This window comes from Frieseomelitta varia, unplaced genomic scaffold, assembly GCF_011392965.1.
Source record: "Frieseomelitta varia isolate USP_RPSP 00005682 unplaced genomic scaffold, Fvar_1.2 scaffold_574, whole genome shotgun sequence".
Taxonomy (NCBI): domain Eukaryota; kingdom Metazoa; phylum Arthropoda; class Insecta; order Hymenoptera; family Apidae; genus Frieseomelitta; species Frieseomelitta varia.
In genome coordinates, this window is record NW_025110339.1 from 9,593 (window position 1) to 81,681 (window position 72,089).

Sequence of the window (72,089 nt, forward strand, 5' to 3'; positions counted from 1 at the left end):
AAGGTTCTTTCGCGACTCTTTTCTCAAATTGGTTTCGAGCACGATAAAGTGTGATTCTTTTAGGAAGTTTTCAGCCAGATTGCGAGATCCGACGCCACTCCATAAATCGTCAGATAGGATGTAAGTATCACGAGCACGTTTCATACGCGTGAATTGTTAACTTATTCCACTTTTTTCACGCCAACAACAACAACAACAACAACAATAGGTATCGTCCGAAATCTAAATCCTATTGTCCGAAATCTCTAATTAGGAAACCATCAGAAACGGACAGGGGAATTCTCGCGAATTGGTGAAACCAATAGCGGCCTCGGGGCAAAATCGAAGCGGGTCCCGATCGATCGTAGCCCGGAAATCCTTTCGATTAACAGCGCGTCGAACCGGACGCGAGGAATTAATTTACCGTCAGCCTCAAACCCTCCCTCGCCGAAACCCACGAAAACATGAATTATGTCCGAAGAAGCGCGCAGCTGTCACCGAACGGCCGTGGTAATTGCGTTATTTGCATTTAAAGCGGAAAAAGCGCGCGCCAGGGACGAGGCACGTTTCGAGCGTCCTTTGACCGCCTCCCGTCTTCGAGACACAGGCGTTTCCCCCTGGCATCCCTTTGTGGTTGCGTCTGCCTCTTATTAAGGCCGACAGGCTGGCCAACGCGATTACCAACTGCACGGTTGCCGCGTCGAAGTCTCTCTCTCTCTCTCTCTCTCTCTCTCTCTCTCTCTCTCCCTCGATTTTACAAAACAAAAAGGAAAGAAACGAAGAAATTGATCATCAAGAGGTTGTTTCAAAAAAATTGCCAAAGCAATTACAGAAGGCTTCAGTTCCACGAGTTCTATTCACTCGAATGCTCCTCCTCGTTTCTTCCTAACCAACCCTTCCTCTTCCCATTCACTCTCTCGCTCGGCTCTATTTACACGTTTTCCCGCCATTTATTTTCACTCGACTTTCGGCCATTCCCGACACCGCTCCCCCGTTCGCCGTTCTTCAAATTAATATTTACACCTGTACACCCGGGCCCATCAATCACCGGCCGCCACACTTACAACGATCTCACGGATGGATCTTCACACCCCTGAAAGTGCATTATTTCACACCGGTGTCCCCCGGCCGCTTCATTCCACATTCCCTCTTACCCCATTACCTCTTCTCGCTCGTCCATCCTGCAATTTTCGCACTCGCACACGCTCCTCGTCAGTGAGACAGAGAGGATACCAAGCCGTAACAATTGTCTCAGGCTCCTCGTTCCAAATACCACGAGGAACAAATGAAACACAGCTGCCCCACTCCCTCCCGCCCCTTTCACGTATACATTCGCAGATATTAAAGATCACTCGAAAAATTTGCGAGGAATGTTTCGATCGGAATTCCTCTTTTCCAACTTTTTCGATTAGATTCGCATTGTTCAACTGGACGCAACTAACAGTCGCACAATGAAAAAGAAAAGAAGAAAAATTTGCAACTATATTATTAGAAGATATCTCGGAACCGTACATCAGACAATGCATTTTTAACGATAAATAAAAAGAATAACACAAGATATTGAAATTAACTCGACTATTTTCAGAATTTAGTCGATGTATTGTCACGATCAATTTTTCTTGTTTAAAAAGCAAAATTTGACACCTTCTCTCCAGTTACAAGTGACGTTTGACTTGATAAATTTTTGAAAGATCCTACCTACCGAAGCTTTCCCAAATCTCAGAAAGTTTGAACAAAAATAGTCTTGTATGTTTATTATTTAATAAATATGTTTTTGTTATTAAAATAATTTTGGCGGCTCATCTTCTAGAAGCTCGCGTAAGAACAAATTGGCACGTAGGCCAAAAAGTTTGAGATGGACAGTGTCTAGCACTGACATAATTAATCATGTTGGGACTGGTCAGTGAGATCCATGCCCAAAATAGAGACAGATCAAAAATCACACTTTTCAACGATTTCCAATTGAATTTAAAAATGTTCATGCACCTTTTTACCGATATCGTCTGACAGTTTTGCACCGGCAGAGTGAAAATTACCAGTCGATATTATACGATTGTCGCAAGGGCGATAAAGGACGAAGATTAGATCGTCGCTCGAAATTCGTCGTGCAATCGTCGCCAGCTGGAGAACTACCACGGAAATAGTTGTAGGAACGAACTAGATACTACAGGGAGGAAAATTCCCGAAGAGCCATCGCGAACGAATGGAATGCAAACAGAGGACCGCAGCAATAACACCAGGGAGAACCTCTCGACGCAGCAAGAAATTCACTTTGCGGAATCGGATCGACGACTGATCTAAATATTAAGCGTCGCGGAACGGGACGAGGTGGTTCGACAAACGCAACGAGCGTGCGAACACGGTGCTGATCCTGGAAAAATGTTTTGCCTTCGCCCCGCCCTGGAAACGAAACCGCCGAACTGACTGCTGCGTTTTGTTTCTGTAACCGGCGAAATAACACTCCGACCGCTTATCTTCGAAACAGCCACCGCGCTCTCTCCAACCGCGCGAAAAGAAACTTACGTGCGCGTTCCTCCTCCTTCTTCTCCTCCTCCCTCTCATCCTCGTCGCGGGTCCTAGTTTCGTTCCTTTTTTCTCCGCGAGACGTAGCAACGCGAGTTTCGCGAAAGAATCGGAACGGTTTGCCCCAGTCTTCTCTTTCATTCTCCCGTTTTCTTCTGTTTCCTTCTTTTTACTCGTCCCTTTACGACCGTCGCGGCATGATTAACGACGGCATAATGTTACGGCGAACAAAAGTGAATTCGTGGCAAAAGGCTGCCGGGAGAGAAACACGCCGGATGCGCGAAAGACGGACAACTCCTGCCCTTTGTTTCTCGCCAGACTTTGCCAGACTTATGTACTTCGTCTCTCTACTCGCGCTGGTCGCAGCCCCTGCACGTGATTCCGCGATCTTCTTTTTATCCTTTACCTTGTCACTCTGGATATTTGGAAATGCGACACTCTGCTGCACGCTTAATCACTTGCGCTGGCAACTGATTGCGGACCATAACGAGTGACCGAACCGTATACTAATAATGTCGCCGCTTACTTTTCGAACTGGTCGGTATATCACTGGATAGAAATTATTAGTAACAAATTTAGAATAGATTAGCAATAAATTTATTATTCGTTTCGCCTGGATTATACTTAAATATACTTGAAACTGAGAAAATATTGCACATTTTGAGACAAAGACTACTTCTTTTGTGACACATCTTTTCAGCTCAAGAGGTTAGCCACGTTGCGCTGGCAACTGATTGCGGACCATAACGAGTGACCGAACCGTATACTAATAATGTCGTCGCTTACTTTTCGAACTGGTCGGTATATCACTGGATAGAAATTATTAGTAACAAATTTAGAATAGATTAGTAATAAATTTATTACTCGTTTCGCATGGGTTATACTTAAATATACTTGAACTGAGAAAATATTGCATATTTTGGGACAAAGACTACTCGACGTTCGTGGCACGAAGAGGTTAACTACGTTGCGCTGGCAACTGATTGCGGACCATAACGAGTGACCGAACCGTATACGATAGTTTGTCGCTTTCTTTTTGAATTTGTTGGTAATTCTATCACTGGATAGAAATTATTCAGAAGTAATTAAACTTATCATTCGTTTTGCCTCGGTTACATCTAAATATGCTTAAAACTCAGAAAATATTACAATTTTGGAGCAAAAAATTCTCGACGTGCGTGGCACGTCATTCCAGCGCAAGAGGTGAACTCTGTTGGAAAATTTCTACGAAATAACTTTTCGGACTAGTATGTCGACGATATTTATGATTTCCAGAGACATACACACGCGTATACGGTACACGTACATCTGTGACAAGAATCTTCTTTCCGTCTGTCCTTGCACTTTCGACCCTTGAATCTCCCTGATTCTTCCAGCCAAGGCTACGGCTCGTCCACAGGCTGACGTAATTGATTTTGCGACCGGTGTCCTTCGACCGGCAGAAACGACCAGGCTTAATGGGCAGACGTTTCGTCCTTCTCTTTTACGGGGCCACGTATCCGACGACGAGCCGCCGCCATTACGGCTGCCGGCGAGCTTTCCTCCTCGACGTGGAATGCGACAGTAAAGAAAATACGCCTCGCGCGAGCTTTTACGAACCTTCCGCGATATCTCAGCCATTCCGTGGGTCTTTTGCGGAAAATTCGCCATGCTTTCAACCAGGTGAACGCGTTTGTGTCCTTCGATCGAAGAGTCGAAGGGTGGTTTCGGAAAGAGAAATCACTCGATCTCTTTAAACTATTTTTAACGTCGACTCGCCGATCAAGAACTAGGCTAACTTTCTCTCGTGGATATTTCATCCGTGTCGTCTCTCTGTCGTGAAACGAACTGTATAAAACATTCGATCGTACATTCGTTCGACGTTAATTGAAAATTGAATTGGCGCAGTTCGTTCGACTCCTTCGATAGAATCGAATAGACACTCCCGAGTGTGTCATTTACAGTCTTCAGGTAGCACTCTTGTTTTTTTTTTCGCCGGGATCTCGAACGTTTCTAGAAGATCCTTTGCGTCTGTTTTATGTTACGTCCTTTCGATGTAAATTTTACGCGCTACGCTCAACTGTTCTTTGCAGAATGGAAAATCGTGTCCATCGCGCGTAATTAATATCTCTCTGCCGATCGTGGAACATTAGCCAGAGGACAATCGCTACCACGTAGCAACGAGTGAACTGGGCTGTCGGTCAGAGCACTCGAGTCGAAGTGGCAGAGAACTATATTTCACGCTGGCCGTCGACGCGACCCCGTTGCTTCTATAAGAGGATGCAGCAACTCGACGAGACACGCGTCTCGTATCGGGTTATGGACCTGTAAACGCGCTGGACGTGTTTACACTGGCCATAACCGCGCTCTCGTCCTGTAAATAAGTGAACCGCTCCTCGCCTCCGTGGTCCTTTGGCCGCGACAGCGTTTTACGAGGACAAAGCACCGACATAACGTACATAGTCCGGGTTCGGCTCGGTCAATCACGAGCTTCCTTCGAACGCCGATCTTAACCCTTCTTGCCCGGCGACACGCTAAATCACTCGGTTAACTTGTTCTTGCGCATGCAAGAAACCGCGTCCGAGGGTGGAACGATCGCCGGGGAACCAGACGTTTACGTCTTCCGTGAATTACGGAAAACTCGCTGGTCCTCGGAGTGATTTGGCCGTAGGAGTTTCCCTTACTCCCGTATGGGAGTAACTTGCGACACACGGGAGGAGGGGGATTAAGTTCGAGCAGTTGCTTCGGCTTGGTTTAATGGCTGGCATTGGCCTTGATTTGTGCTTCGATTCTACGGACGGAGGAATCGTACAACTGCTGGATTCCCGTAGAACTCGGCAGACTCGTCGCTTAATCTTCCCAGACGTTCAATTTTGTACGTTTCGCCGTTATGTTCGAACGACGGCCATTTGTCGAAACTAAACACAGGCGTCTTTTATATTAAAAACATTCGTTCGATTGCTTGGAACGGAATCAGTCTTGATCAAATCTGATTTTCAACGTGATTATTTCAGCACGAGTTCAAAGTATAATGTATAAAAAAAAAAAAACATCCCCAACAGATGGTAAATAAATTCAACATTTCCCATTGGTTGTAAACTCGCGCGGCAGACTCCACGTGTCTGGGAAAAATGATGTCGAAAATCATTTCGCCCGGCGCAGTTACATATTTTCCCTGCAAACATACCGATATTTTCGCAACAGTGTCGTTCGACAAACATTTTTAATGCCCCATAAAGTTCCCAAACGATTCTGACACGTTCCAGTTACGTTCGAATAAAAATCCGGAGAAAAAAAAAAAAAAAATGACTCCGGTGAAAATATCACCATGCGATGTTTCATTGCTCGCGACCAAACCAAACGCCATTTCCAAACTTTCACGCTCGAATCTCTCCCGTTCGACGACGAAATTGTCTGAAATTTAAAACTCGACGATACTCGAGCGCTTCTGAAACGTTCTCCATTTTATCCGATCAAAATCAAGATCGATTAAAATGGAGAACGTTCGTTTGTCCAAAGTGGCAATTACGCTAGTCTAGCGCCGTAAGCGCCGTCTATCAGCAGAAATTCGAGTAATCGACTCGAGATCGATCGCCGATCTCCAAAACACGCGAACAACTTGGGCGCGCGGATCGAGCTAGTTTCGGATCCCGCGTTATCAAGTCGGGATCTTGGCATTTCGGGTGTGTGCAGCTGTCGCAACGCACGAGTCGAATCCCCTACTAATAACTCGAATGGAAATTGGCCTGCAGCGTTCGAGATATCCGGCCGGGTTTCCGCCACCGTGTCCCCTTTCTCAATTATGCGTCTTCGAGATGTTACCGTTCGCTGTAAGATAGCGGGATCTCTCACGAGCTGGGGCGTGTGAGCTCCACCGACTCCGCGTCGGATTACAAGCATGCAAATTGCCGTGCGAGTTGTTGACACCGAGCAAACTTTCACAGTGTGCGCGGTGTTCGAGAAATCACTAAGGGGAAAAATTCCCTTCGCGCGGATTTTGTGACAAATTTTCGCGAAACAAATTGCCAGTCGAATATCTCTCGCTCTTGAATTTGCAAGTTCTGTTCAATAGTAATCGTAACGATTTTTCAAGTTTCCTAGTTAACGAGCGTGGCATCTCGATAAAACAGGTGGAAGACGTCGTAATCCACGGCGTGATCACGCTGTCAGCCCCGGCACGCGTTCACCGACGGCCCATAATGCACTAATTCCGGCGGCGAATGCTCTCGGAATTAAATAGCGATCAATCTTCCCCGAGGACTCCTCCGTCGAACAAAACAGAATCGAGGTGAAAGAGAAAACAATTTCGCTTTTATCCGAACCACCCTCCACCCGCGCCGGCACGCGCGCCGGTTCTCTCTCGACTTTAACGACACGCCAACGAGCTTGTTCGACGTCGACTTCCGACCAGCAGAGACTCCACCGACACGGCGTATCTGCTTATTCATCGTCCGCGTAATGGGGTGGTTCAGTCTCCCCTCCCCGCCCCCTTTTCGAACAAAGCGACGAAACGAATTGGCAGCCGACCGACGGCATTCGAGGGTGACTTTCGCTATTTTACCGACGGCGAGGAAGGCGACGTGCACCCTCTAGAACTGGAAGGAACGGATCGATGAGCAGCAGGAGCAGGATAGAAAGAGAAAGAGAGAGAGAGAGAGAGACAGAGAGAGCGTGGAGGGAAGATGAAAACGGTGGTTAGGATGATGGTACGACGATCGCTGTACTATCTCCGGTGAACAAAGCCAGCGCTAACCCCTGCATGCCGGAAGCTTGAACAGGGGGGGAAACAGGGTCCTGAGTCGTAGGACTTCCGGTTCATCCCTTCGGCGGCTCAGTCAACCCTACGCGGATCGATCCGTATCTACTCCTCGAAAGTGCGCGCGTTTCGATCTCCGAGTATGAAAGAAGCGAAACGTTTCTTCGCCGAGTGTTTGTCCAAGGAGAAGCCAGACGACGTAATTTGAATTTTAATCAAGCCTCGGAATTCTCGCCTTCGAGCTGATTGTTCGCGAGGAGAAAGAAATGTTTCACACGTTGGTGGGAAATTCTCCTCGTTAACATTTCGCACGATACGTGAAAATTCATCGATCCGACTGTTCGAAATTCGCGACGTGGTTTTTATTAAGACAATGGCTTCTTCTTGCGCGGCGCTTCCCGGAAATCAATCGGTGACGAAAGCCGTGACAAAAGGTTGAGCTCGCGAGTAAACGACGACTCGTCCACGGAGATTCGATGAATCAGCGCGGCAACAAAGGGAAGAGGGAGGGCAAAAAAGCCGGAGGAGGGAAAAAGAGGGCAGTGGACTCGGCCAGGGGGGTAGTCAATTTCCATCGACCCCCTGTCGGCACGAAAAATGAACAGAGGTCGTCGGCTGGATTATTTCGCTTTTTGCCGGGTCGTCGTGGCGTGGCGTCGCCGAGAAAAATGGCACGATCCAGGAATGCGGTTTTTCATCCCTTCCACTCCTCGCCGATCGAACGATTCGTTTCGCCCCTCGCCCCTCGTGCAAAACCACGGACTATCGCGTGCCGGATGGATAATCGTCGCGTTCGAAACGTCGGATCACTCGTTCAGATTTCGCTCGAGCGACATGTTCACCATTATGATAGCTTCGAGGGATGCAAGGTCGACCCTGCGTGCTCCTTTCTTTCATTGAGAGGCGAACAGATCTGATGGAAACGAGCTGAAGCAAAGAAACGAGAAGGATCTTTACGGAGGTGGCAATAAGACTCGGGATCGTTGAGGGATGACAAGGGGGAAAATTTGAGAATTTAGGAACTCTCTGATTTCTAAGCGATCGGTGAAGAATTTCATAACTCACGAGGCCAAAAATTTAAAAAAACTAAAAATTCGATCGATGACGACGGGATCTGCGCAAGGGGGGGCAGATTAGACGTCGTCCCCGGGAATGAGGACTAATAAACGTCGCCGGCAAAACGAGTCGTTGGACGAAAAATCTCTCTTGTTTATCAAGAGCACGGCGAGAGTCTCGGAGGCCGGAGGGAAACGATCAAAGTTGTTCGCCGATGCACGTAGTTCGACGGCAGTAAAACGATGATATACGAAACGCGGAATCGAGGCGACATTGAAAGGGGCCACTGAAAAGAAGAAACTGGCAGGCAGAAAAAGGAAGAGCGAGCGAGCGAGAGCGAGAGAGAGAGAGAGAGAGAGAGAGAGAGAGAGAGAGAGATAAAGTAAAAAAAAAAACAGAGCAGAACGGAAGTTTTCCCAAAGTCCGCGACGAAGATCGTATAATAAAACAATCGTATTCCGGGCCAGCGGAGCGAGAAGCAATAAGGGCGCACGACATTCTCGTCCGAGAATATTCTTCAAAACAATATTTCGCGATCGTCCGAAAAGGGGGGCAGAGTCGCGCGCGCGGCCATGGTCGTCTGCTCTCCTCGCTAAAAGTGTGTATCGACGAACGACGTCGACGTTTCTACTACGCGAGGCCCCCCCTCCCCCCGACCGTTTATGGATTTTCGATGCCGTCGAACGTCGCCGCTGAAAAGTCGAATGCCCCCTCCCTCCCGCTGCCACTTCCTCCGCGTTCTCTGCCGCGTACACACTGGCTCCGTAAAAAGTTCCCTTTCATGGACCGTAGGCACCCTTTTTATCCGATGCTTTTTCGCCGCTGGATACACGCGCGTAAACCTCCTTCGAGGAGTTTCCTGTTTCTTCGAGAGCGGATTCCCGTGGCCCGCGCCACGTTCAACTACCACGTTCAATGGGAATGTTTGATCGTCGAAGATTATAGCTCGATGCTTCTTGATTATGGGTATGGCTTCCGGGCAACCGGGAAAGGGCCGTTTTTAGTGCTCCTTTGTTGGATCGCGTCGTATTAAGTAATGGAAGTTTGCTTTATAGCTTTTGTAGACAGTCTTTCTACTTTAAAGTTTGCGAAACAGTCGTGTCTTTTTTTTTTTTTTTTTTTTTTTTTTTTTTTCTTTATGACAATTATACACTCGCTCGTGTTATTCGGAAGCTGAAACGTGACGACACAATGGGAACGATTCAACCCTAAAACCCGAGCCACCGTTCAACAGCCCTTTCGTCTATTCAGATAACTGTTATCCGGCTTGAAAAGCCGACTGACAGTAACCTGGGATCAAGTTTATAAATTAACGTCCTAAATCCTCTATTCTTTTCCCGGTTTCGTCTCCCTCCCTTCCGCGCCACCTTCGGCAGAACGAAATCTTCTCAGCCTAATCTCTAAAGAAAAAAAATTTTCCACAATACGATCGAGAGAAAGAAAGGAAACGAATTCCTACCGATCAACAGACTGATCTCTCACAGACGATTCTTTCGGGATTTGATTCGTCCCAGAAGCAGCTCGACCATTCTGAGATGACGTATTCTGCTTTCGAACGATAGACGCGGTTCGTGACACTGCGATCAACGACTGTGATCATATAATAGGCGACGATGAGCACGCAACGGGGAGCGTTCTCGTTCACGTGAACCGAGGAAGTCTGTACTTAATCGGCACGATGACGACAATCACTAGTCCGAGCAAGTCTCCCTCGCATTCTTCACTGAAACGTTCACCTCCGGGCAGCGGGCTGAGAGACAGACAAAAGTCGAAAACGTCGATTGTCGAGAGAAACGATTCGTCGAGACGCTTTGTTCGAACAATCGAGACGGACAGCAGTCTCTTTTGTAAAGACTCGCAACTCACCGGATTTTAAGTATTTACGAGGAAAAAAGAGAGACGCATAAATTGCGAAAATGCATCATTCAAACTCGTTGCGAAACGTTAATTACGAAAAATTAAAACGTTCTATTTTTCAGACTACACTCGGAAAAATATAAAATATAATTTTTTCATTCGCAACAAACAACGGTCTTCATTCGGCGCATGCAACAACAACAACAATCTGTCAAGAAGCACGTAGAAGAAAGTAAGTCGGTCGGAGATATTGCGGACAAGACGCTACTACGGTCGCTACGGTCAAGCTTATAACCGTAATATGACCGCAGCCCGGACAAACCGCGGCAAAATGCGTTTCAATCAAAGTTTCGAACCGGCTAATCCCGAACGATTCTGGCTGGGATTGGGAAGGGATCAAGGATCGACCATAAGCTCTCCTCAGTCGTCGACACGACGCGCTCTTTGACGAGCGTTCCCCTTGAAAATCGGCCAGCTTCGTGGCTCACGATCGCTCAATCCGTGGATATTGTTAACTGGAATCTCGTTAGACCGTTTAACCGGTGAACTGCCAGAACTGTGCTCGTGTTCTTTCTTCTTTTTGATGTGCTTCTCTCTCTCTCTCTCTCTCCGGAGACTGGAATTGGGCCAGCGGAAGGTGAGATTACAGGCCAGACGTCTTGGGACGTCTCCAATGCAAATTTTCGGTGGATCGTGGGTTCTCGGGTCTCGGTTTTTTAAATTGCAGGTCTTCAAAAGCCACGGTAGCTAATCCAGGGTTACCTCGCAGTTTAGAAGCTTTCGCCAACGACGAGAACGTTTCCCCATTTCTTCCGGTCTCGGTAAAGAACGGAAAATAAAATAAAATAAAAGGAAGAATCGTCAACCGGTACCTACTTAATACACTTAATATTCGTCTTTTTATTCGGCAGTCTTGCGAGCTACCTTTGATCCAGCGCACGGGAACGTTCGTCTGGTTGGCAAAAATATAACGCACTCTCTAGAGAGAGCGTAATGTACTTCGTTCGACGAGGTTGCGGCGAGAAAGTCAAAGCGGGAGAAAGAATCGGTAGTAGGAGGGGTTCGATCCCGGGGATTTACGACGTTCCGTTCCCGGGGAACGTTGAAAGGAACCTCGCTTGGAACGGCCAATGGCATTGCATCTAATGACGTCTGAGAGGGCAGAGTCCGATCCTGAGAAATCCGGCTCTGCTGACAAGTGTAATTCCTCTTCCCGGGTTCTCGAGCACCGATTCGGCCGATTTCGGATTCCATTCGATTCGATTCCGCCAGAACAGACGGAACTCGCGCCTTTCTCGCGCCCCCCGTGGAATCGAATTCGGTAACTTGTTGCACAGCCTCCAACGACTCTGACTTTTCTTTGGCCGTGTGTCGGGGCAGGGGAAGGAGGACTGTTGGCCCTTTGAAGTCGATGGAATTTAGGAATCGAAAGAGCACGGATGTAACGCGCTAGTTGCGGTCTCTTTTCTCCGAGGTTCGATGGAATCGTTTGGCATTTGGATGATCGATCGATGAGGAGGTTGCGAGATTTCTGAGAAATTAAACTTGCGAACACTCGGCTCGGAGTTTGTCCTTGGCGAAATAATAATAATATTGTACGACATTGGTCATTGTTGAGAGAGTCGCGTCGGTTGAACACTATGGAATAGGTCGAATCAAGAAGAAGGAAGTGGCACAGGTCGAAACACGGTGCCAGCAACAACAAATGGCAATAAATTCCGCAACTTGTTGCACGGCGAGACTCGGGTGCAAAGGAAGATAGAATCTTCAGTTCTTCGAACATCCATGAAATTCACATTAATTGAATATTCATGAAACGCAGCGCGGTTCCCATGCGACGCGCAACCTCTTATTTCCTATATTCGCTTCGTCTCTCGTTTATTTAAAAGGACGACCGATCGCTCGGCAAACTCGACCGTACCTAAATCTAAAATAAAGATTTGACCAAAAAGTAAACTGCAAATTTCTGCCTGAGAAGATCCATCGCCACGCGAGATCCATCGACTCGACGAAGAACGTCTTCCATCGATTATTCCCCGAAACGGCGGCCTCTCGTTCGGCCGATTTCTTCGCCGATCGAAGCCATCTCCGGCGGCCGTTCACGATCGCGGCGCGGCAACATTAATAATTTATGTCGTCCGACGATGGGACGTCGGGGGCCCCCGACACGATCAGAAATCGTGAGCGCAGATACGATCGGCTCTCCTCGCGGAAACGCAAAACGAACTCTACGCCGTCTAGTCACGCGCTACCCTCTCCTCTCGTCCTCCTTTGTCCCGATCTTTGTCGTCTCTTTCCCTCTTACACGTCTCTGTCCCGAACAGGCCAAGGGCTAATAAGGAATTAAGGACACGTGCAGGCGTCGCAGGAGGAGAAAAGTCGAAAGACGTGCAAGCTCGCGAAACATTCTTCGCAGACGCGACCAAGGGGAAAGTTTTCATCGAGGAGAGGAAACTGGGTCGGGAAAACGCGTCGATTTTCCTTCGGATCATCCGGATTCGCTGTGGGGAGGGGGTGAAAGGGGAGGGAAAAAGAAGAAGAGCCACGACGGTTCATTGGATTACGCGCCACGTTGAAAGATCTTGTCGGATGTCGCACGGTTCGGAAGTTTTTCGAAGGATTTCGCACGAGCGGGGTTGAATCTCCGATTCGATTCGAGAGACGGCGCGAGCACGAGGTTTGACGTGTCCAAGACACGCTGGGAGTGAAGATGATATGAGACTTTGGGTATGTAGTTGCTTAGATAGAAAGAAAGAAAAACGCGAAACGGATGAAAAAGGATGCTCGACGAGAGACACTGAAAAATCCTGACACCGTTACAAATCTCCCATTTTTTTTTTTGCCAAAATGAACAGGAAAAAAAAAGGGGGGGAAAAGCACGCACAAACAGAGCAAAAAATTCATGGCAAAAGCTTGCATTGGCGCGGGGAAAAGAAACAAAAAAAAAAAGAAAAAAAAAAAAGGGGAAAAAAAAAAGAAAAAAAAATCCCGGCGAACGCGACTGATTGCGCGAGGCATTTCGCATTTGGAATACCGTCGACTCGTTCGCGGTCGCTTCGATTCCCCTGCCACCCGTTCGTGTATTTATACAGCGCGGCGACCCCAGCGCGGCGAAGAGCAGCAGGGTGCAGCGACTCGCGAACACCGGGGTAATCGCGTTCGATTTCGCTGCACGCGCGAAAGAGCAACGCGTTTTCGGCTGGCCGGCCACGCCGATCGGCCGCGATGCACACTTTACTTTTTGAAATCCACGCAGACGACGACAACGTTTCCGACGAGCGTTTGTAATTAACGTCATCGCCCCCGGGGTCGCACCCTTTCGATCCGCGGAGGGGCCACCACCAGTTTTCCCCTCTGCCCTCGATCGTCGCTGCACACTTTTACAAACGCGAACCATTTGAACCGTCAGCCATTCTCCCTGTCAACGTTCGCTCTCTCTCTCTCTCTCTCTCTCTCTCTCTCTCTCTCTCTCTCTCTCTCTCTCTCTCTCTCTCTGTCTCTCTTTCCGTCGAGCCTCGTATAATTAGTGTCCTCTGTTTTCCTCGGCCGGCAGCCGCGTTAATAACGGCGTGCCACCGGTTCGATCGCGTTTGCGGCTTCGCTTATCCGTTTGAAAACGAGATTCAATTACGATCCTCTGCCGCTACTGACAACGCCGAGGTGTCGCGTATTCCGGCTCTCGTTGTAACTCGATTCTCTTCCATGTGCGTGTGTTTGTGTGCGTGTGCGTATCGTTCCTTTTGCCACAGTTATTTCTACGTACAGCGATTGGAAAAATCGGACTTTTGAACACGGCGATCAGTGTCTCGGGCGAGTTTCACGAGAACATTCTTTTCATTTTCGATACTTTTACTTGTTGTATTTTGCAAAGTGAAAATCAATCGTCTGGCGGAAAAGTCGGGAAAGGAAACTATCGTCCGGGCGAACCCCCCCGGAAACTTTCCCCAAACTAATAATCAACTGTTCCATTCGGCCGAACGAATTTCGCCTCCTCTCGCCGTCAATCCTCCAAAACAAACGCCGCTCGACAATGCTCGCCAACTTGCCCTTCCCTACCCCCCCTGCGAAATTCTAATCTCAGGCAGAGACCAACTTCTAACCCGGGCGTAACGTTTCAGTAAATTCCAGCCGGTGGCCCTGGCTCCTGGCAACCGATTTTCTTCCTTTCAGAGTAAATAATATTTCAATTACAAGCGAGCCAACCCTCCCGGGGTCCCGCCCGTCGACTTCATCGGCGATGGCCAGGCAAATCTCGCTGTCTCGAGTTATCGCCGCTAGACGCAGGTGTAGACCGAACAGGGAAGCCGCAGGAAACTCGGAAATGGAAGGCGACCGACGTGTAGCTTGGGGTCGAAATAATATTCGTAAATCTTTTCTATAACAGATTCCACGGGTGGGAGTTGGACGAGGTGGCGGCGGAGGGCGGAGGACGCCAGTGGCGGGGACAAAATAACCGATTATTCGAGAGGCCACGTAAGCCGGCACCCGTGACGGGAATTTATTCGCTCGATTTCGGAGCAACCCAATGCCGTTGACGGTTCTGACTGATAACGGCCACTTTGCACGGGTTTCCCCTATTTTCATAGACAGCTCTTCTCCTCCTCCTTCTCCTCGTCCTCTACCTCCGCGGGCTCTGTTCGGGGTCGCTTGATATTCCACCGGTGTGTAAAAGCCGCTGGAACCGCCCGGGGTTCTTCTCTTTCGCGAACCAAAGTCGATTCTCGCGGACCACCCTTCTACCCGCGTCCACAAATATCGGCGGACGTGAATTTAATTCCTGTTACGCGCAATCCTCCCATCCTTCTCTCTCTCTCTCTCTCTCTCTCGATCTGGCGAATCGATCGTTCCGACGTTGTTTGTTTGCTTACGCGGACCTTGAATCCGTCGAACGTCCACGGCGACGATTATGCGAACCGTCTTTTTCTCCCTGTTCTCTGAGAATTCGATTTTGGCTCACAGCACACAGAGGGAAACAGAGGAGCGTAGAATTTCGAGGTTGGAAGGTAAATAAATGGCGGTGAAATTTCGTGGTAGATTTGTTTGTCCAGGGCGACGCCGGTTGTTGAATAAAAATGATATTACGCCAGAGTCATACTCGGCTGGAATACAAATACGTATACGTAGAATCGGGCAACTCTACGTTGCGAGTTTCAGTTTTTATTACGGGGCGAATCAGAGCGTGTTCACGTGTCTATAATGGATATAACGGAAGAGACACGAACACGGCTCAGGTGTCTTTGCCTGATCGTCTTTATGTTACATTCATCAGAAGGGATAAGAGCGCAGGCCTTTCTTTTTTTTTTCCCCCGCACGGCGGTGTATAAATCGCTCTCGTTCCTCGAGCAGCTTGTTCAACCCTCCTTCGACTCGGAATGTATCTCGGCCCTCGAAAGTTCATTCGAAGTATTCGAAGTATAATCGGAAAATTAATACTGTCGGAGCTAGTTTTTCATCTTGATCCTTCGCGACAGATTAAAAAAAAAATAAGAGTAAGGATCTTCCGAGCAAGGTCTCTTAATCTCAATATTCAAGCCTCGAAACAATCTCGCGGTTGAACGTGCCATAAATCACCGGCGATGTCAGTGCTAACGATTTCCCTGGTTCGGAAGACACCAGAGGGAAAACTTGCACCGGTGACGGTTAATCTCTCAATTCTCGACTGCCACAAACATTCGCGGGTGGCTTGCAGGTTCGTAGCCAGACACACAATGTGTCTGCCCCGGAGCCGTTTATTGCGAATCGCGCGAAAGGGACGCGCGCCGCGTTGGCATTCATTAGCGTTTTTGGCAGGCACACGAGCTTGGCCCCGGACCAGCCGCCGTTTACTATTTCGCTCTCTCTCTCTCTCTCTCTCTCTCTCTCTCTCTCCTCTCCCGCCGGAAGAAAGTTCCGCCCTGTAGAGCAGCTAGTTTAATTGCAACCAAGCGAAAGTTAGCGGCTAACACGGGAAAAATTGCTGACAAACTGCGCAAAACTTGCTCCTGTCCGAAACGATGCAACTTTGTTTACGGTTTCGCGAAGAAAAAGATTTAATAAATCCGAGACGCCATTTCTTCGCTGCCTGGCGTGTAAATTTCAATCCGCTCCGCCACCCGCGGAGACTCTCACCCGGTTAATGGCCCATCCGACAAGTTTCCAGCTTTTTATCAAGGCAAATCGCGAGCGAAACGCGGGGAGAAACATGCGACGAGAGAGCTCCTGAAGCTCGGAATTCAAGAGAGAAGAAGGTCCTTTTACATTTCTTTACAGTTATCGCGGTGAAGATGATATTAGCAGAGATTGTGGGAAATTTCAATGCGCAAGATACAGAGAACGATACTCTAGAAGGTTTCGAGCCTATATTTTTACGAACAAATACAAAAACTTTTCGCGACGTAGATTACGTTTACGTAGCGCGACGACGAAATAATTACGTTCCAAAAATAATGTTGTTAAAACGGGAACGGAAATGCGTCTCTTTGGGATTATTACTCGTGCATGTGCGTGCGGATAATATTTTTTCACGTGCGCGCAGAACGCGAGAGAGTTAAAAAAAATTAAACGGAAGAACGAAACGAATTCTACTGGAACAAAAAAAAAAAATAATACTCTGGTTGGTACTTGAAACACGGTGTAATCCCGTAAAAACGCGTGATGAAATTATTTAAAAAGCAGACTGCGTAAAATATCCTGCCCGCGGAAATGCAAAAATGTACGAGCGAAGTGAATAAACAAAGACGTTGAAGGGAACAAAATTACGAGAACAAAAGGCACTGCGTTTAGACTGTTAGTTACAGGAATCTGTGTCTACTTGCTTATCGCATATGATCGAAGAAACAAACCTGTTCAAAACTCGGGAAAAAAAAAAAAAAAAAACAGGAGGAAAAGCGAAACCACTGGAAGAAAACAGGCGTGTTGTAAAAAAGCTGGCGAGGTGGAGGAGAGACACGGGGAGAGTGTGCGCGGCGCGGCCCGCCGCAGGCCAGGTGCTAATTGTCCCAACTGCCCCAGTGGAAAACGAACGAAACGAGGAAATCGCCCGGACGAGAAGCTGGCGTGTCGCATGATTTGCGGAGACTTTTATTGCCCCTGGTGAGAAACGCAGATACTACTCGACGATACACCCCTCTGCTGTCTCTCTCTCTCTCTCTCTTTATCGACTAACGTACAGAGAAACGGAGAAAACCCGAGCGGACATGGCGGGCAAAAAAGAAGGCGAGAGAGAATTGATCGATTCACACCCCCGTCGTTCGTCACGTGTTTCTACGTTCACGCAGCCAAGCATCCGTATCCCAGGGGTTAACCAAACCACGGTTCGCTGACTTCTCTCCTCTTTCCTCCTTTCTCTCCTTTTTTCTTCTTTTTTTTAATTTCGACTCGCTGTGCGTTTTCGTCGATGCTCGCGTGGACGAAAACGCACGGCGAAATCAACCATCCGCGAAGACGTTCATTTTCTTTCCGACAGCGGAACACTCGCAGTAACGTTTCGAAAGATCTTTGAACGAATTCTTTGGAAATTTGGAGAGCACCGTTGAACTTGGAAACGTCGCAATTGGCATAAAATGAATCGTGTTCACGAGTTTCAGAGTATCCTGAAATACCTCGGATACGATACGACGTCCTGCAGAATTTCCAGAGAATTCCTCGCAAGTTTGGCAGTAGAATGCGATAAGATCAGTTACGTACGACATTAGGAATAATTAAGATTATTCCACTGCGTACGGATACGGATTACGAGTTTGTTAAACATCAGTCATAGAAACCAGGATCGTGAAATATACCTAAGAACGTCGTATCAACATGGCCGGATTGCAGTTGGAGCGTGACGTTTGCAGAGGATTTTTAAGTGGTCACACGAAAGTTTGGAGAATATTGTTTAGGTCGGTTCAGGGAATATGGTTTGGATGATTTGCGAGTGTTGTGCGGCTTTTAGATGGTGCGAAGTTGCCACCAGTGGGGAAGTGATGAATGCAAGTTTGGTTCTAATTATTGCAAATGGTGGGATAGTTTGGTGCGGTTAATCGTATTGCTTAGAATACGTCAGGCAGTAGTTTGGTACGAGAAAGTCCCTTTTTGGATGTCTGTTTTGTCGGTGTTTTCTAGAGTTGAGTTGAACTTTTCTAAATTTACCACGTACACGTACGCGTGTACGATTTTACGTGAAAGAAAAAGTATAATAAATCGATTCTGTGCCCATTACGTTCCATCAAACTTGATAAAACCAAAGCCTCGTGCCACGATTAAAGAAATTGACATTCCTCTCTTTTCTTTCCCCCTTTTTTGTTTTTTTTTTTTTTTTCTGCGTCTTGAAACGTTTTACAGATTACATCAAACATCCTTTGCGGAAAAAGAGCAAGACAGAGAAAGCTTTTTCTGCGAAAGCACAGAGTGTATGGGAGGTTTCGTGCGAGCTGCTCGTTTCACGAGGCGCGACGAACACCTTACGAGCCGACGACACGAGAAACGCGCAATTTCTCGGACGGAAAGACGACGTGATCGCGTCCCTATCGATCCCATGGATCTCCGTGTTCCGCACCTTATCGTGCCTGATTCTGGAATTTATACACGCGGCGGGTAATTGTGATTTGCTGGCAGGCCAGGTGAGAATTTACCAAACCGGATTTCACCCCGTGAAACGTTTCCAGCTTTGGAATTTCGTTTCGCCGCTTGGACCTTCGTCTAATTGTTCAATTCAAACAGCGAATCAAGAACAGCCTGGAAAAGTCGTTCGATCTTCCAATTCGACGCCGTACCGGCGAAATTTTCGTAATGGAAAATTGTGTGTTTTACTCTGCTTTTGAAACATTCTATAAAAAAGGAAAAATCTCTCAACTCTAAAGCTGAAAATTCCGCAAATACTCGATCGTAATAACGCGATCTACTGTTGTGAATGAAATAGCTCCACCGCCGACCAGCGTCTCATCTCAATGTCCGTTTCTTGGCCGTGGCGCGCAATAATGAGACAAAATGGCTGTGAGAAATGCGGTCGCGTGGCTGTTGGACTGGGCCCAAAGACGATGAATTACTGGGAATCCGGGACGGTAAATTTCCCGGCGGATGCCTGCGGGAAAGCCACCTCCACGCAATTGATCGCGCGACAGGAAAACGTACGATACCGCCGGCGGATTTGCGAGTCGAACGACGACTCGAGGTTTTAAACGCCGTCTCGACGAGTTTGACAAGAAACAACCTCCAATATGGAGTTGGAGTTGGTAGCGGAATCATTTTACGTTGATCACGTTTAACGAGCCATAGTGATCGCGAATCGGTTTGAAACGAGTCCGCGAAACAAAAGCTTGTTAACAAAAGCTTTTATCGCTTCCGACTTCCTTTGCCTCGGAGTCGCGAGAACGTTTCATGGAAGGTGGATCTGCTTCGGATTTGTTTCCGGCGGAAGTCGAGGAATCGGACGCAGAGTGACTTAAACGTCTAGCGGACCTGTAGGAGAATATTGCAGTGCGCGATACGTTGTTTGTTCCACCGCAACGATCACTTCTATTTTTACGGAAGCGAGACGATCGACGAGATGAATGCAACAATCGCGCTCGTTAAAATTTCTGCCGTTTCCTGCCGAGTAAAATACCCCGCGAAAGATACACAAAAGAGTTCGAGTTAGAGCGATCGTCAAGTTCCCGCGCAAGAGGGAAACAGAGCTTTTGCCAGCCGAAATTTCTCTGCTGGATCTACGGGAGAAGAACTGTGGAAACTTTCTAACGCTTCCGGTATGAAGAATACGAAAATTTCATTACCGCCGCTGAGACAGAGAGAAAGCTACGCGGAATGCTTTTCACAGAAATTGACCTGATCCTGTCTTCATACCTTGATCGGTATATAATCTATTTCTCGCACTGTCATCCGCTGTCGAAAAAGTTTTTCAAGTTGAAAGTGAAAAAGTCTGGCGGACAAAATTTCACGACAGGGTTCGAGATTCCCGGAGAATAGTTTCCTGGAGAACGTAAATGCACGATCGACGAAGGTACCGTGTAGAGAGACGATGGATAAACGATGGAAAACACGAGCACGATCACGCTGCTGCTGGAGTCGTTCGACAATAACGCAATAAATCTCCTTGGGGCGTCTTCTTTCGCGAGAGGGATTCGAGATTCGTACGCTTGTCAGCTCGATGAGAGACGAAATCCACGGCAAACGTAGAGCCACTATATCCCGTCAATAACGCAATTCTCGTTAAACGAGCCTTCAAAAGCTCGACGGCCTCGATATTATACGTCTGCTCCCTATTTCCTTCCAATCTTCCTAACAATCTGATTGATCCGACGATCTTATTACGACGGGCCGATTTCTCGCGAACGAATCTTCGGCGAGCGTTGATCGTCAACGGACAGAAGACCACGTGAATCGATGGCATCGATCGATGGCCATGAGATGCCACTCTGCCGCAAAAGAATCTATTTATCTCTGACGAGAGGAATCCAGGGAATTCGATTAGCGATAAAAAGCTCGTTTCCAGCCACCGGAAGGGGACGTTTGCTGCAACTCGAGATCGGAGCGACGGGGGTAGAGGGGACGACCGAAATGCGACAGCACGCGGCCACCTTGTCCAAACGAATGTTTGGTAACCGAACGTCACGCTGGATGATGGATGACACGCTAATCGTTCGTATTTACGCGCCGCGACTTTTTCACTTCCCCTCCGTCCCCCGAACTCGGCGTCCATCTTGGTTGGAATAGAGCGGCCAGCCAAGAATAGACCGTTGCTGTACGATGAAAATATATGGTCGAGGAATATATTGTGGGACTGGATCCCCCTCGTTCAACTCGGTCGATGGCGATTGAACGATGATCGAATGGCATAGTTGGAATTAAACAGAATCTTGATTTTAACGCTGCAACTTAGATGAAAAGCAGATTTGAATTTTCAGTTTATATGTGTAAATTATGTTTTTTTTTTTTTTTTTTTTTTCTTTTAATATCTCTGATGGAAATTTTATGCTTTAATCGTCGACAGTTCTAGTGTCGTGGATAGTTTGATTCAAGTACTTGATTGGCACTGCCTGAATTTAAAAGGAGAATAGTATTCGTGGACATACCGAAATTTGTGTGAGACGTTGACGCGATATGTGGTCACACTTACCTGAAACAGAAAAAATAGAATTAGTTAACAACGTTTGTACTTGAGAAGGGCAAAGTTTACATCAAGTAAAGGAACGGTTAAACGTCGAAACGTCGCCACGTTGGGAAATATGTAACAAAATATTGAACATAGATAAGTAAGCGTGCAACATAGACGCGCAAGTCGAGACATAAATCAAAAACTGAAAATTATGCAAATGGCAGAGTAAATACGACACGTTCTGATCCGTATCAGGAACGAAAACGAACGCGTGTAATACACGAGAGACGCATAAATCGAATCGTCAGATCGACGAGCCTTTCCCCAAACATCGGTTTGTGAACCGAACCCACCTGGAAGTCGCAGGTGGTGTACAAGAAATCTCAACGTGAGTGGATTGGTGCAGTGTGCGAGTAACATGCGTACGGCTAACGAAGAACAAGAAAATCCCGGGGCACCGGAGAGGAGATTGACAGGAGGTTCGTGTATCGCGTTACATCGTCGTTCCGAGCGTTTTTCAGGCATGAACAGGCATCACTCTCGTCGGAAGAAAAATGATTCAGGGCCTTTGGCCTGGCATTAATCGAGCACAGCGTCTTAAACAGCGCTCGCGACGAGAGAGACATTAATCATTCGGAAATCTCGGCCGTGACAACGCGTCAGCTTTCTCGTTTCTTAAATTTCTGACTCGAGTTCAGAGGAAGAGACGCGGCCCGGAGGAAAAAGAGCAACACTCGAACAAGTATCGTCGAGAAGTGACTCGGGATTGGTTCGCTTTCTTTCTGGGAAAGCTTGCGAGAGGAAGTCCTTCTGGAGGAAAGGGGCTCGTAAGTTTCTACCTCGGTCGTGTATATTTATGCAAATTTCAACGTAACTAAAGAAATTCGATATCCGGATACTATTGGATACTATTGGAAATTATCACCGCCTTCAATTCCTCGCCTTTGCGAGCAAATTTCATTCATGGGCTAATATTTTCGTCATCGGGATAGCCTCCCCGTTACTTAACTAAGTGTGAAATCATGTAAATATGGATAATATTTATGAATGCTTCCATACGGTCGGAAAATATTTGAATTTAAATCAGAAATGAATAATTAATGAACGATTAATTTATACATTGTGTGTGTCTGTGTGTGTTACAGTCAGTATATTTTGAATAATTTGTATTTACAGTTTTGTACAATCTTTCACGTCGTGAAGCAACGATAAGAATTTATAATTTCAAAAAATGATGTTTGCGCTGCGGTTTTGAAGTTTTCTCCAATTTCTCAGCCCCCCAAAAAGAGACTCGAGAGGAAAGTCACTCCGCCTTCAAGAAAAACAACAAAGGAAGAAACTCCATAAAAAAAAAAAAAAAAAAAAAAAAAAAATCTTTTTAATTAAAATTTTTTCCCCAAAAAAAACCCCAAAAAAAAAAAAAAAAAAAAAAAAAAGAAAAAGTGTATCGAGAGGAGGAGCACGAAATTCCATGGAATTGGTCAAGTTTCGTGTGCAATCAGGCGCAACTGGTCGACAAAGCGTTGACGAATCGCCGTCGGCCGACGAGTTCCCGGCCGAAAGAACCGGGGCGCCCCCTCACGCGATCAACGATGCGTGTCGCTTCGCGGTCCGCGCGCACTCGATGCTTTTGATCGATCGTCTCCTATTTATTTATATTCCATCGAACAGCCGCACCTGGTGCCATTAGCTGTTTCTCATTCGCCTCGTGCGAGGGAAAAATATGAAATTCCCGTCGTAGGCCGTCACGCCCCGGGGTGCCTCGGCACTCTGTCAATTTTTCGCGCTATAACTCGGAGGAAAAATCTTCGTCGAGGCTGGTCGATCGCCCGTCGTATCCAACGAAACGAGAGCTTGCTCGAATTCGATCGGAGACGCGTCGATAAAAGTCCATCTTCATTCTCTCCGCCCCTCGTTTCCCACTTGTCGCTGGAAAAATCGCAGGTTTTTGCACGCTCGGTCTTTGTCGTGGCAATGATTTTCTTTTTTCTCGAATTTTCGAGAGACTCGAGTTGGCGAGTTTTCGAGTTCGACGGAAAGGAGAATTGTTAATTTTCCCAATTTTCAGACATTCATCGACCGTCCCGCCGGAATTCATACTTTTCCCGCGAGCCTCAATTTCGCAGCGGCAGTTTATGCCAAACTTCGCCCGCCAAGCGCTTTCCCCTCCCCACCCTTAACTTTCTCTTTGTGAAACGCGCGTTACGCCCCCGCTTACGCCGTCACTCTGTCGTATAATAAAGAGGATATTGTTATTATTATCGTTATTCCCAGCGCGAGGGAGTTTCATTTTTTTCCACCGGGAAACCACCTCGTTAAACAGTCTGCTCGACTCGCCGGCGAAATAAAAATGGTCCGCGATTGTTCGTTCGGTAAACAATTTCCACGCCGCGGGTTTCGCTTCCCAAGCGCGCCGACGATCTTCGAAATTTCGAATCAACCGCAGTAACGATCTCGCATCGAGAATCGAAATGTATCTCTTTCGAGCAGAAATGACAATTCCCAGTTTGTCTCCTCCTGTCGTCCATTATAGATAACGCTATTTTCAGATTTTTGCACCGATGTTTGTTTTCAAGATAGATAACTATCCGCGCTAAACTGTCGACATCGAATTAGACAGAGATAAGCGTCAAATGGGCTCGTTTAAAGTCAATGCCGCGCTGCTATCGGGTGGTTGTCGGCCGAAACGAGGAAAACCGATCGATCGCGATGGAACTTTTTCCAACTGCGATTACCAAGCCGCGAGGTACACAATGGTGTATCTAATTTATCCCGCCAAGTGTGAGCAACTCGCCGCGCGAGAGTCAATTTCAAGAGAGAGAGAGAGGAGACTATCGCCAGGCTTCCACTCGAATTCCACCTTCTAAATCCGCGCCGCCGCTTCTCTCTCCTCTCCTCCAGCTTCCCGAGCTTTCCGCCAGTTTTAACGAAGTGTAACCCTCCGCCTCCGCAGCCGGGTAGGAACTCGATGACCTGCAGACTTCTCGTTTCTCCGTGAGTTTGCTTCTTCGAAGCCGGGGCACGGCGAGTAAAAGACGTGGCGAAAGAGGGAGGGAAAAGAACGAGACGAAGACGCGAAGAGAGAAGAAAATAGCGACGGGAACGAGGGAGGGAGGGAGGGAGGGAGGGAGGAAAAGAAGGAAGGAAACGGACTGAGTCGGCGTAACAATTAATTTACTTCGCTTACGCTCGAGTAATTGAAAAATTGTCGATAGGTTGGAAGGAAGTTGATACCCGCGCGGCAAAGAGAAGGGGGGGGGGGATGGAAAAGGAGGAGGCGACAAGCGGCGCAGATACAAGAAGCGAGAAAACCGAGTTAATTAAAAGCGGCGGTGGAACGGCCGCGTGCCGAAGGCGGAAATTAAAAATGTAAATCTGCGTGATCGGAAGCCGCGGAAATTGACCAACGGCCGTTCTTACTTTCCATTTGTAATTCGTCCGTTTTTTGTCGTAATCGGTTACGTCACCGGAATATCTACCACAACAGAGTCCCTGAACCTCGTCGCCTCGATCTATGTATACGTACATACGTATATGTTCCATCTGTGAATGTTCCGAGCTGAAGATCTTTATTTAAAAAACTATGTTTATTAATGTCATAAAAGATACAGCGAGTACTCGCGTATGCAGTGAGAACGACGATTATAGAATATAATACAATCGAGAATAAAACGAATATGGATACACGACACGCGGTGACTATTCTGTCGGCTCGATCGGAAAGGAATCTGAAAAACATGTGAAATCCGTGGAGTCACGCCATCGCTCTAACGCAAGCACCTAACAACATAGGCACACATCGTACACGTTACGTATCGTTGTCCTTCGACAAATATCCGTCGAACATTACAGCGATATCGATGAAACGGAAGCTCGCTAAAAAGATCGATCGGTTCAACCGGAAACACCTGAACGCGGACCAACAAAGCAACTCTGATTGCCGAGAGCAATCGGCAACCACTGTTGCCAAACTGCCCGGAGCAAAGAAACAACCGCGAACCGCGCTAAACCCGTTCGAACCTATTGAACTACATACCAGTGAAAACTATTTAATATTCAATTCGTTCATGCAGCGGTGAACTTGCTAACAAAACAGAACCGGCTCTCATCCCGCGCCGGTGGAGATCGAAACAGCGACCGGCCGGTCAGGTGTACGACCGCTCAGACACGCACGAGGCAGATCAAAGTAAATACCGCGATGCAAAATAAATACCGCAACAACGAAATACACCGAGTTCTTATCGGATCGGTCTTTACCCCCGTTACAACAAAGGCGGGTCGAGCAATTGGCGGTGGGAACGATCGCCTCGCGTTTCGCCAACGAAATATCTGCGATCTATTATTTATAAAAATGCCTAAACGTCCGTCTGGCGCGTAGTATCGCGGCGGGGATGTCTGTCGGTGAATGGTTGCGCCGCTGCAACGTGTCGCGAGGCATAACTCCTCGCGATAAGGGTGCAATTATGACGCAATGAAAAATTACGCGGTCACGTGACCGAAATATTTCACCTTGCCCAAGGGAGATCTCCGTTCGGCGATCTCCGTCTCGCGTGGAGGAGAGTTCGATTTACGAGCGACGTTCGATTTAATCGCGACAGCGACAAACATTCGTCGTTTTGTCGCGTGCGTTCGCGTTTCTGCCGCGAGTCTTCTTTCTCTGTCTTTAATTTTTTGCTTTGATACTCTAGCGTTTGACAAGAATACACACCATCCAGTAGTATATTTTCCATTGTGCAACAACGAAACTCGCCGGCGATGTGAAAATATGAGAGAGGACGCACTTTCAATCTTCCTGGAAATGTCAACGAGAATCAAGCGAGAATTCGCAGTCTGTAATGAATATAAAATAGACGATTAAAATTCCGTTCGCGGCAAACATTTCGAGACAAGGGAACTGCACGATTCGCGATTCTTATTACGAAAAGGGACAGAGATCGCATCGTGGAAATTGCAGTCCCACTGCCGTCTCGTTGTTGTTCGTTTTCAATTTGTCACGTATCCGGCTAGAAATGGCGGGAACGCTGCCGCAACCGAGCTGGCGAAGATCGTGAAGAAAGATTCTCCCCGTTTTGACTTCTCTCTCTCTCTCTCTCTCTCTCTCTCTCTCTCTCTCTCTCTTCCTTTTCCTTTTTCTCGATCGGGAACGGGAACACACCCGGTTGAAAGGATCTCACTGCCGGTCTGATTAGTCGGAGCTGACCTTTGAAAGGAATTCCGCGCAATCTAGAACCAACACGGATAGCGACTCGGTTGCGATACGAGGAATTTAATTTCGACTCGAATCCAAGCTGCGTTCGAGCTGCGTTCGCACGATGCCTCGACGCCTCGTTTCACGATCACGAGAAACGAAAAGGAAAACGTAATTCCTGCGTAATTCCTGTAATTACGTTCGCGAAACTAAATGTCGACGATCGCTTTGGAAACTTTTGCCAAGCTTTACGAACGCCTCGCGTTCAACTGACAGAGAAAGACATCTTTGAAATGATTCGCAGACACCCGCGAGAGATATCGAGAGAAACCAGTGGGACGAGCGTCGACCTGACAACAACCTCAAACGACAAACTGCGATAAATCTATCGTTTCTATTAGCATTCGAGGCAAACCAGGAATTTTAACAATTCCATTTGTCCCGGCACCCTTCACTGCCACCAATTTACCGCACAGGGTGCAGCGAGACTATAATTTACGTGGCCGCGATCTTGCAATCTCGAGGCTCGGGATATATTTCCAAGCAACGATTTCTCGCGAAGGGGAACGGTGCAAGAGAGAAAACGAGAGAAAAGACAGTTCTCTGTGTTCGCGAGAACGTTTGTCAGAACTTTGTTCGAGAGCGACTCAAAAATCCCTTTGGCCGCGCTTTATTACCTCCATTATTCATAGGACACGAGCAACAAGCAGATACGATCTAACACCTACTCGATCACGGTTCACCGCCGCCTCCCGCGATCGACAGCCACGATATCACTTAAGCCGCGTCCGACCGGTCGATTTTCATCTTCGATCGCGCGCCCCGTTCCCCAACAAATCGCCCGAGACCCCTACATCCGCCGCCAATTTACGGTACCTGTTACGCTCGACGGGCCTATCGTCGATTGCGCAACTACCACCGACGTCTTCCATCTTTCCTCCACCTATATACATGTGTAGATATAGGTGATTTCTACCTCCAAGCGAGCACACTTTGGCGAAACGATTTTTGATTTGCAGTTATTCGGTTGTTGTTATTATTTTCTGAGTGTCGTTAGTTGCATCTTTACTCAACTTCATTCTAAAACATATTCTCATTATATATATATATATATTTCGACAGCTAATATTTCAAGTTTTATTCTTTGAAAAATAATGTCTTCGATTCTGTTCGGAACGTGGCGCACCTTTAATATCGAAATTGTTGCACCTTTAAGAACGAAATTTTGCAAACGAGTTTTAGGCACCGGCGTTCTGTTAATCTTTCTATTTTTCCATTTTTGACACGACACCTCCTCCCACCCGCAAAAAAATAACTGCACGGAATCAAAAATAATTTTTTTTTTTTAATAAATCTTAAAACGTTAGTTGTCAGAACATATAATGATCAGCGTGGTATAGAATAAAGTTGGCTGGTTAAAAATACAACTAACTCTGACACTCGTCGGGAAAAACGAAATTACTTTCCAAACAACAGATTCATTTCGTTTTGATCTTCGAGATATCTAGGTCTGTCGACGATTTTCTCGTATTCGAAAGATCGTTGTGGAAAGATCCAGTTTGGTTGTTTTCTTTTAATTTACTAATTGAAGGGGAGATCATATTTTTCCAATAAAAGCTACGAGAATTTGGGTTTTATTAGTGGCTTTGACAGCCACTGATTTACAACGGAACAACGACATAATAATCACGATCAATATCCCAAAGCGAGAGAAATATCCCATTATGTTCTACCCTCCGGCGATATTCACCGCGCCGAAGACACGTCCATTAGAATGAATAAATAATTCAAGAACTGGATTGCACCTCGCAGATCGCGGTCAAAGATTGCAGTGACATAATGACTCCGTGACGGTTCCTGATGCAACAGCGAATTCCTTCGTACGTGATCGCAACTGTGGCATCTAGATTCGATATTGTCGAGTACCCGTGCCGGACTCGACAATAAGTTCGAAAACAATCGCAATTTTTCAAAAACAAAGACATTTCGTCGAGGAGAACCTACTTTCGACCAGAAGGAAGGAAGGAAGATGTTGGCCGCTGAAGATGTTGGAACAAAGCGACGTCGGAAAGTAAAAGCGAAGGAGCGCAATAACGCAATAAGAGGAAAAACAAAATCCACTCTCGACTCGGTCGAGACGGTGGCAATCACTGGGGAGGGAGGTTAATAACTGTTCACGGTCGGCGGGAGCGGTGAGTGCCGCGAACGAGGAAATCTCGATTGTCTCGGACTTTTAAAAAAGCGATCGAGCGGACAACGTGACGTGCGTTCCAACGCCGGGAAAGAAGTCATTCAGGTGTCGATAGAGCGAACGATTTACCGATCTACGTTCGAGCGTACCAACAAGCGATCCCCAATTCGACTCGTTTGAGAAACGCCCGCGTATGCCGCAGCTCACCACGTCAAACAACTCGTCTGGTCTAATATCGTTCCTCATTCTCTCGGCTTTTCACTTTTCAGCGGCGCTATACGCGTGATTTCCGGAGACGTTTTCAACGACAATCGTAAATTGATTCAGAGTGTATAAAATCTCACAATCATCTTTGTCAAACAAAAATTAGAATTTTCAGAAACATCCAAGCAGCCTGCCCTTCGCTCTTCGTAATCTTCCCCCTCGCCTAAATTTCCTCGTCGTTTCCCAACGACGCAATACACACTCTCCCTCAAATTAAAATCCATCCAACGACAATCACGCAGACCCTCCCATTTCAAACATCCTCAAACCACCAGCTCCTTTCCCTTTAAGCCGAAAGGTGACTCTCGTCCTCTCAGACGTTCCACTCCTCGATTCTCGTGCGTGTGTCCCTTTCTCTTATTCTCTCTCTCTCTCTCTCTCTCTCTCTCTCTCTCTCTGCCTCTGTCTCTGTTTCTCTTCTCATCATCCCCCTCTTCTCGCCGGTGTACTCGACGGAAAACGCATGAGCGCACCCGGCCGCGAGAATCGTCTTGCCGCGCCGAGACCCTTCTCGAAAGGGACACGAAGGGGTTGGAATGCGTCGGTGCGTGAGCCGAAAGGGACCTTTGGCGACAGACGCCACCCCGCCGTTTGCTGGCAAACACCGACACCGTAAAGGAATTCTCTGCGGCCGACGGCTCGTAACAGTTTCGCGCGATTTACCCGTGATTGCGCGCAATCCGGCAACGCAAGCAACCGGAGGCTGAAGAATCGAAACACAATGACGACCTAGCCACCGTTCTCACTGACCGTTTTTGTTCCAACGTGTCGAGTGCCAGGCGACGATTCCGTTTGGACGCGTTCGAACTTCCATGGGGGCTCGGAAAGACAAAGTCTCGAGTTTGCGGCCGTCCAAGAGTGTTGGATCGTGCGTGTATAAAGACAAGTACGAGGGGAATTGTTTAGAGAGCGTAGAATGTGATTTGTCTTTACGTTGTCTCGCAAGAACGATGAGAAAGCGTTACCCAAACCTAAACCTAACTCAAACCTAACCCAAACCTAACCCAAGCTTGTATATAACATGTATAATAAATATATAACCTGTAAATAAATTGACATTTAGCGTGCTTAGTGTTAAATTATATTATAGATGACAATTGTATTAGCTCTCGAATAGAATAAAATTCTGTAGAGTATCAAAAAGACTTTCAATTCAAATCCTCCCCAGCTGCAGCCTTCAACTTTGGCAAAAATTTCAAGTACAATTGCCAAATGAAAAGCTGAAACTTTCATCGACGGTTCGATGGCCGCCGTTATCGATACACACGCAGGTAAACGTACATACGTACGCAACACCGTCCACGATAGTACTTAAGTCGAGCTCTCTCTCAGTCCGACGCGGCGTGGCGTGCAATCGAGACGAGCCGGCTGGAGGCAGGTCGAGCGAGCGCGCGTTAATTCCGCTCGCATAAATTCCAGGATTAAGAGCATACGTTATACTTAGGGAAATGCGAGTTTCGTGCTTTTCGCTTCTCCTCGCCTCACTTTCCCTCTCTCTTGCGACCCTTCTTCTCCTTTTTCTTTTCTCTCTTCCACCTTCGGCCAGACTCACTGACGTTCTTTCACCCCTCTCGTTCGTTTCTCCCTCCGTCTTACGCCTCTCCTCTCGCCGTTTTATTCTCGCCACGTGAAACATTGTAACGCATGACGTATTTCGGCGTATTCGTCGAACGATCGACAGCAACGATTTAGTAAAACCTCGACGCAAAGTTTCTCCGTGTGTTTCTTTATTGACGTGTTTATCGAGGTATTTGCAGCTAATTGCTTAGTGTTTGAACGCCGTGACAGATACAATGACGCGTAAATAGACACTGCATGTGGAATAAAACACGATCAGTATTTGAGTAAGATCACTGTGGAATTGAAGTGTTGGTTGAGGTAGGATCCTCGGTGTTGGGTCTTTGGTTAGCGAGACTGTCAGATTCCTGGGGTCTTACGATGCTTCGAGAGTGTTTAAAGAGTGAACGCGCGTGCTCCAAACTACATTGCGTCTTTGAATCCTTGAATCTTTGTATTCGCAAATTTCGGAACCCAAGAACTTGCTAATAATTTTGTACCTTCTTTCATTTCTCACTTGAGACATTCGAAACGTTCGCTTCGGATCCCGAGCCTTCAAATCCTCCCGCTATTTCGAATTCTTCAGAGACTCGAATCGCGGATTTTGCAACAGCTTCGAACCCTCCCCCTCTAAAGACAGCAGTCGATTCAGCCACTCGTTACGTTCATTGATATCGAATCTGTTCTTCGATATTCCTCATTAAGCGAGCGTTGGCGATTCCAATTTCAGCGGCCAACGTCCACCCCGACGTGCCAATCGACGCGAAGGTACGGTCAGTTTGGATAGGAGGAGCGGGGGGGAAACAAAGATCGATGGCCGATTCGTTAAGGGTAGCCGAGAGATTCGTTGGAACAATGGACTGGCTGAGAAGTCACGGTGGCCAGCGGTTAATGGCGCACGAGGCAGCACGCGACGCGTTAAGTGTCGTCTCGCGCGTGCTTTTCAATAACGCTGACAGCGGACACTTGAAACAGTTTCCTTGTAAACATGCTAATGGTACCTGGACAACAGCCTCGAGAGCGAACTGTTTCGCGACGATTCTTTCCACCTGTGGACGAGGATTAATGACCGATGCTGCTCTGCCGGTTCTGGCACAGAGAGAAAAAGAGAAAATGAGAAAGAGAGAGAACTCGTTAACCGATGATCGTAAATTCAGCGAAGAATGGTTCGATGCCTGATTCGGCTGAACTACAAATTCCTTCGGCCAATAGAACGTCGCGACGCATTAAGACACAGTCAGAGCCTTTCGTTTCGTTTCGATTGACCAACGAATCGAACGCTGGCTAGTTAGGATGTGAAGACTGCGATCGAACGAGAGTAGAAAAATTCGTTGATCCCGTCACGTCCATAGACAAAGAGAGAGAGAGAGAGAGAGAGAGAGAAAGAGAGAGAGAGAGAGAGAGAGAGAGACTCTTGATTAAACGTTCGCCTGGAAATTGGCCTGGTTCGTCGGATCGTTTGCGAATTTGGACTTTTTTTTTTTTCTTCGTTCGAGCTTTCGGACGGGTGGTTTTCGAGATAAATATCGCCGACGAGAATTGAGAGTCTTTGGGGATTAATGGAAATGGCTGAAAGGGGGGTATCTCGGCGAGATGCCGGCGATAGATTGATAGAATTCGGCGAATCCTGCTGTTGGTCGCTGCAGGCTGCAGTTTGATTAATTCTACAATTAATCGCCACAGATGCGAGATTCGAAGGACGGACTGTTGCGAGTAATAACGCGAGATCGAAGCTCGAAAACCAGAATCGGTTGCCAAGAATCAGGAACAGGGAAGGAAGAAGGAGAAATCGAACGTGTTACAAATCGAAACAATTAGTTTCCAAGGGAATATCGATACGAAGCCAATGTCCGAGGGACGGAGAGGGGGAGAGTACGGCGGCATAGATTTAGAAGTGAATTCGATGGAATCGTCCGGAAACCGTGGGACACAAAATCGAGTGGAAACGTCGCCGGGAATCAGCGACGATAAATCAGCTAGCCAGGCAATAAACGTCGTCGGACTCAATAGTTAATGGCGAATCGTTGATTATGTCGCCGTTTCGGCGATAATCCACGCTCCACGATATATATATATATCGTCGCGGGATTTTTCAGCAAGAGAATCGTTTTCCGCTGTCGTTCGACCGAGCGCCGATCCGCGAGAGCAGAAAGAAACGCGTTAAATCATCGACAGCGTACTCGATTACACCGACGACGATAAATAACCCTACGTTGAAACGAATCCTTCCTCTTCGACCACTATACGCGACTGTACTCCGATTTAATTAATACACACACACACATACACACACACGTTCTTCTCGCTCATTTTTATCTTGCTGGCGATTTTTTTGCGATCTCGCTTTCGTTGGCTCGTTGCAACTTTTCAGCTTATCTCTTTGATCTCAGTTCCATCCGTTTTATTCAAGCATCCCGAAGCATATTACACATTTCCTAGTTTCTTACGTTCAATTACTCAATTTCCTTTGTGTAAGCGAAATCTCTCGCCTCGTGAAAATCTGCACGTTACAGATTCTCGTTCTCGATCGTTTTCCTCTTTCTTCCACGTTTCTTTCGTGATTTACTATTTTCTCACGTCCATTGTTTTCTTCGTCTTTCCCTCTCACTCTGTTTCCCTCTATAATCTTTCGAGACTATTTTTTCACTGTTTTTTTTTCTCTCGACCTCCACTTACGTGTCTTTTACCTCTTCGAGTTTCTTAGATCGTTCTCTCTCTCTCTCTCTCTCTCTCTCTTTCTTTCTACTCGACCACATACCTCTTCTTAAGCCTCTCATCTCGAGCTGCCGATTCGAGCTCGATCAACACGCCCCTCGCTTGTACTCAATTATCGATACGCCGGTCGCAATTACTCGCGATACCGATAATAATACGTGCGACCACGTATCGGTTCCACGGAAATTACACGCTCCCGCGGAAAATAAACGACACGCACCGCGGACGCGTCAACGGCACGAGGGATCGTTTATGCGAATGCGTGCTGCTTCAATTATTCCCCAACCATTTCCTATCTTCTTTCTTCATTACGATCTTGCGAGATTACGATTCGTTATTGAACGTGATTTAAAACGATTACCCGAGGCTCGATCTCGAACTGTGAGAGGCGCCGCCTCTCGTTTCTCATTAAATAACAACCGTGCGTGTTTATGCAGATTCGCGTGCGTGTACCTACATCTGCGAGTGAAAATAAAAAGGCGAAAGAGACCCAGCCAGAGATCGAGACTAAGTAACTCGTTTGTACCAAACGCTACATACTTTGTACACTTTTGCAACTTTGCAGTTTCAAATCACTAAACATCGAGATCGGTATCTACGTTACCTACATTTGCGAGCAAAAATGTAAAGACGAGATTAAAATAACTCGTTTCATATTTTGTACATTTTGTTTGCAACCTTGGAATTGCAAAATCGACACGGATCTCTCTGGATATCTCTGCGTCGGGCGACTAAATTCTGCAAACATCTCCCAGTAATAAAGCGATAGGAAACGTTTATGAATCGATAGGAAATTATCCGGAACTCCGCGGGCTCGTTATTTACCGCGATGTCGAGAGTCGCTCGGCCCCGCGATAACTAACGAAGCGACGTCGCCCACGGAAAAATTAACAACCTTGTCGAGATTCGCATTGTCCGACTGCGGGCTCGCGGAAACGGAACAATTAATGCCTGGCTGGAAATCATAATTGACGGCGTGTTCCGCGCGTCCCGGAACTTTTTAATTAGGCATCGCGCCCCGCTTACCGCTTCGACGACTGGATGAAACTCGGGGAAAAACGCAGTTCCCATGCAGTTTTCCTTCGTTTTCCACGCGTCCATCAATTTTATTTCTCGAACGATCGTGCAACGTTGTTTCGTCGAATTATTCTTATCGACGCGCTCGCGCCGATGCTCCTTCGTCGCTCGAGGAATGAAATTCTCTTCCGGTCGTTCGCGAGTCGAAAGTCGTTTCCGTTTTTTAGAAAAATCGACGAGAAACAATTCCAATTTCCAACAAGAAGAGAATGTCAATTTCCATTCGTGATCTTTCGACTAAATCTCTCGAAATCAAAACGCAAACCAAATCCCCAAATCGAATACCTCGATCTCGCGAATAAAAACGAGAACGGGAAGAAAATCTCTCTCTCTCTCTCTCTCTCTCTCTCTCGAAAAGATTTAATCTCCTCAGTTTGGTTCTCCAAAGTCCCACGAAATCGTTCGACCCAACCGAGCCACCGAGCGTGACTTCGGCAGGTCGTAGCGTCGACGATCGTTACATCTCGTACCAGTTTCGAAAAGGTAAAACCTATAGGAGCGGCGATCGCAGTTTTGATAAGCGGCCACAGTCGTGGGAGTACAACACGAGCCTTTCTCTCGCCAAGTGAACCCATCTCTCTCTCTCTCTCTCTCTCTCTCTCTCTCTCTCTGTGTCTCTCTCCTATTTGCTTCGAATCCATTTGAATCTCCAGAAACGAAACCTAACCTGCACGTATGTACGTACGTACGTCGAAACTTCAATCCAGATCCGACCCGCCAAGTATGTACTTTGCAATTAAACGCGCATGGGAAGAATTTTCCTTGAAATTCAAATCAGGCAGAGCCATCCCCTGATTCGTTCGTTCGGTCGGTGACCGATCGTCCTCTTCCCTGCAACGTTAGATCGTTTGCAGCGTGTCGCGCCAACTTCAACAGGTAAAAGCAAACGGTTGGAGAAGTTGAATCGTCGTGGAAACTTGGTAAAGAGTGCCCCCGAGGTGTCGAATGCCTTCGATCCGGCCAGATCTCGTTCTCGTTCCGCGCTGGCCAACGAGCCAACGAGAAAGAGAGAATGAAACACAGAGTGGAAGTGATGGCCGAGCCGAGATAGAGAGAGTTCCGATCCACGAGAACAGATATCCGGACGAGCTTCTCAATTAGGGATCGGAAGTGGCTCCGGGCTAACTGGCACGGTCTTTGTTCGACGCCTCCGTCTGCTCGGTCCTCCGCTTCCGGCGCAGCTATTCGGCAGCTATCGCGTGTCGCGCACGGTCGCGTCGCGCGCGAGGAAAATTGGCTCCGACGTTGGCTGCGCCACCGAAATAAAGGGACGCCTCCGGTTCGAGGCGCTTGTTAAGACTTGCCAAGCTCGCCGAGCGACCTGACCTCGTGATATTTCATGAGCCAGACGACAGCGACGTACACCGGGATCTTCACCTAGCTACAGACGTGTCCGCGCACCCTTCGGTCGCTAGACTATCTATCGGTGCTCGCTTGGGCGTGGCGAACTTTCCAAAGGTAACGACGCGGCGTGTGCAACGGTGGAGTGGGCTGCTACTGGCGTTGTTACGAGAGTTTCGATTAAATAAATCGTGGGCACCAAGTTGTTTCGTTAAATAGTTAATCGAATAGACGCAGAATCGTCTTCGTTTCGACATTTTTCTCGCTCTCGCCTTTGAAAATTCTCCAGCGTCCCGCTTCATACCCGCAATTCAGCATTTGTCCGTCCACTGTTTCTCTTCACCGAGCAATTTCCCTAATTTCTTGCTTAATAGCAACGTTAACCAACTCTGCTAACCGAGTTCAAACTCGTTAACTGTTTAATTGAACCTTAAAACCTACTTTCGTCTCTTTCTTTCTCGTCTCTCGTCTCCAGGAGCCAAAAGATTCTTTCATCTGGCGCACAATTCTCCCAATTCGTTCTTTGTTCGTTCCTCCAAATGTCCACGTGCCAAGCCGTTCAATCCGAGAAATCAATTATTGGCCCAATTTCGCCACCCTTTCCCCTCTCTCGACCACGTCGTTCCTCTGCCTTCCTTTCGAGCGATCGCACGAGTTTTCTCCCCCGGACAGACGACTTCGGATCGTTTCCAGAAGTGCAGACGTTCGCATATGGCGCGTGACGGACAACTTTTTTTTCCCTCGCACCGCGGCCACCACCCTTTCCGATCTTCTCTCGGTTTCCCGCTGTCCAGTCACTGCACACTCACCCTGTCAAATCTCCTTCTGTCCCGTGTCCAGATGCCATCCGCTCGTTGCCTAGTCCGGTTGCGATAACGAGCTGTCCTCCAACCGAAACTCTCCGTAATTGAGAATCGACACGAACCAAATGGCCGTTGGATTGGAGTCTGAGTTGTCGCTCGAACCGCGAGATTCATCGTAGAAGCGATTGAGATCGAGAGAGCTCAAGTCTGAGTATGAGAAAGTGCGAAAGAAAAATCCAGAAATCTCCGAACGTAATGCCTAAAGTTCTTCCGTGGGTTGTTCATCCTATAGTAAAGTACACACACACACACACACATGCCGAATAGAAAAGCAAGGTTGGTCGCTTCAACCTCTGGCCGGCCTTGCCTTCGCGACAGCGAAATAATCAGATTCAAAAGCGGGTAAGTAGAGAAAGAGACACCCCGTGGGTTCTCGCGGCAGATTTATTAGCTAGCCGACTGCGTTAACCCTTACGCGAATGACGCTCGTCTAAAAAGCCAGCGACGAAGCTCGCGGACGGGAGGTGGGGTGGGGTGGGGGTTCGTCACGCGCGATACACACGGACGGTGTAATTTCACGGGCTGCACACCTGCAGCCACCGTTAACGAGAGCCCGAGACTCTCGGCTGTACGCGTAGCAGGAGTTTCTCTCGCTTTTTCCAACTAACGAGCCGACTTCCGCGCCGGCCCACCACCGTTAGGATTTAAACAGGCGGCCGCGATGTTTTTCGAGCACCGGCCGCCGAAGAATAAACTTCTAGAGGGGCCACGGCGGTGAAAGTAACGCGGAGTAACGAGGCGTCCAATTATCAACTCGTCGTCGTCGTCGTCGTCGTCGTCGTTCTCGTCCTCGTCCTCCTCGTCCTCATCCTCGTCGCCGTCGTGACGACCCCCCGACGATGCTCCGGCAAGCATCCGACGGAGGCACATTTTTCCCCGACTGGTGGATGTTCGGGGGATGGGGTCTACAAGGTGTGTCGAGAAGTTTCGAATGGTAAGGGTGAGGCTTGCTCGGCGTTCAGAGGGTAGTTACTCCCCCCCTCGTTGTGGAGAGGAAGCTTCCAGATTTGGTAGACAGAGAGGGTCGTCTCCGGGCTATCGAGACGCTCTGGGGATTACTTGAAAGTAATCGTTCCGAAACGAGATTGAGCAAAATTTTCTCGACTTATGGAGTTGATTGATTTCGACAGTACGTTTCACTTTTTTTCTCTTTTCTTTTTCTCAAGACTGATTTGGTATATATCTCAAAAAAAAAATAAAAAGAAAGAAATGTACTATCGAAATCAATCAACTCCATAACTCCAGAAAATTTTTACTCAATCTTGTTTCAGATAAATTACTTCCAAATATGTATATATACGTTTTAATACACTATACTCTACATTATTCGGACAATAAGCAAGTAATGTCCACTAAAATCTCCAGCAATCAATGAAACCGAACGAAACAGAGACTCAAACGAATCATCTCCGAATAGAAAAATTGCAATCTCTGTTTCCTCCTTATCAAGAAAATATCTCCTTGCACGTTTCCTTGGAACGTCGAACGATATACACGTTTCCAATACACCCAGTGAAGGGTGTAAGGCTTTTGCCACCCCGTGCGCCGTGAAACGACGCAAGTTTTATTCAGTTTCCCCGAGAATCCGGCGAGTGTCCCGCTAACGATTCCGCCGGAAAATTCCAGCCTCTCCTCGAGGCTGGAGGAGCAAGAATTGAAAGGGATAAAAATTAAACAATTCCACACAGACGGATCGAGTCGGCGAGCTCGCACACACCTCGGCGAACCTCGGAGGGATTTACTGTCCCGGCCTTGATTGCCTCGACAAGCGCAGTTTCTTCGATCGTAAATCCAACCGGCCTCGCGATTGTCACATCGGGCTGCTCCTTCTGCCGTATTGTCTCCGACCTTTTTTCCTCGCGATTTTTGTTTCAGGGAGCGGCCAGTCGTACTATTTTCAGTCGCGGCTCGCGGAGGCAGGCCTCGAAGATTGACTTCGTCGTTTTTCAAACGACCAAGGAGGATTAGCATCCTGCCGATTCCACTTTGTTGGTATTTGTCATTTGACAAACCGATGACTCACGTTGCTTTTATATTACAATTGAGATTGGAATTGGAATTAAAGAGCTCATAGATCGAACGAAACCACTGCCTGAAGCAGAAGCCCTGGCAAATCACCGAGAGCAGCATCGATCGCTTGCAAATCGCTGGGATAATCGCTTGCTTTCACCCCGTGGAAACAAGTCGTCGTTCGAAGAACAAGCGTTCCCAATCGATCGGTTCTCTCTCTCTCTCTCTCTCTCTCTCTTGCTTCCGTCCAACCGATCGAAAGTGCATCGGTGTCTGATGGTGGCAATTACACCGCGTCAGAAAACCAAGCCTTTTCCTCGGCTGGAATAATCGTTCGCGTAATTCCGATCGACTCCGAAATCGAGCACCTCCGGTTCCCGGGGCAATTTGAGGGCCGATTACAGATCGATCCTGCACTGGCTCCCCTGTGTTAATCGATCCTTAATTGCCGCGATAAGCTGACCGATATCGCGGCGAACCGACGCGGTTGGACTCGAGCAAAACTCTTTGGGACTTTCGATCCCGCGGGAGAAAGAAGGAAGTAGCACGAGTGAAAAAAAAAAGCAGCGAATCCCAGGGACTCGAAAAGTGGGCTGATCAGAGCCGCGCGATCTTGCCGCGATCAGCCGAGCAAACTGCAAAGTTTCACCGGCTCGTTAGTGTCGCATACAGACTGTCCAACTTCTCTATTTACTCGCGAAATTCCCGACGACGACGACGACGACGTTTGAAATATAGTTTCCCGACGAGCCGTGTGCGTCGCATCGATGTTTGCTCGGCTACCGGCAGTTCCGGCAGTTCGCTTTTTACCCCGATGCTACGCGATTGCCCGTATTTCTGCTCCGGGAAAGAAAAAGGAACGTCACCGTGCAGAACGAAGAAATGCTGGATAAATTAAGTAGTCGAGAAGCAGTCTTGCGACTCGGCACACCAAACGTTATCATCCGAGCAACGCGTGTAAGGAATCGATTCATTCATTTTGCCTCAAACTTTGACACGTCGGTCAATGAGAGTTAGAGGTTATTTTTCCGAGAAAGCCTTGGGCGAGTAATTCGTTTAAACACAGTTTCGAACGAGAAGTTAATTGCTTAAAGCCTACGTCTTTGTGACGTTGCGTATATACATTAATTTAGTATTTCACCTCCTTACTGAATTTCGTACATTTACGATGCATCGATGAAATTCAAGTGCAAGCTTCTAATACAAACTCTTATCGATCACAATTTACAAAAAATTATTCAAACACGAATATTACGAATCTACGAAATTTCCATGAAAAATTACAAATTGGTCATTTTGATCAACATTGTAGGTAGTTCTAGTGTTAATTTTCTTTTACAAATACAAAGTGTAATAGCGTTTTATCTTCTCAAAGTTTTGTTCAAGAGAGGAAAGAGTCCCACGTGTTCCACGCCAATTTCTCATTCAACGAATCAACGTAAAACAGGTGGAAAAATCGGGGAAACCGTTCTCTCAATTAATCTCGTCGTACTCGCGTCAAAGACCGCGAAACGCGCCGTCACCGAGGCGAACGTCGCGATTTCCCCCGTTAAACTTTCGCAAGTTTCACTGCTCGGCGACATTTTCGGGCCGTGAGAGGAAGAAGAGGGAAGAAGTTGGAGCGGGCCGCGCTCTGCCATTTCCACCGCCGCGCTCGGAAACTCACAGATCTTCGGATGTTTGGCCCACGAGGACAATGGAAACGCGCAACTGTAAGTCGCATTAAGCTAATCCTCGCGGAAACGGGACAAAAATATACGACTTCCGGCTGGAGAGCCACTCGAAACGATCTTCGCCGCTTTCCACCTGTTCCATCGGCGGGCCGGGAGAAGAGGGGGAGAGAGAACGAGCACGAAACGCCGACACGGCGAGGGCTCGTTCGTCGAAAGGATAATCCCGTAATTAATACCGAGCATGCAACAGATGCGTGACGCTCGTCGAAAGGTGAAAAAGGCTCGCAGCTTCCGTGTTTCTCTCTCTCTCTCTCTCTCTCTTTCTCTTTCTCTCTCGTTTCGAGCGATTCCTCTGTGCAGTCGCGCCTCCGATTTTCCAGCTTTTACGATCCTCCATGGCTTTTACGTATCCTCCGGTACGCCCGGGAGGCTTTGTGTCATCAAGAATTTACGGGGGATGAAAGGCGAGGATTTTGATCCAGTTTCTTTATCGCGGCCGTAATTCAAGATATCGCACGCGGCGCATGGGAATGCGACTCTGCGATCGGTTCCACCGATTCTCCCGGGGACGTTGAGGGTAATTCAGAGTGCAGGGAGATGCACCGCTGCTAAAAAGACGGACTGATATTTCCGTATGTGTACGAGTCTTTCGAATTTCTGAAACTTTACGTGAGAAACGATTTTTTAATCTCATCGACGCGACGAAATTGTTAAAAATCGGTAGAGACTCTGTGAAGATCTCGCGATCTTTCGAACTGCTCAGCGGTGACACACAGTCAGAAGGTTGTCAAAAGGTTTATCACCATCCTCACTTCTCTTTTTATTATAATTATGTGTTGTAATATTTCAAATTTCTTATTGGGATTTCTCAATAAGTTGATCGGTGACCTGGTTTGATTATAAATCAAATAGTAACGAGATAACAATTTGGAAATCGTCTCACTTTCAACCTCCTGCAGAGCAGAAGCTTTTCTCCAGAAGATGATCTCTCGAGCCAGTCTAGTTTTATCAATTATTTAATCTACGAAGCGGTATCGAAGAAGAAGAAGAGTAGCGACAAAGTCTTGCGCATGATATCCACGGTTGAGGCAAAACGAGGAAAAAAAAACGAGCATTGGAACCAGCACTGCCACAGACGAGAGAGAAAGAGGAAAAAAACGAAAAGGAAACGCAGCGTGATCCGTAGGAAGCCGCGCACCACCGTGTAGGATATAGTAGGCACATACTTGAGCAACAGGAAACTTGTCCCGCGCGCATTAATCCCTCTTCCCCTTCCTCCCTCTCACCTTCTCGCGAAACTCTTTCGCGGAGACACGAACGAGTCCGCAGGACTCGTAACAAGGGAATTGTTTTCCAACGATTATTCCTTGAGAAACTCACGCTGCCACGTTGGTTGCGTGCAAAATCCGACCGGGGGTTGTAAAAGTGTCCTCATCCGCGACTCTAATTACGAGGTTTCGAACGAACCACACCGCCTGCCGGTGTATCACTGTTGTAATAACTCGACTCGTTCGTCATTGTGATTTCCATGGGACGTGCCTCGAGCCATCAACGTGGCTAACGATCCAACGGGAAGTAAGTAATTCCCGAGGAAAATTCAGTAATTTTCATTTGTGGAATTCTTCATTATTTTTCTTCATCTGTGCAAGATCGAAAAAACCGATTACGGTGAATTCACGTGGAAATATCAATCCACCGGATGTGTGGAACTTGCAGTATGTGGTTGGTAATTGTTTGATTAACTCTTGAATAAGAAAATTGTTAAAGTACGAGGCGTCAGAGTCTACAATGTTGGCGATCTTATCACGATGCGCGCGAAATAAGAATACGCAGAAGAAACACGCAGCGGTGAAAAGAATTTTCATACTCGTCCATATTCTCGTCCATACTCTGTAATAAACTAAAAGGCCGGTAAATTAAATTACACCTGTCGTTGAGTCTCAATATTACAATGAACGCTGCGCTGTCGCGCAACGAATCGTCGAAGTGAAAAACGTTAATTAAAACGAGGTCGACGATCCTCGAAGGGGGATAGAACGAATAAAGAAATTCGGCGGAACGTTTAATTCAGAGAAGTGGATAGAAACGATCTAAAAAGTCAACCTTTCCCTCCTCAAGGTGGACCTTGTCGCAAGGTTGAGAGAACGCCAGCGGCCTTTCTTGCGATCCCGCCGAATAAACGCCGCTGAATTGCCAACGTTTTACAAAGATCGTCCAATTTTTCGGCCTGGGACACTCGTCCCTTTGACTCGAGACGCTTCGTATCCCGTTTCTCTCCCCCGACACAATGCAAACCAATCTACAGGCGACAATACCACCCCGAACGGACTTTCGGCTTTCTTTGTCTCAAGGGATGACTTCGACGCGTCTTAACCGCCTTGCGCTGGCAACTGATTGCGGACCATAACGAGTGACCGAACGGTACACGACAATTCGTCGCTTTCTTTCTGAACTCGTCGGCACGATGTCACTGGATAAAAATTATTGACAAGTAATAAAATTTATTATTCGTTTTGCCTGTGTATTTGGTTTATACTTAAACATATTTAAAACTGAGAAAACATTGCAATTTTGGGACAAAAAATTCTCGACGTGCGTAGCACTCGATTCCAGCGCAAGAAGCGACTTGTCCCGGGAAACGATTGTTGTTTGGCTGGATTGTTTGTTGAAAGTAGCGTTAACTTTGTTGCCCGATATTTTTGTTCCGAGAAACATTTTTCAATCCCAAATTTCTTTTTTCTTTTTTTTTTTATAACAAAGAAATATTTGGAAATATTCCTCGTTGCACGCTGATCTGAAGAATAAAATAATTGACTAAACGATTTTAATCCGAGAGAACAGTTTTAGTTTAGTGTTTCAGGTTACAATTCCCTCGAGGGTTAGAAATGTCCCAACTCCAGCAAGCTTGCAGAAAAAGGTCAGCGAGGAATTAGCCGGTGCAATTGAAACAGACTAGTTAGATCTAATTCAGTGGCCATCGCCACGAAAACCTCGTCAAGAACCTCGACATATTTCGAGGCCACGAGCGTTTGCCAAGCTTTTTCCACCTCCAAGCTACCTTAAAATCCCGGCGTTCATAACCGCGAGCTACTCAAAAAGAAGAAAAAAAAAAAAGAAAAGAGAGAAAAGAATTACGTCGAGAATAATCGTAAAGCGGAGTTGGAACTGAACCGAGTCGGAGCCGAGTTCTCCGACTCGGTATATTTTTACTATTGCTTATCACGCGAGCTGCAGATAACGCGATGATAAATCGCGCGACGATTAATTTCACGTCCCTCGGCAAGCTCCGGAGGTATTTTCAACGATACCGTTCCGCAAGTAGCTTAGGCCCGTTTCAAACGACACGAATCTCTGAAATCGTTCGAGTCCATCAAGCGAGTGTCTAGTAAGTTTTCCTTTCAATTAAAATCGGAAATGGAGTTCCAAACGTGTCTGTCCCTTTCGATTTTCCAAAACACTAAATCTCTCAACAACCTAATTCTTTTCTTCTTTTTTTAAAGCGATCGTGTCACTTCGGATAATACACTCGGCGGAATTGCCGCTTTTACATCGACCAGTACGTACGTACGCGGCTTTACCACGAGACGTCGTGGCTTTATACGAGAGAGAGAGATAATTCTGGTTGGTCAACGATCAGGATCCTGTTAGCGTTTTCATATTCAAAGCGTGGCACGGCCGCACTGGGGCCGCAGAGCGTGCTGCTAGCCGGCCCGGAAGACAAACGAACAGCCAGATCTACATTGTGTCCCGGCGGATCATTAGGCGGCCGCTTAAGCCTGCCTCTCGTGTCGGGCTGCTAGTAATAGAGGTTGTTTGTTTCCCGACGGAAATCTTATGACGTGCCGGCCCTCCTCTACGCTGTTTCCCGTGCGATCCCATTTGTTCCGCCCACCCTGACCACGCTGCGATCATTCGCCTCGGCAATACGGACGTCGAAAGTAAAATTTATACTTTTGTTCTACGAACGAACGAGCCACGCCACCTTATCTTCCCTTCTATGGTGTCAACTGGACGCTATTCTTAAGGTTTCCTGGCATGGTAGTTTCGATCGTCACGTCATTGAAATTCTCCCGTCGAGCAAACATAATGTAAGGATTTTCACGACGATGATGAAACAGCTCCTTGTAAGTGCATCGCTGTAGCACTCCTATATTGATAATCGAGTACGTTCCGAATGATTAGACGGTAGAGTGCGTTGAGGCGAGTTTCACGGACTAAATCGGTCGTGAATGGATGATTGACCTATTCTTGCGCGACGCTTGCGCGCCTGTGGCTGCTTGAAATTGTATGATAATCATTCTAATTCGTCTTGCAGGCACAAACCCTACCACTCCTTCAAATGTGTACGTGTAACTCAGATTCTTACTCGTGAAAGAATGAAACACGTATGTACGTGGCATCTTGTTAACCTGCAATTTACATTTTCAAGAGTACTTACGAAACTGTAACAACTCGACAGTCGATTTTATAAAAACGAATTTACATTTACAATTTCGACTCGAGACTCCGATAAGAGAGGATATTCGAAAAAATAACTCTCCCCAACTAACAACCCAATCTGAGATCAAAGAACCAATCGCACTCGATCCAAACGAGCCAAGGATCAAACCTTGTCAAAAAATGGCTCCAATTTATCCGCCTCGAAAACACCCGAGGTTGGAACTTGACTCAGCCAACCCTATTTGCTCTCGCTCTCACGTATATAATTCCCCAAACGATTCGCTCGATTAATCCGAGCAGCGGCGGCAGCAGCAGCAGCAGGGGGCCGAGCGTGATTCGCCAAAGTCTTTAACCCCTGACCGGGATTATATTTTTCGAAGCAAGTTTACCGGCGAAGAAACGAAAAAAAAAAAAAAAAGAAAGAAAGAAAGAAAAAGAAACGGTCTCGGGAATTCGACTGGTGCCACGATTTCGCAGACGCTTTTGCGAATTAACCGCGAATTAATTTTCAACGAAAAGTTTCTCTGCCGCGGAAGAATCGTAGCATTTTTCAACCGTGCTTTGTCCGAGCGACCGCGACAGGTCCGTACGTTATACGTTATACGGTATACGTTCGCGTGGTTGTTCCGTTTCAACGGGAGCCGCGTCGGAATTCGTAGAAATGCGGCAAGTTGCGGAAGAAGCCGCGGGAGGAACGAGACGAGGAACGTCCGGTTTAATCGCGGCGAACTGGCTTTAAACTTGCTGCGACAAGTTCGCTTGCGGGGACTAGTTTTCGGCAAAGGGACTGTGCAGTTATTAAATGGTTTCGCAAAGAATGTTGTGCATACGTACATGTATACTATCATCACGTCCTGAAGATAGTTGTTTAAAGTACACGCTTGGTAGTTGCTACTTTCGTAAAGTTTATATATCTCTTTATTTTGAAACAAAATAAATTATTGTGTCCCCGTCGATTTTTGTAGAAAACATTTTCAGAAAATTGGAAAGTACTTTATGTTATATTTAAAATCAATGGCCTGAAAGCTACTGTTGTACTCCGTGCTAGCTACAGCTATATTTCATCCCTTTATACTTGTTCCGCTTGTTTCAAAGATAGGGTCTTGAAAATATCCGATGATAAATGCGCGTATATTCTGCTCCTGCAAAGATTACGACGAAATATATCGTTTTTCGGAAATAGTTTCTACATTTATGGACATGGTTTATGTCGTTGAAAAATAGGTAACAAGAACGCCAGAGCAGTTTAATCACAAGTGAAATTAACAATCCACCTTAGTTACAAACTTCTCGAATAATAATAACAAAACAACAGGGTAATTCTTCGTGCTACGCCAACTACTGAAAGAACTTCCAACAACCCCTGTTCTTATCTACCCCAACTTCCTCTGACGTCGAATGTCCACTCGTAGCAAGTACCTGCCGCCGTATCTGCCTAGAAAACCCACCAACCACCCACACACCTTTCGCCATCTACGATCGAAACCACCTTCGCGTCCACATTTCGTACCTATAGATCAACCGCTCAAGCTTCAGCTATCTTCCCAATTTTCTCCAAACCCCTGAATCCACTAAAAAGTCCAACGAGGAAGACTCGAAGATGGTGAATTTTTTTACAATGCAAAAATCAAGATTCCATTTCATCCGTAATCTACGTTTGAATATGTAGTTTTCATGAACTACAAATATTTATAACAAGAAAATTTATTAACGTTTACTTGGAGAAATTTGTGCAAAATATAACATTTTTAATATACTGTTTAAACAAAAGGTTCTTTCGCAAAATGGTATGCACCATTGAATTCGTCGTTAAGAAACATTAATTTCATTGTGATGTATAAAAAAACGGTATCTTCAGTCATTTCTGAAATATTTGACAAGATGTGTTTCGCATCCTCAAGTTTAAGGGTAGTTTTCACCCAACATCGACGATTGCTGATGAAAAAAAATACTTGTCAAATATTTTCTTGAAAACTACACTTATGCCAAGTTCTGTCAAAATCGGTGGTTCATATTTCGATGTGTTGTAAAAGGAAGAAAAAGGCAAAAATTACAAAAAATTTGAGAGCTACATAAGCCAAGAAATCGTTTAACCTCTTGCCACGCACGTCGAGAATTTTTCGTCCCAAAATTGCAATATTTTCTCAGTTTTAAGTATATTTAAATAGGCAAAACAAATGATAAGCTTATTACTTCTTAATAATTTTTATCCAGTAATATCACACCGACGAGTTCAAGAAGAAAACGACGGATTATTGTATACGGTTTGATCACTCGTTATGGTCCGCAATCAGTAGCCAGCGCAACGTGGTTAACCTCTTGTGCCACGCACGTCTATAAATGTTTCGTACCAAAATATGCAGCATTTTCTCAGTTTTAGGTATATTTAAATATAACCCAGGCGAAACAAATAATAAATTTATGGCTTCTCAATAATTTCTATATCCAGTGATATACCGATAAATTCAAACAGTCTCTTTGCTCAGAATTTGCGAAGACTACTATTTTCATACTTGGTGTTGACGAAAGAATCTTGCAACGCCAACCACGTTTGTAGGAATGTTGCGTAGCCGATAGTTTCGAAACTACCGGCTGCAATCGGAAGTGTTCGATCGCAGAAGCAGCTGGTTCAAGCTCGATAATTTCTCCGGGAAAACCGCGAGTCGCGGAGGCCGCGGAAAGGTGGGTCTTCGTGTTCATTTGGGGAATGGTCGAGCGAGCGGAAGGAGGGCGTCGTAAATCCTGGCGGGTAAATGAGTTTCGCCTCGTAAAAGCGAAGGAATCCGAGGAACGGCCGCGACCCGCCGCCTCTGCTACCTCGGTGGACAAACTACCCGCGTTCATCGCCTTCGCGGCCTTTTCCACGCTGCGGCTGTGTGGCGCTTTAACTGCGACGAGTTTATGCCACCAGACGGATCTCGCATAGTTCGCGATACTCTGCTCCTTCCGTGAAATCGCCACGGCGATCGATAATTTCGTTGCATTGTAACGAAACTGTGGGGAAACGGTGAAATTTATACCGCCACGTTGGACATGATTTTGCAAAACAAATTGACAATGTGGTGAACTCGAAAGTGAAATAATACCATGTGTTATTCCTACCAGCGTACTCTGCTGAATGATGAATCCAATGAGTTGAAGAAGTTTTTTCAAAAATTAAATTCCGAGCATGATTCCATCGAACCACGAACATTTGGCACTTGCAAGTTTGGCACTCACAATTATCGTGCGAATATGTACATAAACGAATCTACGCTAGAGATGAATCCACCTGCGTTATTATTAATACAACAATTAAATGAGTATTTTATTTTAATTTCGTGTCGTTTCCCATGATTTCTTGTTCCAGTATGCACCACGCATACGCAATAAAATTTTGAGGAAACAAATTTATAGAACTTGATCTGCAAGATGAATTTGACTTGCTGTTGAAGGTGACTATGACTTGAAGGATATCATATCGAAGAATATCATATGAAGCTGAACCAACTTGAGAGCAGTTTTAACAACAAAATTAACGACGTCAACCGAACACTTGACTTTCCGAAACTGGTCGATTATCCCGCAATTTCGGTTAAACACGGCGATCCTATCAGGCGAGACTCGCCTATTCCAGAAGTTTGACCGAATCGATCCGAAAGATTTGCTTATTTATGAAGCAACGACGAGATCGGGCTTGTTGGATAGGATTCGACGCTGAGGCGAGCGCACTCGCCCCGGCATTATAGTTTTACATTTCCATTGAAACTCCTGGTAAACTGCGCGAGCAAATCTCACGGCCAGAAATTAACCTAGGAATTAGGTTCGGTTCCCACGGATCCGATGCAAATTATTCATCCCGCCGGCGGCTATCGACGCTCAATTTGCACGGAGTTTGAGCAGCCTTGAGATTTAATTCTTCACGTCGACGGATCCTGGGCATTTGAATTCGTGAGTGGTTCGTGGGATCGGTGATTAGGATCCACAGGGCTGTTTGGACAACCAGAGTGTCCTTTGTCTCGAGCTCGACCTTCGTTCCTCCGCCGTAGTCTACCGAAATTGCGAAACAGCCTCAATCGTATCGTGCTTTTTCTCTCTCTCTCTCTCTCTCTCTGAAACGCTCCATTGAACGCTCGTTTGATGTATAATTTAAGATTTCCCGATAATATACAAACTAGCGTCTAAAATCTTTATGAACGCGCTGCCACGCTCGCCTAACGGTAGATTGGTACACCTATAAATCACTCCATCTGCATTTGAATTGAAATGAAACTCCGGAGTGAAATAAAAAAAATTCGTTCATAACCGAGTCGATCTCCGTTCATGAATGTTTATGAACGAATCCATGAATTTTTAAATCCTCTTATCAGGTATGAACGATCGAGTGGCTGAAAGTCGGGAGCGTGTCCCCCCGTAAACGCGCCGTACGCTCCAAATACCTCTCCTTAACTCTCTTAAATGCGACAAGAAGCTCGCTTCGAACAGCGAACAATTCCAACTATCCGAGGAGTTGTTGATCCGTCGGTGCATCGTCTCACGGAGACAAAGATAATCGAGAGAAAGAGTTCGCTGCTCTTCCTCGAACATGGAATTCCCTGGTATCTCGGAGGTTACATAGCCGTCCTATAAATTCGTCTTAATTCCAACGGAGGTTCCAGTTCCTTTCGACGAAAAAAGAAGAAGAGGAAGAAGAAGAAGAAGAAGAAGAAGAAGAAGAAGACGACGACGACGACGAGAAAAAGAGAAATTCGACTTGAAAGAACAGAGATTTAAGTTCATTTTTTATATATATATATATATATACACACACGTATATAAAGGGTATCGAGGGCTCAGAAAGCCGTACGCAAGTACACGAGTCTGGTAATCCGATACTTCCGGCCGACTAAAGGCTTTAAAAGGATAAAAACCGACCAACAGAAGTTACCTCGCAGCGTTTTCGACTGTACAGCTACCACAGAACGTGAGACCGCGATAATGCGCTTCGCGTTGCCATTTAACGGCAACGAACCCAACGGCCGATCGTTCGAGACGATTCCTCCTTCGCCTCTTCTCACCCTTTCCTCTCTCCCTCTCTCTCTCTCTCTCTTTCTCTCTTCACCCTTCGGGACCGTCCTATTTCCTTCTCACATTTCAATCTCCGGCGCCTTCGTCTTCGTTCACCTACCCACCCTGGCTGGCGAGGTGGTACCGTAATCTAACCTTGACTCACCCCGTCTGCCGCCCCGGTGATGTTACGTGATCTCGCGAACTGTTTGACTTTGCTCCTTTCATTTCGTGTTGTATCGCGCGATCGGTCTGTTTTCCGTCTCACGCTAACGAGTCGCGTAATTTCTCGCGATAGTTGCCGCGTCAGGCGAGAGGCGTAACAACACCCCTGCCGACGATTAATCGTAATTAGCCGGGCGAGGGATCGGCCCGAGGAATCTGTTTGCTCGGCAGGAGGCGAACGCCATGACTCGAGGTATCTCGTAATTTGATTTCGCCGGCGACGATTTTTTTCCTCGTCGTTTTCGCAAGCCCCGTCCCGTTGTCACAGGGTCGCCGTTGTTAATCCGTGCAACGGGGGCGCGCGCGAGTGTGATTGTGTTTCGGCGAGATTTACGATCGTCTTTCGCTCGTTTCGCGTTCGCGTTCGCTTCAGTTTCATCATTCAACAGCCTTGCGTACCTTTTGCGCGTCATCGGTGCAATAATACTCGGTGAAGATTCTCCGGTTCGAGAGCGACTTTCTTCGCCTTTCCTCTTTGAGGATTTTCATTAAATCGTAAGCAAGGAAAATTCTTTCCCCCCCTCCCCCTTTCCCTTTCTCTTTTTCCTTTCTTTCGCAAAGATTGAAATTAAAATAGAAAACTCGTGTCGGAGGAATTAAAGTGCACGAGGCGCGGCGGGGGAGAGGGAAGTTTCTAACGGAATAAAGAAAAGAGCGCAAGGTTTCATTCGTATCTCGAAAAATACGATTCGAGGGATGATTATATATGCTTCGACGAAGCACCTTACAATATGGAAGAAACGAGGAGTGCCTCGGAGGAGAAATCCCGATTTTTCTAACGCTAAGTGACGATATTGCATTGGAGGGCATCAACGTTGCATTCTCGTTACGAGAGATCTTTCCAATCAAGCCTGAGCTTTCGCGAAGAGACGAGCGAGCACGTACGTACGTACGTACATACGTACATACATACATACATACATACATATACACGTAGACAGGCAACGGGGCTCATTTTCGGAATTGCTTAAACGCGCGTGTAATTGAATCTGGCTGGCCGAGATTGGACTTGCCGCATGAATTCGCAACAGGGGCTCGCCAGCATTTTCGACTTATTAACAACCGAGCCGACGAAAAGGCATCGAAATTATGCGAAGTGCTTTCCTATCGTCGACAGAGAGAAATGCAGCCTTCGCTGCTCCATAAATTATTCGTCCCGGTGTTTTCACGGCCACGAAATCAGCGTAATGACGCACAGCGTAATTACGCAATGTCGTGCATTGTGCGTCGCATTATTGTGCCGTTAAACAGCCGTAATGATACGATAAAGAGAAACAAATTATGCACGGCACGCGTTCGTTTCAAAGCCAACATTTACACTTTTAGTGGCTCCAGTGATGTTTGGTCAAGATTCTTTTATTCCACTTCAGTTTCTTGTACACGGCCAAAGGAACAATCAGTATAGTACGATGGAGTAAGAAGAAAGAAAGAAAAATGCAACTTTAACACTTTCGTGTGTGTATGTGTGTGTGTAATACTTGATTTTGGTTGTCCAAAAATATTATAATATAAATAAATAAATGAAAAATTAATAATTTAAAATGACAACTAAAACAAGTAGATTTATACGCTCGTGTTTCTGTCCAAATAGAAATTCATATTAATTTTGACAAGAACAGTCGTATGTATTGAAGTAATTCAAACTACAGTCGCATCAATCAACGATTCTTCGATCTTCGACTGTTATAGTACATTAATAAAATCACAATAGTTAAATTAATATGGCGCAATAACAAAACTTGTACAGTTATTTGCAAAACACACGTAAGAATAATATTTCCTACATGCGACTGCCATTTCCAAATATCCCGCCAGGAAACTGTTAACCAAAAAGCCATCGCTCTCGATCTCATTGCTCGCGACTTTGAACGCGTCACGGCCGCTGAAGGAGTCTGAAGGATTAATGGCCGATCTCGACCACGATCCACGGGGAGTCCTACATATCTCCTATTAATTAGCCCGGTGGAAAATCGAGCGTCGCTTTTCCAGCTCGCCGCCGCGAGCCGGTGGAGCGTGGCTAGCAGGCGGTAATCACTTTCCCAACGACGAAAGAAAACAAACGATTCGCTGTTGGCCGCAACCCCTCCCGTAGCTCTTCCCCTCTATCGCAGAACACGATTCGAGAGGGCTCATTGGTTTCCAGTTAATCGCGCGAGCAACTGGACCGTTCTAACGAGGTCTGGCTTTATGCCTCGCGCCGTGCAGACGAGTCGAATCGAAACTCGAAAAATCTCCCGACCGAAGGAACGAGGAAGAAACAGAGAAAGAGAGAAAGAGAGAAAGAGAAAAGAAAAGAGGTATAAAGACAGCGACCTCGACAGAGGCGGACGACCATTGAAACCTGCTCATTGTGTGTTTGAATCAAGACCCCGGAGGAAAGGAGCAGGGACCAGGCGAGAAATCCGTGAACGAGAAAGAGAGAGACAGAGAGTGGGCTCGGTACGTGCAGGGGCGGGTTATAAGCCGAAAACAATGGCGACGGAGTTTCTTGCACCCTTCATGCGTCAAGTTGTACATCCTGTAAGGCGCTTACCGCAGCACTCGACGTTTGTTACAGGGGACTATGGTTAACTTGATCCCGATTCCAGGCGCCGCGACTCGACGCGTCGCGACGCGACGCGATACACGCGATCGCGCCCCCTTACACAGAGTTAAACACCACGCGTCTATCTTTGAATTTATCGCGCTGGATAACCCATAGCCGGGGGATCCAGCCGGATGAGTGGCGCATATTGATCTTCGGGATACGAGCGAGCGAGGACCGACGCAACAATGGAATCTCTGGATGCGTCTCAAGGATGGCTCTCGATCCAATCACTTTTTCATAGATTCGCGGATGTATCACGAGGGGGACGTGTTTTTCGAGCTTAAAGTCGCGAAATTGAAACGTTCATCGGCGACAGGACTGGGGTTTAGCAAAATATTTCTTTTTCTCTTTTTTTTTTTTTACACGCGTGTACACTTGGTTTGAAGATAGACAGAGACGAAAGAACACGAATTCTCGTTTAACACGATGGAGAAGAAATTTTTGGAAAAACAGTTTACGGATAAACAGACGAAAAAGTGGGGAAATTGAAACGTTGAATTGGGAATACGGGAATATGTGCGTTGGTGAAGTAAAATATTTTTTCCGATCGTTACGTACCACCTAGCATGTGGGGCTCGGTCTTTCACGTTCTTTTCATAACTCGGCTCCGGCAATATCACTCGAAAGGGGCGCAATCTAATTTATGGCATGGCGAATCGATTCAGGGTCTTCAAAGAGTGAAACGTTTGCGAACACTCGGAAGACTGTTCCACCAGAGGCAGGAAAATCAAAGGATACCGGTCTTTTACCACTTTTTTTCATAAAAGAATCTCGACCTACTTTACCGCGATGCGTGATTAAAGCGTCTTAAACGATCAAGGGATTGTCTCGATCGTTTCTCGCTCGAGAACTACAAAGGGAAATTGTCCGTGTATCCAAGGAAAATTTGACTCTTGTGTCTGAGGTAAATCACGTTCCTTACGAGGGAAGCGCAGAATTGAAACCAGATTTCATCGCGCGCGAATTCACCCCCTCGAGACCTCGTTAACGCGTAAACGAATCTCCCGCATTACCGATTGCAATTGCCACGCGAAACAAGCAAGACGGCCATCGCGTAAACGTAAAAACCGGCAACGTAGACCGCAGACTGTACACGCTACAGGCTACACCCCGATCTCGGTCGTGTCTGCTGACCTAATTCGGTCGAACAAGCGATCCACGAGCGAGCGAAAAGCCTCGGTTAGGTCTAGGTTAGAGGGAAGCCGCAAGTTCGACAAAACGGCGGGCGGGCGGTCTCCCGGCGAGAACAATAAACGTCGGGAGCATCCAGCGACAACCGCCTATCGCAACCGGCTTGCCAAGAGAGATACTCGCCCGGCCTCCAAGCTAAATTGCGTCTTTCGCGCTAATTACGCGAGAAGCTGTGTCGCGCCCTCGCAGTTCATGTTTATTCAGACCGGTTTCGGTTGTCAGGCGGAATTTCATTCTACGCGGGGGAGAGACGGCAGCCTCCGCAGTTGGGGAGGGGAAGGGGATTATAAAGTCAAAGCTCGCGAAGAGAGCTGGGTCCGGACGTCGCGACGCTCGCGTCGAGTTTCAGACGACGCGATACACCGGCCGGGGGTAGACGACGACGACGACGACGATGGCGACGGCGAGACGAGAGTTTTGGAATTCGTGGCGCGTAAGCGGCAGCAGGTAATTAATAGCCACGCTGGCGAGAGAGTTTGATTACCTTTTCGAGCTTATCACCGGAGGTGTGTCTTTCCTTCTCTTTCCCGCGTACACGAACCCTTGCGTTTGCGTCTTTAGGCAAAGATTCCCGCCGGTCTACCCAGTCCGCGATATTTCGCGTGCCAAGAAATTAGCTTGGAAACTTCAACTACCCAGACAATGGACCCCATCGAGGTTTTGTTCATTCTCGATGGAATTCGATATCACTTGGTGGAATTTATAGCGCCGTCAGATTATCCGATGGTTCTTCTTTTGGTAAACCTTCCTGTGACAATAAGTTTAACGACGATATGCATTTCCTAAGGTAAAGTTGACGATGACCTACCTCTGATGCCGGACGTGGCTTGTAAAATTGGTAAAACTGGTAAGATTTCGTCTAAAGAAATTCGCATGTGAAGGGATTGATTGGATTTTTTCACCTCTACACGTCACAGCTGGGAAAGAAAAGGTTCTTCGACAGGGACAACGCCAGTTTAACCTCTTGCGCTGGAATCACGCGCCACGCACGTCGAGAACTTTTTGTCCCAAAATATGCAACATTTTCTCAGTTTTAAGTATATTTAAGTATAACTCAGGCAAAACAAATGATAAGTTTATTACTAAATCTATTCTAAATTTATTACTAATAAATTCTATGCAATGATATACCGACGAGTTCCAAAAGAAAACGACGATATTATTGTATACGATTCGGTCACTCGTTATGGTCCGCAATCAGTTGCCAGCGCAAGGGGTTAACCTCTTGCGCTGGAATGACGTGCCACGCACGTCGAGAATTTTTTTTATCCCGAATTGCAACATTTTCTCAGTTTCAAGTATATTTAAATGTAACCCAGGCAAAACAAGCAACAAGTTCATTACTTGTTAATAATTTCTATCCAGTGATATCATACCGACGAGTTCAAAAGGAAAAGAAAACGACGGATTATTGTATACGGTTCGGTCACTCGTTATGGTCCGCGAACCAGTTGCCAGCGCAAGGGGTTAATTCCTGGAGAATTTCCTGCATTCGTCTGGACGAAGACTACCAACAAAAAAAAAAAAAAAAAGAAAAAAAGAAAAAGAGCATCTGCGGCCTTTCCTCTTCCGTCTCGATAGCCGGCACACGGTCGATAGTCGTGTGGAGGGCCACGACTTTCCTCCAACTTAATTCGAGAGCACGCTCGATTCGGCAGATGTGCCGGACAAATCGCGTTGCGAACCGACGACCGGCTGCGACCAGTCGATTGGGGTCAATTAATTTCGGGTTAACGCTGTCCAAAGACTCGTTATTGCCGCAACTTGTCCCGTCCCCCGTTTTCTTCTGGAATGACAGGTCAAGGGAGAGGGGAGAACAATTGTTTCTCGTGCCCGATGGAGACAGGGGACGTTAGAACACTGATTCTTCGTAATTTCTCGTTGGTAATTGCTCGTTCGAACGTTTGACATTCGGTGATCCACCGTTCGGAAGAGTCGAGGCAGTTAAATTAATGGTGGCAGTAAATTAGGTAGTAGCTTTTACGTTTAGCGAATATCGAACGACTCGTGAAATGGTAAGGAGGTTAGGGTTAGCGACGGAGCTAGCCAAGCTCGAGTAGAATTTTAAGGGCTTTGAGAAAGTAGAGCCAACGATGACGCCAGTCTAATAAATTTGTAAAGTCTGTGAAGGAATGACCGTAAACTTGGATTATCGCGACCGTGAGCAAAGTGAGCAACAGTGGAGTAAAGTATAAAAATTGAGAGACTTGCAAATGAGAGAGGCGTATTCAAGTACTTTGCAATAATACTTAAATACTCTAACGTTACTTTGATAACATAATTACAGCGTCTTGTTGCCGAATTTAGCAGACAGTCGGAAGAAATGATCGTCAATATCTAGTCATGACTTTGTAACAAATTTTTAAAGAATCGTTTCGCAATGAAGAAAGTTGGCTTAAACGGAAAGTTAAGGAACGCCGTGCGAACGATTAATAAATTTTTCAATCTTTCGACGAATTTTTTCATTTTCTCAATGTTCCTAATCTAAGAGAAACGAAAACCAGCGTTTCGTACGAAGGTTTCCACGGTTTGTCGGAAAATTGGCGAAACGGCGATTGAAGTTGTTTGTCTCTGGTAGTTTCCACTTGTTCCGGAAACTGTTTTCCGCTCGAGTGAGCTCGGTGAATCTCGCTGACGAAGCTGAAACTCGAGTCATTTCTCGTAGCTGAGCGTGATTTCGAGCCTGGGGTTCCGCGAATAAGGCCGCCAGCTTCGAAGAATTCAGGCGAGATGGATTAAAAGTACAATGTAATTAGCTTCGATCAAGCGGATCAGAGGTCGGATCGACCATTCGGAGAAGCGTTTCAGCAATCGAACGCGTCGCAAGAGCCGGTAAAATAGATTTTCGACAACACCGTGAACCGCTTCCATTTCATTTGCGGTCGCCGCGTATTCGCAACACCATTTGCGGTCGAATGAACAGATAGGCTTCCGCAGAGAGACCTGTCGTCAATAGGTTTCGATCATCGATAAGCTCCGAAAACTTGAATAACGATAATAATCGAATTACTTGTTTGCAAGCTTTTACCCTTGAATATCGTTGGATTCCTTATAAATATTTAAGAGAGTTTATTCACGTTCCAACGACGTGGTCAACGATGATGCAAAAGCTTCCTGATGGAAAAGAGTGTACTTTTCTTTTCAGCACGTTTTATTTTTTTTAATAATTGCAAATCGATTTTGCCCTATGAATCGACGATTCAGTAGACTTTGATCCCTCTTCATTTTTTTCTTTTTTTTTCTCAATTAAAACTGAATTCGGGATGAAAGTGAAAATTACGATTGAAAACGAGTCGAACGAACGCGCATGTTCAAGCGGCAAAGAGTGGAGGGGACGCACGTGTTCGGACAATGTTCGCGCAGCCTGTAATCTTATACGAGAGCGGAGAGGCGCCCGGATCTCTTTTGACAAATATGCCGGGATCGTCCCACAGTCTGGTTCATCTATAATGTAATTCGAGATCGTAACTACTCGCGGGAAGATTATATTATGAAGGAGAGGCCGGGGGAAAAAGGCGGCGCGACGACGACGACGACGACGACGACGACACGCACAGAGGATTCTGTTGACCGCCTATGCCCGGTTTCGACCGAGGCCGTACCGTGATTCATTACGGGCTCCCTCGCTGGAAATTAAGTGGCCCGTTACGTTGTGAACGTGTCGAAATTATTGGCCGATGCGACGTTGCTTGCCGATCGTTCCAGGGACTGTCAAACGTGTCAGTGATCGTGGAATAATTTCCATCAACGGTTCGTAGGCGTCGTGTTCGCGTTCTGAATGAGAAAACTGGCATTCGAGTGTTCGCTCAGCTCAGAGACAGAACGGACTACGGGAGCTGGTGAGGTTAACGCCATGAGGGTGGTCGGAATATAAATAACGGGAATTACGAAAGCTGACTTTAATAGCGTCTTTGATCGATGCTCTGGCCGGCGTGTTCTCTCGCGGCAAAGTATAAAGTTTATTAAACTTTTACGGAGATTAGTAAATTGGAAAGAATGGGGCTGGATTTTAACAGTGAATTGCGAGAGATTTTTCAAAATTTCACCAATGTTCAGAGAAGACTTTCTCGAAGGAAACGAGGAAATAGGGAAGAAAAAGGAAAAACGAGAGGGGCGCTGCCAGCGTTGATAATTATGCACAGCGTCGAGCGTTGCAACTGCCGGGTTGCGTTGCTTATGCGCTTATGTCCCGGCGCGCTTGTGAAAAACAAACGATTGAGCGACTGGCTGGTTCATATGGAAATGGAACATCGTGGAAGAGGCGACGAAAAATTTGACGACGCACGGGAACCAGCGTCTCCCTCGTCCCTTTATTCCTCTTCCGCGTATCAATTTTCTGGGGAAACGTCTGTCACCCTTGCGTTCGTTTCGAATATTCTTTAATACGTACAAAACTACAAAAGTTACACAAAATACAAGAGGAACACACAAACTATATCCGCTATTAACATCAAAACAACGTTCAAAAATTTCGTACAATTATGTGAAGACTACTTTTGCTTTCTGTCGTTAGTGTCTTAGAATTTTGTCCAAGTGAAGTTGTATTATTTTCATTTGAATTAAGAATTTGTTGAAATTATGGAAACGTTAATTGAAATTGCGTAACTTTGATTTGTACGTAGTACAAAAACAAAATTTACCACAAATATACTGGAAATCTTTGTACGAGTAACCACGTAAAGTGTCGCGTAATTTCGTCCATCAGTGTATGTGCACAACTCACACTAGCGTATATTTTCTTTCTTTCTTTTCCGAAAAATGGAATTTGGAAAGACTGTGGATGTTCCAAATGGATCGAATGTCCAAAAATTAAACCGATAAAATCATCGCGCCTGCTCAACTTGTCAGTGTGTCGCGACACACCGAAGTGTCCGATTTCGTGGTATCGATTTTTCAAATCCTATCTTCTTCGGCAAACACTGCTGTCGCGACAATTTCAACCTTTTTCAACGTTGACGAAACACGAGGAACATGAGAAAAAGAAAAGAAAAGAATCGATGGAGAGTTAAGCTGAGAAAATGGGCACAGGGCGAGCGCGCGCAGCAAAAATTCGCGAGTAGCTAGCACCAGATGCGCCGCGGCGGAATGCTTTCCATTATCTCCATTACATCGCGACCGAATCGAGGCTCGTAAAATTCACGTGCAATATTTTGCGCGCGCGCTACGTCACCGTCGGTGTTATGCGCTCCAAGCTCTTCAGAAAACCGGAACGGAAAATTCGCGGACTACGGCCGAAAGATCCCTGGCAACCGTTTACAAGAAATCGATGGAGCTAATGGACCGGCTCGGCAAGTCTCGCCTATCGTAAATTTCGCTAATGAATTTGGAAATTAGTCGTAAAAGTACGAACGACTGCACGGGCTATAAAGAGGAGTGGCCCGTGGAAGGCAAACGACTGGAGTCGATGAACCCAGTTACGGTGCAACATCGGTTATGGACATTGAACTTTTCTAACGCAGATCGCCGTGAGCCGCGTCTCATTCGACTCGTCTTCCGGTGTATTTCACCTCGGTCGTGAATTCTACGTGAGTTCGTAGCTATGGAAATGGTCCTTTCAGACCGGGAGGAAAACCGTGAAGCACGCGTAAAGTACTCGACAGCAGGCAGAGGTGGAAAGAAACTCCTCTGGTTCGAAACGGGAATTGTGAATTAAGACCGGGACTTCGAGAGAAAGTGGCTGAATGAAACGTTTGACATACCGCTGGGTAACCGGTGCGTAAGTAGAGTGCGAGTGCATTGAACTTACCTGAAACAGAGAAAAGAATATTGATTAATACCGACACGCTCGCTGCCCCGTGAAACTCTGAAAGGTACGCGATATGTTATTTATTGTTTCTCTCGTTATTTCGACTGTGCTCTATGTGTCAGTGATTTATACACGTCGAATTAGAAATTTCTCGTAAGACACGAGTATCTCACTGGCAATTTTTTCGTTAGAAATTGTTCAGGAAGGGCGAGTAGGTGGTTGTAAAACGAAGTTGATAAATTTCAAGTTATTTATACGCGCGGCCAAGTATACAAGTTTCTCGTTTGTCACGGCGTTTCCTAACCCATCCTCGCGATTAAACCTGTTCACGGTCGAAAGAAACGTCCATTAAGATACGCAACAACCGTTGGACGGAAGCGGGCCCCATTCATTCGGTAACAAGTTCGCCCGGTGTTCGTGTCCTCGCAGCGTTATCAGTCAGCATCGATGCGACAGCGATCCCATGGAGAAGAAAGAAAAAAAGAGGAGAGACGTGATTTGCTCCCTTTCTCCCGAGGACAGGAACTCGAGTCGCGTTCGTTCCACGCGACGAACAGTTTGATTTAGATGGACCCGATAGGATTCAGCAGCGATAACTCGCGTGAGTTGCGCGTGTCACGTCCGACAGAGAGAGAGAGAGAGAGAGAGAGAGAGAGAGAGAGAGAGAGAAGTAATGGGAGAATGGTGAAAGAGTAGAGGAAGAAAAAGAAAAGGAGAAAAGCGAGAAAAAGGCGCGGAGGAAGAGCCGGACAAAGAGTCGTCTCAGCGTAGCTTTGTCACGAGGCACGGTGGGCGGACAGTGGCGTGGTATCGAGAGCTAACCGTCGATTTCTCGGTTATTGCCACGTATTGTGGACACATCGAGCAGGTGGAAATAAAGCAGCACGATGGAGAACGACATCCTTCCTCTCTCTCTCTCTCTCTCTCTTTCTCTCTCTGTCTGCTGTGTAAGAAACAAGAAAGGGAAATAAATCGAAGCAAGGAGGAGAGCTAGATGAGCAACCACCTACACACACTCGGGGCCACGTTATAGCGACACTGCAGGCGGCGGAGTGCAATAACGGTGATATTGGAGCGGCTGAACGAGCCAAGACGCAGAACAGCCGTGAACGAGACGACGAAGACGATGGCTGGGGGTTAATAAAAGCGAGGAAAGACGGTGTACAAATGACCGATCCGGCCAAAGGGACAGGTCTTTCGGTCGTTTCAATAAGTGGATCGCCGTCGCTTGCGCCGCCGCATTTCAGGCTAATTAAAACTGGCCACCGCAGCCTCTCTCTCTCTATCTCTCTCTCTCTCTTGTCGACGGACGCGTCGCCCAAGACCTACGCCGGAAGCCCGCTCTCTCTGGACACGGAAGTTGGCTCTCGCCACCGTCCGTCTTTTCCAACCACCGAGTTTCCTCTCTACCCCTCTCGTTTCCTCTTCCTTCTGGTTCATCCTGTTGGCAGAACGAAACGCCGATGACAGAAGGGGGGCAGACACCGTCGCCGACTTCTCATTATGGAACCCTCTTTTCGGAATAAAACGAAGTAATTAAAGTTCGAGATAAGGAGAGGAGGGCCTGGGAAATTACATTGCCCCCAGAGCCGGACGATGCCTCGAGAAAAAGGGAGAAACACGGGTTGAAATTTTTCCGCTTGATTCTGATCGTTTCCATCGGGTTTCCACAGGTTTTTACCACTTACTAAAGATTACTTTTTTAAACTCTTGCGCTGGAATGACATACGTCAAGAATTTTTCGTCCCAAAATATGCAACATTTTCTCAGTTTTAAGTATATTTAAATATAATCCAGGCGAAACAAATAATAAATAATTTACTAAATCTATTGTAAATTTATTACTAATAATTTCTATGCAATGATATACCGACGAGTTCCAAAAGAAAACGACGATATTATTGTATACGGTTCGGTCACTCGTTATGGTCCGCAATCAATTGCCAGCGCAACATGGTTAACCTTTTACGCTGGGATGACATACCACGCACGTCGAGAATTTTTTCGTCCCAAAATATGCAACATTTTCCCAGTTTTAAGTATATTTAAGTATAACCCAGGCGAAACAAATAATAAATTTATTAGTAATAATAAATTTATTACTAATAATTTCTAAATCTATCCTAAATTTATTACTAATAATTTCTATGCAGTGATATACGAGTTCCAAAAGAAAGCGACGATATTATTGTATACGGTTCGGTCACTCGTCGTGCCACGCACGTCTATAATTTTTCGCACCAAAATATGCAGCATTTTCTCAGTTTTAGGTATATTTAAGTATAACCCAGGCAAAGCAAATAATAAATTTATTGCTTCTCAATAATTTCTATCCAGTGATATACCGATAAATTCAAAAAGAAAGCGACGAATTATTGTATACGGTTTGGTCACTCGTTATGGTCCGCCACTATCCGAGTACGTCGCGAGAGTGAAGCCGGGATTATCCATTCATCAACGTTTATAGAATTCGATCCCCCGATTTTAAGTTTGAAGAGTTCAATCACCGCGACGCACGTCGATCTCTTTTCCTCACATCGCCGATCGGCAGACGACGCTTACCATACGAAAACTTGAATTCCGAGCCACTTCGCTGTGCCATCGAGGCTGCTAAAGTTCATTTCGTCCGGGCAAGTGCGTCCCGGGCCCCAAAGCGAACAAAACTTTATGGCAAAATCTGCATCGCGTATCTCATATACACGCGTACATCCCCCCGGGCGAAATTTGCAATTAGATTACTTGTACAGGAACTCGTTATCGCGACAAAGAAGTTTCCACATGTCGATCGGCGAGTCGCACGGTACGGTCGGCTGCCATAACCGACATAACCGACCGGATTGAATAGCAAATTATGGCGTAATTCGCCGCAATGAGACGGACAGGCACGGCACCCCCGCGTACGCATCTCGTTCCGAGAAGGAAATCAAAAGGTAAAGTAGAAGAAAGTGAGGCGTTATCCGTCGTCGCGATACACGCGTATCGGGTTACAAGCTGCGAGAGTGTTTTCAGTCATCGGCGAGGAGGCGGATTTACATAAAGGGCTGTTAAACGACGATTTAAATTCCCGAGTTTATCTATGGGACAGCGGGCCGAATTTTTGACTCACCAATTTACCGTTGGAAGCGTGTCAAGCTCTAATAAACATCCTCCTCGTTCGTTACGAGGTATTTCACAAGGTGGTTAAAACGGAGGAGAGATTCCACTGCTTGATATTTATCACCTATCCAACACTTTGGTGAAAATTGTCGAAATTAATCCAAGGTAATGTGACGTTTCGAAGTAATCATTCTCCCTCCAGGCTTCCAGTAAAAATTATTCAAAGCTCAGAATCCAGTCACGGTTGATCATCGATACCTCTCTAACGTGATCGTCAAATAAATCATCGTTAATTCAATTCACCCGTTCCTATCTAGCTATCTAGCCGACGTATACTTTTGAAAAGAGAATCTACAATTTTTCAATCATCTGACGTCCGACAGCTCCGGACAAGCTGGCCGAGATACTAAACTCGTCGCCTTTCTCGAACATCGACGAAAAAATGTCGCATTGTTTGTTGCTCGTCTCCATAAATATCAATCACAAAAGCTCGAAAGATGCACGCGACAGAATTGCCAGAAAATCCTTTGTTCGAACATCTCTGTTGCAACGAACGGACTGACAAAGTACGCTCACGTTGCAACAATGTCAATTTTCGAATAACGTGGCATTTCATTTGCAAGAATGGCAATGCGTCTGCAGATGTTCTAACACACGACACGGACGCCTTCCCTCTGTTCCTCTTCTGCTTCACTCGGTTCCTCGAGACAGTTTAGAGAACTGCTTTTTAAAACACGCTTGAAACTTGCGTGCGTGGACAGGCAGCAACAACGGAGAACAAAGAGAGGAGGAGGCTACGTGACGCGGCCTGGACACGCACAATCAGCCCGCAGTGATTGAGGCATTCAACGCGTGGCCACGCAGCACTCTTACCCGCTCTTACGCGCGCGCGTACGCACACTCTCCACCAGCGTCGTCGAATTCTCACGCTCTCTCCGTTCATCTATTTCTGACACGTAAAATAAACGGACGGGTATGGCCGGGTCTGTTCTACGACCGGGCAAGCGAGCATGCACAGAGAATAGAGAGGATGATCCACTTCTATTCGGTGTTTTCGCATCTTTTCGGCGATATTGTTGTCCCATCGATAGGGGTTCAATTTCGCTCCAACGACGAGCGTACGTCGAAATTTGTACGAGCGTTCATTCGATCGACGATTATCGATACGTAACACCCGGGGGACGTCAAAATTGCGGCGGAAGGAAAGATTGGAAGTGTGGAAGTAAAGTGGAGAAAGATTGGAGGAAATGAAGTTCTTTTTATACGAACGCTATTCTTTGGAGTCTCGATTTCTTTATACGAGAGCCTGAGAAAGCCTCGGAATGTCGATGAGCAGTTGCGTGAATGGGGGAACAGAGTCCCGCTCTGACTTTCAATGGCTATTGACGTGCACCAAAAGCCACGGAAATTACCACGTTAGAACGTACACTTGCGAGGCTCGTGCATCAATTCCACGAATTGTAAAACACACGATTAAACTCGTCCAAGTTATCTCGATACGACGCGTATCGAGATGGGACACAAAAGAGAACATAGCGCAACGTATTTAGCAGATTCAATACATTGCGTTCGAACTGCGCTCGATTTTACGCGAAACGCATAAGCCCGTTATGCTCGTTGGCATGCATTCGAGACCCTCTCGACGATTTAACATCGAATCATCGAAAGCCAGAGGTTGTTTCGTTCATTAAGTAGCCAAAGTAGCCAAAGTTGAAGCAGAAAGCCGCGGCGCCAAAACAACCGTGAACGTTCTCGCGGCAAATGAAGTTGAGAAACAAGAGTTCCAGCTAATAGAATCGGCCCGTTTTAAAGAGAGTGCAATTTCGCCTCATCTCGGTAAAGCCATCTCGGTGGAACTTTGGTGAGAACACTGCTCGCTCGTTACACGCATCGAGACTACGTGCGCTGTGCTGTGCTGTGCTGCAAACCAGGCAACGCAACGTCTGCGAAAAGGGGTTCGCTCCTCGAGAACGCAGCCCCATACACGATAACGATTAAGGGTGGCATAAGGGTAAATTATCGTCGCCAAGACTTTTGTTCCTGCGGCGAATAATTACAGGAAATAACAGCCGCGTTAATATTTGCACACCGGGCCGCAAACGTTTCTGTAATGCCTCCCCCGTTAGCTGGGATGATAATTTCGTATCCCATGGGCTTGCGGATAATATTCTCCGTTCCTTTCTTTTTTCTTGCCATTTACCGCCATTAACCGCAAGTTTCTTTTTCTCTGTGCTTTTCGCGTGCGTTCGATCGTTATCTCTCGTAGAAGCGGGCAAAGTTCTCAAAGTCCGGATGGTTTATTTAATTTCGTTCGACTTCAATTCACAAACGTGTCAACACGAGAGTCCCTGGCTTCTAAAGTCGAAGACGAAAGGAAATATTAATTCATCGCGCGTGTGCGTATATTATTCAAAAGTCTCGCAAAAGAGTTCCCACATGCCAAGTATCTATAGATATTTGCTTACTCGCCTGCTTACAGCTTGCACGATACTTAAAAATTCCAGCTCGTTGCGAACTCGCGATACAACACGTGTCCTTCTGGGGAGGGGCAGCTCATTTGAATTTCCACCTCGCTCCTCCCGCGGCGGAGCAAAGCGACAATCCCGATTAATCACGCCGATCCTAATCCGCTAAATTCCTTTACACGCGTATCAATTGCACGCGCGGTTGGTACCGGCGGCCGATAAAACTACACGGGAACCATTTTACCGCGTATCGGATAAAAATGCTTAATGCATGCGTCGGTGGCCGGCTATCTGGATCGCGCGTATGCACGGCGCGAAGAACGCTAGTACCTTTCCCGATTATAAAAATAAATCAGATCGTCCTTTTTTTCTCCTCCCTTCTTCCCCCTTCGGATTACGCGATTTCCTTATTTTCTCCTGGATCCATGCCGATGGAATGGTCGGCACGCACGTGCCCCCGTTGCCGTATCGCGCCCGACCACGCACGCGAATCGAGAACTGTTGTTACGTACATTCGGAGAGCTGGGTTTTAGCGTCGCGACGTCTTAATCCTCGATCGTTGGCTTCATAATTGGACGAGGCGCGTACGGTTGCGAGACGAGTTTCGCGAGGATAGATAGAACGAGCTATGGAGGATAATTTTGTTTATAAACAGCGCCATTTATCAACGACTGACACGAAATTTTTAAGCATTACTCTATCTACGTTACTTTTTTAATAGTATCGTACCAACAAAATATATCAACATTAGGACTGTCTTTCCATTTCCATCAAAGACAAATTGAAGACAAAAAAAGGTAGAGAAACTTTATAACACAATGAAAGTGTACGAGTTTCCATTCGTGTATTTTACGAAAAATTATTTAAATCTTTAGAAACGCACTGTTTCGCCTCTACAAGATGTCTGAATCTAAAAAGAATTATAAATTGGCCATCTTGACCATTTTGGTTAACAAACGATAACGAGTTACTGGAATATTAATGGACAATACGCGTAACGTGGCATAATTGGCTATATATACTCGCATATATACAACAGTATCGTGTTAACCACGGTTAGAAAAAAGTTACGTAGGATCGTTTCTTTAAACGTCGCTTAACAACTTAACAATCTGTTCAATCCTATTGTCAAAGTGAATGGTATTGGTCATCCTTTCGGCGGTGTTTGTCCTCTCCTCTCGAGCCACGAGAGAAGGAAGAAACCACCGTTGGTTTCTTCTGTTCTTGAGCGAATGCCGACGTCACTCGAACAAAAGCGTTTCCAAGACCCTTGTAAAAGGAGAGCCCGGACAAGCAGCGCGGCTTCACGCAAGTGTGAAAGCTAACGTCTGGCCGGCCATTAGTTAACTGCCGCCCGACTATGGAGTTGCACGTACTTAGATGTTCATTATTCAGAGTCTTAAAGTATAAGTAGTATCGAGGTCTAAGCGGTCTGTACACCGACTGTTGAAACTCGAATCTCAAAGGTTTTCGGTGTATTAAGTGTTCTTGCGCTCAAGAACGTCCATTCTCGTTAGCAGAACCCGCCCTTCGCAATTTCCATCGTTTTGCCGCTTTGCAGTACGCGAACAAACGCAAATCCCTTGCGATCTTCTACTGCGTAACAACTATGCATTGTTTGTAAAGAATATACACAATTATTACACACTTGCACAGTCCGACGAAAATTTATTCGAAAGCGCCGCAGTCTGTTCGACACGTTCGTGTTACAATTCTTCTACCATCTTTAGTTCCGAGTGTCATTCGTAGTCTTCAAGGCATACCCTTGTTTCCTTCTAAGGATTCACGAGTTCTAGAAGGTCCGAATTTTATTGTTTACTGTCGGCATTCTTTACGTGTTTCTTATCCTGCCGCCATTTTCTTCATTACTTGATGATGTCAGATGTGCTGATAATCGACGGCCGATGCGTCTTATATATAACTTTTATTATATATAATATAATTATAATATAATACAATATAACATAATATAACATAATATAATATAATTATATTACATTATATTATATAATTATATATAACCTTTCTAGGCTGACGTTTTGTAGAGGGGCAAGGTCTTTTATTTTGAGTCTTTTCAGTCAGTTAAATGCCGAGAGTCGCCAAGAGCACTTGACATTGTCGTCGCAGTTTTTATCCTTGCATTGTTTCCTTTTTACTTGCTGTTGGTTTATCATACATTGTATACGGGAGTTCGCTGTGCGTTTTTTTTTTTTTTTTTTTTTTTTTACACTAAAATATTATCAATAAACTTGTGCAATAACCTAAATTCACAGCACTCGACACGTGTCACGTTACTCGACTCCGTGATACATTATATACTCGGATTTCGGAGAGAAAGTTGGAAATAAATTCGTCTAATTAACGCGGCGAGATATGACAGAGGCAAGCTCTCATCGCCAGATCATGTCCCGGGCATTAATCACTCGCAACCTCTCTCTCGAGTCTCTCCATTGACCGTCATCCCCTAGCCCGGAGCTGGGGCCGCGATGGTTTCGGATCTCTACAGTCCGTTAAAGAGGGTCGTCTACGAACTGAAACCGTTCAGGGAAACCTTTCAGCAAGGGCTCGAATCTAATCTCTCGGAGGCGACGCATCGAATATGCAAGATCTCGGGGATCTCCGCGACGAATATGAAGACGAAGAGACAAGAGGCCGGCTGAGGATCCAAAGAAGGAAGAGAGAGCGAGAAGGAAAGTGGAGAGACAGAGACAGAGAGGAGGGAACAAGGAGTAGAGGGAAGCTTCTAGTAGAAAAGGCTTTTCCCGGAGGTTAGCGTCGCAATCTCCATCGCTCGATTGGTGTTTCCACTCGAGCGGCGGTGCACCATCACCGTGATAAGAAATGCAAGCCGGTGGTCGTCTCGCAGGGTGGCGGTAGCGGCGGTGGTGGTGGTGGTGGTGGGAGGAAGGGCGCCGCCAGACCAGCGTCGTCGTTGCCCCAACCGGAAAGTGCTTTCCGTGAGATTGCCAGTCGGATTAAAAATTCGGCGACCGGTGGAACACCGAACGGTGGAGAACGTGGACTGCGAAAAAGACGGAGAGAAAGAGAGAGAAACGTTGGATACGTCCGCCCTTTTGGCCGGCGCTCGATAATAGTTTCGAGTGGTCGCTGACCATTATGGGTCCCCTGCCGCGTGGCAAATGAGCATTCCTTCTCGTAATTGGAGCACGCAGGGATACCAAGTATATATAGAGAGAGAGAGAAAAAGAGAGAGAGAAGGAAACGAGGGATTCCCGAGCACTCTTGCACTCGTCTGAGTGGCCAGCAGAAAAGAGAGAAGAGCTCGGAGCAGGAAACGCTGCCTTTCGACTTTGTCAGCTTCGCCACGAACGGCGCCGAATGGCGCAAAAATCACAACGATCTCTTTCGTCCGTAGATGTTTTACTGGAACGCGTAATTGAGGAACGTTCTCAGTTCGACACTCCCTTTTTCGACGAAGAATCCGATCTAGCATCCGATATATTGTATCCCCAGAGTCGATAGATAGAAACGTGTGGATTATTCGATTTGTAACCCGATATCGGATAACTCTCGCGGTTTACCTTCGACAAGCGTTACACGGAGTGGGAAAATATTGGCTCGAACGCGACGATAGATGATTTCGGCGAGTTCCAGTTTGATTTCTGGGGCGAGAATGTGCGGACGTTGGAAAGGTTTTGATCTACGAGAGATAGTTTTCTCATCTGTTCGATCGCCGCCGTCTGCGTGATAGTTTTTAAATACATACTTTGTGAATTTTCCGAATTTCACGTATCTATCCATTGGTGAAAATTGTGCATCGAATAGAACTTAACGCGTGTTGACAAATATTCGTGTTTCAATGTAGTAAAACGTTACGTTAGAATATCGACGACTATGCAACGTAGTATGCACGCGACGCGTCTCGTAACTATCGGTATCGTAGCGCTGAAAAAGAGAAAGGAAAGAGGAAGTGTTACGACTGAAACAGAGTAGGAGAATTCGCTAGAAATTCCAAGAATTTAATTTGAATTTGAATTCGAAGAGACGAGGAATAAATTAAACACGGGTCAAAAATGAAATATCTCGAAACGAGTTAATTTCCAAACTCATTCGCTAAAGGAGGCAAAATGGCAAAACACCAAAACACGCGTTTCATTATTCAGCGTCAAGAGCTAACTAGTTTTATACGAGAGTTTCGCGCGAAGACAGCTTAATGCGAGGAAAACTCGTGTTACGAGCTTCCGAGCTGCGAGATGATGATGTATCGCGCGGACGCGGAGGACAATCGGCAGGAATACGAGACGTCGAAGACTGCGGAGGGTAACCTGATCGCCTCGCGAAGCCCGTTTGCCATTCGCGTTGCAAACGAGCTGCGTGGATGCTGCAACGACGGAGGCGTTCGACGAAAGAAAAGACACATCGATCCTCCTCTGCTGCCTGGATAAATGGGCGAGAATTAAAGGTCGATCAACTACCGGCAGCCGCGTTTCGTGCTCGATAGAACGAAATTTACGAATGTACCACGACGTGTATATAAATGTATTCTTAGAACGTGGAAATACTCCACTCAACTCTTCCAGTCATTTTCAACTCTCGCGCCGTTTTCAAAGTATTTTAAATTTAAAGAAAAAGCGTAGAGATCTTTCGTCGAAGAGACGAAAGGAGGAGCAGAAGAAGAGGGATGTGTAGGGTTGGAGAAGGAACGTGGGAAAGGGAACATCGGCTCACAGCAGTTATATATATATATATATGTACATATATATACGTGAAATCAAGGAGCCACTGGTGGACCTCACACGCCGACGAAGGAGGATCGTGCCAGACGATCGTAATTCACGCGAGGAGTGGATCGTTTTGCAGAAACAAACAACGTGACTTCGTGTGTTGTTCGCTGTACTCGGCGACACGAGGGAACAGGTTTCGTTTGATCTGCCAATCCACGCTGCTACGACTTGCTTTACCCCGCTGCGGACGTTAGTCATGCGCCTGCCATGCGCCTTCATATTCCCCTAAACGGCGTTTCATTGCTCAATACTTGACAACTTTGGAAAAAAAAACCCTCTTCTGGGAGAGGAACCACTGTATTCATGGCTTGGTTGACACGTAACGAAGTTTACGATCAACGGGGTTGGTCAATGTTAATCAAATTCCGTGGCTTGATCTCTTTTTTTTCAAAAGAAGGTCTTTGCGTAGGTTCTGTATCTTTATATAAGAATATAAAATCGAAATACTGCCGATAACCGCCGACAACTGCCATAAAGACTTGGGCGGCTACCGGTCCAGCAGCATGGACGCGAAATAGAAAAAAAAAAACCTCCAATTTGGACTATGATCAACCCTCTTCTGGTACACCTAAGTACAGGTTGTCGAGGCATGATTTAGCCCCTCGGACCTTTTGCGCGATTTTTTAATCCTGATTTACGGGCGTTCATGAGACGGAAACGATGATGGCGAGTCGAGCGTAATTCCGCTGGCCGCTGGTCACCAGATGTGGTTTGCGAGAAGCTCATCTTCACGACGACGACGCTGTACACGTGCCTGCGTACGTGTATCTCTAGCGAATGCAGATGGATCGAAGGCGTAACGACGTCGTTAACGGTGGCGAACCACAAAGACAGCCCCGCGTCTTAACCTATCTCTTTCTCGTCGTTCCGCTCCGTTTGCTCCGAGATGGCATCATATTCGACCGTCCTCAAAACACTGGCCTCCCACGTCAGCCAATGATATATTAGCAGCGGCAAGCCGACTCGGTCGAAAAATTATTATTCGGGTATTTGCGAAACGTCAAACGCAAAGTAGAAAATTTGCTTTTCTAATAAAAGCGCGGTAGACGAATATCCCGCGCGTTCGAGACTCTAACAACGTCCCTCGTCATCTGGGATTTCGTTGCAATATCGCGCAGCTACCTACCCTGTCGTTTGTTTGAATCAAGGCGGTTAGATTTTGTCGGGTAGAATTAATGGCGATTGCCCGCCTCGTATTTTCTCAAATGTGAAAATGAGAGGAAACGGAGGGATGATGTAGACACACGCACTGCTACGCGGGAGGGAATAGGAATGAAAGAGAGAGAGAGAGAGAGAGAGAGAGAGAGAGAGAGAGAGAGAAAGAGAGTCGAGCGAGATGAAGCGGAGCGTGGACGCGGTGTAACGGAGGCACGGAGGTTAAGCGCAAATTGCCGTTGTAAAACTTAACTCGGCGCGAGTAAGCGATACGAGGCATAAAGCCAGCAGGAATAAATTTTATGGTCACTGGCTGAGAACAAAGGGTCGAATTGAACGTTTGAAGAGCGTGCAAGATTGTATTAAGGTTCCCCCGGCTGCCGAGTACTGAAAGCAACATTGCAGATCTGGTTTCGCCGCGCGCCTTAACGCGAGCGGGAACAGTTGTAACGTACGGGCATGGGGGTACAAGTTCAAGATCAATAAAGTTTCCTGATTTATGCGACGGCGAATGCTGTTTCTAACGAACGCGATTGGCCGTACGATTTACAAGTGCTCGGCTCCTCTCGTGGAAATACTTGATATCGAGCTTGGTGTCAAAGTTCCAAACACTTGGAAGTTTCGATAATCGACAAACGTCGAGTCTCGAAACTGACACAGTCAACTACGTCGAACTTTTATTATTTTTCATTCCCTCGGTTGCACCCGTATTACTTGCTCCGACCGATTAAATAGCGGCCTGTTAAACTTTTATCCCTCTTATCGGTCTGAGAAACACCGGCGCGACACTCGGTATATACATGTATATACATATACTCGCGAATACCGTGTAATCAACTGCGACGTGAACAGAAAACAGCGCGATAATTAACTTAGCAAATATGTTACGGCAGAGAAAAACGTCGGTGTTAAAAGAGATCGGCACGGCAGATTAGCCGGTTCAACTTCCGTTTCGAAATATTTAAAATTGCCCGCGTGTAACTCTTCAAAGGCAGCTTTTTTTTTTCTTCTTCTTCCTTTCTCTTCGAACGCAAAAACGCTTTGCCCCGAAGGCTTCGATAATTTAGTTTGCAATGAAACACCCGAGCTTCGCGGCAAGCACTTTGTTTCTTGCGTGCAAGAAACTTTGCTATTCGGTCGAGGCGAGGGAAAGAAGGACCACGGAGAGGAACGAGAGAGCAAAAGAGGGAGAGAGTATGGATTAAACGTCACCGACCGTGTGAGACTGATTTTATCGATGAACCAAATGAAAACGGACTTTCCCAGCGGGTCTGGCGTCAAAATGGAAACCTGTCGCAACGTTAGATTAATCCTCTCCGACAGATTAGCGGTACC